General features: G+C 37.9%; 1 pseudogene; it reads right to left on the bottom strand.

The window, feature by feature from the left end:
• Positions 1 to 20,380: 20,380 nt before the first annotated feature.
• On the bottom strand, positions 20,381 to 57,503 carry LOC127794766 (uncharacterized; annotated as a pseudogene).
• Positions 57,504 to 72,089: the final 14,586 nt, after the last annotated feature.

Below are 72,089 nucleotides of genomic sequence, written 5' to 3'. Positions count from 1 at the left end.
GTCTAGTGGGCCTAGGATTAATTAAACCTATTTTAGCCCATTAGGTTTTATTGTTATTAGTATATATATATATATATATATGCATAGCATGTAATTGGCCAAAAAGGAAATTCTTCTTTAAATCTTGGCCGTGAGCAGCGCTTAGGAGATCTAGCAGCAATCAAGAAGTTCTTTTCTCCAATTTTTATCAATTAAATCAAAGCATCTAGAGGCAAGTTCTTCCATTCCATTCTCAAGCTTTCTTCATTCTGTATAGATATATATATATATATATACGTACAGTTCATGCTTCATAGCATTCCAGGAAATTTCAGATTTAAGTTCCAGTTTTGATCATGTTTTTGTATTATAAATCAGCCCTTATGTGATCTTGGATTAATAGCAAACTATTGTTTTGATTCCTTTTAATGAGAAAGCAAAGAAAACAGAATGTATATTTATATATACATGCATACAGTGGCAAAAACCAGATTTTTCAATTGAGTTGAATCATCGATTCTTCGAGTTTTGATCTGTTTATTTGTATAATAATGATTCTTGCTTCATTGGGACTTGTTTTTCCCAAGATTTCTTCGAATGGTGATGTTTAGAATAAAAAAAATAATAAATTCCAGCATCCGGATACTCTATTAGTATCAGTTTCGATTTCTGGCGATTCCTTTCACGATTTCGAGTTTACTTCATTTTTTCCAGAACGTTTTTGTTCTCTTGTGGGCCAAGATACGAAAGAGTATCAAATCTGTCCAGAATTCCTTATTAAATTCCAGCAAGTTAAAATTCTTTTATTTTCAATAAAAATAGTGTAGGAGCCCGAATCTTGGAAAACACAAAACATAAAAGTTGTAGGTCTTCCTCTTGGCTTTCCATAGAAATTTGAATCAGCTCAATCGAAGTTTAGACGAGAGAGTTATGGCCAAGATACGAAAGAGTATCAAATCTGTCCAGAATTCCATATTAAATTCCAGCAAGTTAAAATTCTTTTATTTTCAATAAAAATAGTGTATCTCTTCCCTTTATTGAAAATAATATTAGTATAAATTAAAATAAATTATGTTTCAACATAATTTATAAAATCATGTATTTTTAAAATACATCAAGTATCAGTTTGGCAATAGTTATTTCATGACTAGTATTTAAAATGTCATGATCAGCATTTATTTGTGAGTTATGTGCATACATCCTTATATGAACATTCAACATGAGTTTATATGGAGCACTACATATTGTGTGCCAGCATCTTGATGTGCATAGCATTGCATGTTGCGCGCCAGGCGGCTTTGTTCGCGGGGATCCCACCAGTTTGCTCGCATGTGGTCGACCAGGGAGCTAGGGGTATATTTTACCCACAGTATATGCTTACAGTTTTTTTTTCTGTTTGCAGGTTCAGATTAGTCAGGTATGTGTTATCAGTTTATGTGGGCCTTGGGCCAAAGTTGCATACCTGCATTTTATTTTAGTTTATGTGCATTACATGTTTATGAATGCAACCAGTTATATCAGATTTATTTATCAATATCAATTAAATCAAGTATTTAATTCCAATATCAGTTCAGCAAGTATTTCAGTTATTTTAGTATCGATATTCTTCGATTCAGCTTCAGTATTTCTTTCCAGCTTTATACTTGCTGAGCTTTGTAGCTCACCTTGTACTCTTCACCATTCCAGGTATTACCGGGGGAGTACCAGAGGCGGGGCCTAGCAGCAGTGGATTATAGTGTGTGTGTACATGGAGCTACTCAAGACCAAAGATGTCTGGGAGAGTCAAATAGTAGTCAGATTTATTTTCTATTTTAGTGAGGGTTTTTCTCTCTCATTAGAGATTTATTTCTCGGAGTTTTATTTTTAGTAGTATTATACCAGAGATTTATTTTCCACAGTTGAGATATTCTTATGGTATCAGAGTTTCAGTTCATATAGTATGAGCCAGGTTTATTTTATAGTACAGTATTGTTCCAGTAGCACTTCTTCTCGGGCAGCTCCAGGAGAGGGGGTGTTACATGTCCTGCCGAGTGGGCCCCCACTCGGTTGGGCTGAGTGAGGGGGAAACCACTCGGACCGGTCGAGTGGTCTTTACCACTCGGTTGCGCCGAGTGGGCTCCCACCCGGCCTGGCCGAGCGGGTCTTCCTTGGCCATTGACTTTGATTTATCTCCTATTGGGGCCCACACTTGATCATAGATCCATTTCGCCCTCCCGGGTACATCACAAGTAAATAGATATCATCAAAATAACGTATTATATCAGTTATCACAATTAAAAATGTATATTTAAATAAATTACGTCAACAATATAAATTTAATTACTAAAATGTGAAATTAAAGTTTGAATTTCATATTTTATAAATTTTTTTCAAATTTTTACACATTTTGTAAAGTGTAAAAATTATGTTTTGAAATTACAAGTTTTTTATTTTATTTTCTTTTTTTCTTGCGACATATTTATTCCTTTGCTAAAGTTTGTTATTTTTTTATTTTTTTAGCGACGAATTCCTTCGCTAAATTCAGTGGATAACCCAAAATTGAATGCGTGCCAGGTCCTACTCTCCCCTCATGAGCGCATCGCGTGGCAGAACTGGGATATTAATCTCAACAATAACTAAAAGTGTTGCACTTTCGAATCGAACTACCAAAATTTTGTGACAGATGCATTCCCATCACTAAACTTTTGTATTTTAAATTTATTTTTTAATTTTAAATTTATATTTTTTGGTTTTTTTTAACAGATCTGCTCACCACATGGCAGCGTTGGAATATTACTCCGAGCTATTATCTCAGACTCTTTACTAGATTCGAACCTCCAACCTCTCATGATCAAGTTTCGCTCACAAGCTATCAATCTGCAAGTCTTCTTGTTTATTGATGTATATATAATATATTTATAGTATTCTCTTTCATATATTTTCAGAATTATATTTATACAACAAAATTTTTCAAACTTATTTAATGATATTAATTTTAATATTAATGTTAGTAAAGGGAAATGAATATTAATTTTAATTTTATTTAATTATTAATTCAAATAAAACTTTATTAATTATTATATTAGCATTAAAGAATTAAGTTATGTTTAAATGTAAAGTTTTTAATTAAATTTTTAACTTTTTTTATTTTTTAGCGATGGAGTTAACTAGTCGCTAAATTTTAATTTTAATTTGAATTTTTTTTATTTTTTCGCGACGAGCCCCATCGCTAAATTTGAATTTTTTATTTAATTTTTTTTAATTTATTTTATTTTTTAGCGACCGGTATATCCCCGTCGCTAAATTTAATTTTTTTTAATTTCTTTTATTTTTAGCGATGGGTATATCCCCGTCGCTAAATATAATTTTTTTTTTTAATTTCTTTTATGTTTTAGCGACGGGTTTATCCCCGTCGCTAAATTTTAATTTTAATTTCATTTTTTTTAATTTGTTTTATTTTTTAGCAATGGGTATATCCCCATAGCTAAATTTATTTGTTTTTTAATTTGTTTTATTTTTTAGTGACGGGTATATATCCCCGTTGCTAAATTTAATTTTTTTTAATTTGTTTTATTTTTTAGCGATGGGTATATCCCCATCGTTAAATTTAACTTTTTTTTAATTTGTTTTATTTTTTATCGATGGGTATATATCCTCGTCGCTAAAGTTAATTTTTTTTAATTTGTTTTATTTTTTAGCGACGGGTATATCCCCGTCACTAAATTTAACTTTTTTTAATTTATTTTATTTTTTAGCGACGACTTTATCTCTTATCGCTAAATTTTAATTTTAATTTGATTTTTTTTAATTTTTTTATTTTTTAGCAACGGGTATATCCCCGTTGCTAAGTTTAATTTTTTTTAATTTCTTTTATTTTTTAGCGACGGGTATATGCCCATCGCTAAATTTAAATTTTTTTAATTTCTTTTATTTTTTAGCGATGGGTTTATCCCCCGTCGATAAATTTTAATTTTTTTTAATTTTTTTACTTTTTTAGGGACAAATTTATCCCTCGTCGCTAAATTTTAATTTTAATTTATTTTTTTTAGTTTCTTTTATTTTTTAAGGATGGGTTTGGCCCTGTCGCTAAATTTTATTTTATTTTTTTAATTTCTTTTATTTTTTTAGCGAGGGCTTGTCCGTCGCTAAATTTAGTGACGGGTATTTCGTTGCTAATTCTGTGGCCAAATTAAAAAAATATTTAAAAAAATTAGCGACGAAATTTTCATCGCTAATTAGCGATGGAATAGTTCCGTCACTAAATTTTGTCGTTAAACACTAATTTTCTTGTAGTGAAATAGAAGCTACAAGGTACTCGAAAATGCCTCATTTTCCTAATAACTTATTCCATACAAGCATTAGCAGACATGGGCGCGAACCTCGGCCACAGCCCCGTCACTACTCTAGGTGCTTTAGCCCTATCGAGTCACGCCTTGTATCAGTCTGCTCAGGGCTTCAAGTTACCTCGGTCCTCCACCAGCCGCGCTTGGGACCCAAACCAATGTAGTTCGCTCAGGGCTTCGAGTTACCTCGATCTTCCACCAGCCGTGCTCAGGACCCAGACCGATGTGGTCCGCTTAGGGTTTCTAGTTACCACGATCCTCCACCAGCCGCGCTCGGGACCCAGATTGATGCGATTCGCTCAGGGCTTCGAGTCACCTCGGTCTTCCACCAGCAGCGCTCGGGACCTGATAGGGATTAATTGTATATCTATTTTTTATCTTAACCTTGTGTTAATTTTTCTACATAAATGTGTGTTTATATGGATTTTATATTATTTCAATCTCTTTTTGTAGGAACTCGGCAAAGGAAATTAATTTGAAGATTTTGGTGTAAAAAGAAAAAAAAATATATTATAAAATTAATTTTAAAATAAATAAATAAATATTTTAAATAATTAATATTATAATATAATTAAAGTTATAATATATTAAATATTGTATATTATATTATATATTACGTTATACTATTTATATATATTATATTATATATTATCTTTTATTATTTATATATATAATATTATTATAAAAAATATATATAATATGTCTATATATTGGTGGCGGTGGCGGTGGCAGTGGCGTGAATGTGGGGGAGTTGAGGGATGGCACATAAGCTATACATATATATATATATATAATACAATATTGGAAAAAGTAAAAAGGGGAATGGGACTCAAGCTAGGGCACCGTGCACATTTTATATATATATATATATATATTATTTATTGAATTGAGAGGGGATTTTGGAGATTGAAACGGAAGGAGGCTTCCTGCGGCACACAGTAAATTGAAGAAAAGGCCGCGTACAGTGAAGAAGCAATTGGAGATTGGGAAGGAATTGAAGCGGCCGAGCACGCGCACGGTGACGAAGATTGAAGTCGCGGACACAGAAGAATTGAGCACAGTCGCACTGGGACAGGGAGCCTCTCTGTTTTTTTAATTTTTTGTTTTTATTTTTATGTTAATAATGTCTAATTAATTTATTTTAACTAGGGTTTGAATGGATTTTAATTCTGAAATTATGTGAGTATTTGTTTGGTTCGATTCAAAACCGATTATTATTTGCGTGAGGAATTTATATTGTTGCGTTTAATGCTTTAAAAGATTGGCCACCTTTTAATGATTCAATAATTTATGCATGGCTAATTAAATGATTGTTATAAATTAGATCTATAGACAATATAAATCACGTGCTTGACTATGAGATTGCTTGACTATGAGATCGAAAGATGATTAGCTCGTGTGTGGGAATCGAGGAAGCTTAGTGAGTTAAATCCCCTTCCGAGATTAGAGGTTTCCAAAAAACTTAATGTTTATTTATTTCGTTGATATCTGCTCAGAAATCTGACAGTGAAATTGAATTAATAAAGGAATAATATGATTTGAGAAAAGTTATTAATTAATTGAGAAAAATCCACCATCACATGCAAATAATTATAAAATACTATAAAAGTATTTATGGTTTTGAATTGGATTGAATAAATAATTACATAACCCAGATTAAATGAAATCTAAACCCTAGTGCATTTATTAATTAATTTTTCTCACAAAGAATTCAGTTTTCTATTTATTCTTCTTTTTATTTATCCAATTAATTAATTAATTCAACTTAGATTAATTAAAATTATTTTGATATTATGATCTAGTTCTCGTGGGATCGACATCTTTTCATCACTATATGCATATTTGACTAGGGTGCACTTGCCCGAATTAATTGTGCATAAAATCACACATCAAGTTTTTTGACGCCGTTGTCGAGGACTAGTTTATTGCATATCAGAACTTCATGAGTTAGCTTTAGATTGAACATGCATATATTTTATTTTCCTTTTCAGATTAATTTTTCTTTATTTAATTTATTTATGATTATTTTTATTTTTCTTTACCTTTTATGAAATTGTTTATTTTTAATTTTTAATTTTTAACTTTTTCAAGAGATAGTGCCCAAAGGTTATCAATGGGGCAATGAGGAAATGAATACAAAGGGAGTTGACTTTTATAACTTTGATCCTATCACTGCCTTATCTATTCAAATAGCTACATTAAATAAGAATGTGAAAAATTTGAAGTTTTCAACAATGAATGTTTGTCCTTCTTATTTTCTTTCTTGTGAGCTTTGTGGGCAAGGGGGACACATTAGTGTTGATTGTCAAATAGGAAATCCTTTTTGTTCTTCCTCTAAACACACTGATTTTATTTCTTATAGTGACAACAGGTCCGATTTGAATTCTTACTCCGACACTTACAATACTGGATGGTGGAGCCATCCTAATTTTTTTGGGGTAATGATCAACAACAAGAGCCTCCATGTTTTCAACAACATCAAAATCCACAAGAAGAAAAGTCAAACTTGGAGGACATGATGGAAAAATTTATCAATAGTACGGAGGCAAGACTTCAAAGCATGGAAACTCAAATTGGACAACTTGTTCAAACAATTTTGGAAAAGCCACAAGGAGGAACACTTAACAATATTGAGGATAATCCAAGGGAACAAGTACAAGCCATCATTTTGCAAAGTGAAAAAGAACTTGAAAAAGAAGAAAAAAATGATGAGCATACAAAAGAGGAAGAAAGTCAAGATATTAAAATCAAAGAAGAAGATCGTGGGTCATCAATGGAGAAAAAAAGGGAGTTCTTCTACTCTTAATTTAAAATCTTTTGAAACCCCTCTTCCTTTTTCAAAAATATTTCTTGTGACTAATTTGGTTCAACAATCTATTAAATGTTTAAAGAGGTTTAAAAAGTTTCATATTAACATCCCTTTGCTTTATGCTATTTCTCTTATTCCCAATTATGACAAAGTTTTGAAAGAAATAAGGGCAAAGAAGAGAAAATTGGAGGAATTTCAACCTCCTTGAAGAATGAGATATAGTCAAGCTAATGACTATAAAGAAGCGCTTGATGGGAGACAACCCATTCGAAATATTATTTATTTATTTATTTTTATTTCTTTCAATTTTTAGAATATTCTTGGATTGATTTTTTTATTTCATTTTGTTTTCTTTTTAGCACTTGTTGAATGAAGAAATCTGGTATCTCTTCATCAAAAGAATAAGGCCAACAATTTTCAAGCATTTCAAGAAGGCCTACGTCAGGGGAGTATTGCTTTTCTTTTCTTCTTTTCTTATTTTTAAACATTGGGGACAATGTTTAATTTAAGTGTGGGGGTGGGAAATTCAATAATTCTCAATTTTTTTGATTGCCAAAGAAAAAAAAGAAGAAATATATAATGTGCATGAATGATGATTTTCTTTAGAAAAATGTTTTATTTTCATATTTAAGCCGATTTCATGTTTCCTATATTACCTTTGGTTCAATGCATAGTTAAATCAAAATTGGAAATTATTCTATTTGATTATTGATTCTGGGTTTAACAGTGTTAAGGAAAATGAATTGATTATGTCGAATTATCATGATTGTTGAAATATATGCTTCTTGATAATATTCATGGGATTTTGTGATTATGCATGATTGATTATGTGAGAATAATATTGTGATTATTTCTCAAAACTAGGCCTAAACAGAGTTGAAGTAAAATGAGATGATGAAAAAAAAAAAGAAAAAAAAAGAGCAAAACAGAAAGAAAAAAGAAGAAGTTGTTCTTGCTATTTATTTACTCCTATGTTTTGAGCTGCTTAGTAGTAATTGGGGGTTGACAGTGTGCTCCTGCATCATCATTCATGTCAAACGGTAGTTCAAAATATGAGTATGCAAATGCATTCTAAGCAATTATTTAGGAGAATAATCGGGTGTCTTCATCACAAAATGTCGACATTCGCGTCAAAATCCAAGTAATGCTTAGAAAAGAGTGATTCAAAAAAAAAAAAAAAAATTCATTATCCCTGTTACTCCTTATGTTTGTAGTAATGGAGAGAAGTTGATGTACCCGGGAGGGCGAAATGGATTTATGATCAAGTGTGGGCCCCAACAGGAGATAAATCAAAGTCAATGGCCAAGGAAGACCCGCTCGGCCAGGCCGGGTGGGAGCCCACTCGGCTGGGTCGAGTGGCTAAGACCACTCGGTTGCTGAGTGGTTTCCCCCTCACTCGGCCCAACCGAGTGGGGGCCTACTCGACATGACCGAGTGGAGAGGGTCACTCGGTCATACCGAGTGATCCCTCCCCAAACTCGGCCTAACCGAGTGGAAGTCACTCGGCATGACCGAGTGACCCTTTGGGATTGTCAATCCAGCCGAATCCCCCCTCTCTCGCCAGACGATCAGCATTGCGAAATTTTCGTAATGGGTCGCGAGATTTCCGCCGAGAAAACCGGGAGGCCTCTTTCTCTCCTCCACTATAAATATGAGACCCCACCTTTACTCCGAGGTACGTAATTTTGAGTTATCAAAGTATACTTTTCCCATTTTCTCTCGAGATCTTGACTTAAGCATCGGAGGGTTTGCGCGGGGACCCCCACCCGCATCCTAACGATGCTCTCGTTTTGTAGGCCACTCAGTCACCAAAGGCACTCGGTCACGGCCACTCGTCACCAAAGGCACTCGGTCACCAAGGCCACTCTTCGCCCTTAAGTCACTCAGTCACCAAGGCCACTCGTCGTCCTCAGGTCACTCGGTCACGGCCACTCGTCGCCCTTAGGTCACTCGGTCACGGCCACTCATCACCAAAGGCACTCGGTCACCAAGGCCACTCGTAGCCCTCAGGTCACTCGATCACCCAGGCCACTCGGTCACCAAAGCCCCTCGGTCATCAAGGGAACTCGTCATCTGAGGCCACTCGTCATCCTCAGGTCACTCGTTCATCCGAGGCCACTCGTCGCCCTCAGGTCACTCGGTCACGGCCACCCGTCACCCTCAGGTCACTCGTCATCCTCAGGTCACTCGTTCATCTGAGGCCACTCGTTATCCTCAGGTCAGTCGTTCATCTTGGGCCACCTGATCATCAGCCCACCAGATTTACCAGACCGTCAACTCTGTAAGATCACCAGATCTGGACCTCTACCAGATCCAGTTACTCGTCAAAGATTCTCATCAGTGAAGGCACGACTCCCAAGACTCTTGTGTCTCTCCTCAATTAAAAATAGATTGTTGTATTTTGGCAACAACAATTGGCGCCGTCTGTGGGAAACGCAAGACAAAAAGTTTACTTAAGACTGGCAAACACTCAGGGACATCGACGCACTCTCTCTCAAGGCGTAGAGACACGCCTACCACCACAAAACTCTCAGCAACAGGGAGTGCCTCCCACTATTCATAATTCTCAGCAACATCCTCCTCCCCCTCATAACGCTCAAACGCAAGGAGGTGATAGCTCCATTTCTCCAAACCGACAGATGGGGGATCAATCAATCCCACCTCCACTTAACATGGGCTCAGGATCACTCCCTACTGATCAAGCTGGGACCTCACGACAGCCACCACGTACGGTCCCGTGGGAAGAGTATGAAGCATTGAGACAACAACACGTTGAAGGCATACAAGCACTATGAGACATGGCTGGTGTACTCCAAAGTATGATACCTGGAGGAATGCTCCCGGATACTCTAAAAACGTTTATGCCACCTCTTGAACCTCAACCCGAGGCGGGAGTTGATTCCTATCAAGAGGCTACTCCCGATTCCCATTCACGATCTACACCTCCACACGGGGGTAGACCCAGATCTCCACCACTAAGAAGGATCCCTCATTACGTGCCTCGGAAAAATGAAAACCCAAGAATGGAAAACAGGACCAGAAGTCCTCAAAGGCGGAGGTATCATGAAACAGTGGCCAGTACACCAACAAGACATGACAACCAGACGACAGCTAGTATGCGTGATGACATGAAAAGAGTAGTAGAAGAGGTGCTTGAGAAGAAAAAATTAATCCTGGCAACAGAAGAACACCAGCATAGAAAATGCCCTTTTACTACAGATATATTGGATAGACCTCTGCCTCGAAAATTCAAGATGCCTCAAATCACCCCCTATTCCGGCAAGGATGACCCATATGATCATGTTCAGAATTACGAGTCGCTGATGATATTGCACGGATGGGACGACGACGTGATGTGCCGAGCATTTTCCTTAACACTATTAGGACATGCTCGAACATGGTTCAACAGCCTTCCAGAAGCCTCTATTTCATCATTTGGGCAGCTTAGAACAGAATTTACCAAGGCTTTTGTGATAAACAGTCGAAGAAAGAAGGATGCCACATATTTGCTCAGCATACGACAAGGAAATAAGGAATCCTTACGTCAATTTGTGGACAGATTTGGCAATGCTACTCTTGAAGTCCCGGACTTGCCGGCTCAAGTGGCAGTATCTGCTATGCTCCAAGGGACATGTCTCGCCTCTCTTCAAGAATCACTTTCTTTAAACCCTCCAGCATCCTTAGCCGATCTATTTGTCAGAGCAAACCGATATATCCTTCACACTGAGATTATGAGGAACGTGGCGGGGAAAGAGGATAAAGAAAGGAAAATAAAAGAACGTGAAGGGGAAGAAGAGTTTATTCGACGACAGGAAAGGAATAGAAGACCGGATGTACCAAAACCTCATTTTAATCATTATACTTGGCTCTTACAAGCCCGATCAACTATATTAGCAGCAGTAGAGGGAGAAGGACTTCTTAAACTACCCCACATAGTTGACCGCCCCATGGGAAAAAATCAGGGAGAGTATTGCAGATACCATCGAACCAGAGGGCATTCCACTGGTCACTGTAGAGAATTGAAGAATCAGATTGAGATGCTCATTCGTGAGGGACACTTGCAAAGATATGTGAGACGCGAGGAAGAAGAAAATAGGGAACCCCGACAAAGGATAGATAGGCGTGATGGGCATGAAAGGCCAAACCCGAGACAACAAGAGAGAGGAGGAGATCGTCGACAAGATAATCATGTAGACAATGAGCCGACTCAACAGGCCATTCACGTTATTTCAGGTGGGGAAACCCTAGGTGGGGACACATCAGCCTCCCGAAAGCATACGCCCGCCAAGCCTACCAAGTTAACTCGGCAATAGAGGTAAGAGATGATGAAGAGCCAATCACTTTCGCCCCAACCGATTGGGGTGATATAATACTCCCACATGATGATCCCATGGTTATTTCAGCAGTCGTGGCCAAGCACCCCATCAGCAGAATTTTGGTAGATAGTGGCAGTTCTGTCAACCTGATCTATTGGAACTGTTTTGAACAAATGCATTTATCTCACGATCGGCTGAAGAAAGTATCCTTACCTCTATATAGCTTCACTGGGGAAGCAGTTCTAGTTGCAGGATCAGTTCAGCTGCCTATCACATTAGGTGTGGTCCCCCAACTCGTAACTCGACAAGCAAATTTCATGGTGGTTAAAACCTCCCTGGCGGCATATAATATGATCTTGGGACGCCCGTTACTCAATGACCCAAGGGCCGTGGTATCCTCATGCTATTTATTGATGAAATCCCCCACACCTGCCGGAGTAGGACAAGTTCGAGGAGATCAGAAGAAAGCCCGAACTTGCTATGTGTCGTCTACAAAAGGGAAAAGAGCTGAAGAAACCTTATCCATAGCCGAGAAAGCCATACATAAATCATTGGAAGAAGGAGCCGCACGTAAACCTCAACCTGTTGAGGAATTGGAAATAGTACATCTAAGTGAATCAGATTCAGAGAAAGTAGCGTATGTGGGGTCCCAGCTTCTGGAGCATACGAAAGAAGAAATTGCAAGATGCCTGCGAGAAAATTCAGACGTATTTGCTTGGAAACCAAAAGATATGCCAAGAATTAGTCCAGAAGTAATATGTCACCACTTGAATGTGGACCCCCAATTCAAGCCGGTCCGACAAAAGAAGCGAAACATTGCCCCTGATAAACTACATGCATTAGAGGAGGAAGTTGACAAATTGCTAAAAGTAGGCTTCATTCGAGAGGTATTATATCCAGAGTGGTTGGCCAATGTTGTTATGGTCCCAAAACCTAATGGAAAATGGCGCGTCTGTGTGGATTTCACCAATCTCAATAAGGCATGCCCCAAAGACTCATATCTGCTACCACGAATCGACCGTCTTGTGGACGAAACGTCTGGATACCAGTTTCTGAGCTTTCTGGATGCTTTCTCAGGGTACCACCAAATAATGATGTACCCCCCAGACCATGAGAAGATGTCATTCATCACTGAAAATGGGACATATTGCTACCAAGTCATGCCTTTTGGACTTAAGAACGCCGGAGCCACTTATTAGCGCATGGTGAATAAAGTCTTTAAAAAACTGTTGGGCGACACAATGGAAGCATACGCTGACGACATGATTGTGAAAAGTCGAAAGGACGAATCCCATGTAGAAAAACTAGCGCAAGTGCTGGGAGTCTTTAGACAGTACAAGATGCGGTTAAATCCAACAAAGTGTGCCTTTGGTGTACAGTCTAGAAAATTCTTGGGATACATGATCACGCAAAGAGGAATCGAGAAAAACCCTGAAACAATACAAGCAATATTGGACATGGAACCACCAGCATCAACTAAGGAAGTTCAGCGATTGACAGGGCGAATGGCAGCTCTTGGACATTTTCTCTCCAAGTCAGCCGAAAGAGAGTTACCCTTCTTGCGAACATTAAGAGCAGGAAAAAAGTTTGAGTGGACAGAGCAATGCCAAAAGTCATTTGAAGCGTTAAAGGAGTATTTGAAAGAAGTTCCCCTATTAACATGACCAGAAACTGGAGAAACATTGTACTTATACTTGGGGATAAGTGATGAAGCCATAAGTGCAGTATTAATCAGGAAAGAAGGATAGGTGGATCGACCAATATATTATGTCAGTAAAGTATTACAGGGCCCTGAGACACGTTATCCAGTGGCAGAAAAAATGACATTAGCACTGGTAAACGCATCCAGAAAGTTGAGGCCATACTTCCAAGCTCATTCGATCATCGTACTTACAGATCAGCCCTTGCAAAGTATTTTACAAAAGCCCGAATGTTCTGGTCGCCTTACCAAATGGTCCATTGAGTTAAGTGAATATGATATCCAGTATCAACCTCAACAAGCTATAAAGGGACAAGCACTGACTGACTTTATTGTGGAATGTACACACTCCGGTAAGGCAGCAGAAAATAGGCAGGCAGAATGGTTGTTGTTTGTTAACGAAGCATCTAGTTCACAGGGGAGCGGCGCTGGGATTGTACTCATATCCCCGGAGGGAGAAACGTTTGAGTATTCCCTACTATTGGCTTTTCCAAGTACCAACAACGTAGTTGAATATGAAGCATTAATCGCTGGAATGAGGATAGCAAGAAAATTGGAAGTAGCACAACTGGTTGCTCATAGTGATTCTCAGTTGATTGTGCAGCAGTTTCAAGGACAATATGAAACTAGAGAGCAGATAGTGGCCCAATACTTGCGCAAAGTAAAAGACCTAGCACAGACATTTCAGAGTTTCCAGTTAACACAAATAAGCAGATCACTCAATGGACATGCTGATGCCTTATCTAAACTAGCGTCCACTAAAGAAACAACCGGAAGAGCAGTATTTGTTGAAATGCTTCATCAGCTGAGCATTGAAGAAAAAGAGGTATCGTGTGTGGAGACAGGAATAGATTGGAGATCGTCCTTCTATCGTTATCTCACTAACAATGAATTACCAGATGATCCACAAGAAGCAAGAAGACTTAAGATGCGGGCTTCAAGGTTTACCATCATAGACGGGATATTATATAAGCGAGCTTACACTACACCTCTTCTCAAATGTTTAGGCCCTCAAGAGGCCGAATATGTCTTAGCAGAAGCTCATAGTGGAGTATGTGGAGAGCACTTGGGAGCAAGAGCCCTAGCAACCAAAATCTTGAGAGCCGGTTTCTTTTGGCCCACATTAAGGTCAGACGCCTTAAAGAAAGTCAAATCATGTGACAAATGTCAATGACACGCTCCAGTTCAATCTGCCCCGATATCTCAGTTACAACCTGCGTTCTAGCCTATACCATTCGCTCAGTGGGGTTTGGATATTCTGGGACCTTTTCCTCAAGCGCCCGGGCAAAGAAAATTTTTAATAGTGGCCACTGACTATTTCACCAAATGGATTGAAGCTGAGGCATTGGCTACTATTACGGCACGAAAAGTGGAGGCAATGGTGTGGAAAGACATTGTGTGCCGGTTTGGGATACCAAGAATTATCGTCACAGATCATGGGAAGCAATTTGACTGTGACTCCTTTAGAAAATTTTGTGACGACCTAGGAATTCAATTAAGATTCGCTTCAGTGGCGTATCCCCAAGCTAATGGACAAGTTGAGGTCAGTAACCGAACCATATTACATGGCCTAAAAACCCGTCTTGAAGGAGCCAGAGGCACATGGGCCGACGAGCTACCCACCATTTTGTGGGCTTATCGAACAACTAGTCGGGTCGCTACGGGAGAAACTCCATTCAATCTAGTATATGGAACGGAGGCTTTAATTCCCATTGAAATTTCAGCTAAGTCCCCAAGACTGATGGCATATGAGGAAGAGGACGGCGCAAGGAATTCTGAAGCGTTGCGAGAAAATTTGGATCTGATTGAAAAGCAGAGGGATAACACTGCCATAAAGATAGCTGCATATCAAAGAAGAGTAGCCAGTTATTTCAATTCTCGGGTGAAGAATAGACCCATGAAAGAAAGAGATTTAGTACTTCGAAGATCTGTTGTAACCAACGCGCTAAGGGATGATGGAAAGTTAAGAGCAAATTGGGAAGGGCCGTACCGCATTTTAAAATTGATTGGCCCCAACACTTGCATTTTACAGACTCTTTCAGGAGACACTATGGGAAAAACATGGAATTTGAACTATCTAAAGTTGTATACGAACAATGTATCTGAGAAAACATCTGCAATAACATAAGTCCTAAATGGGACCGTGGACGTAGGCGCATTTGGCCGAACCATGTAAAAATGCTTGGGTACACATGGTTGTCATTTTATTTTCGAAAAGGAAAAGATCGAACCCGTTATCCCGCCTATGGCCCAGCAACGAGGTAAACTACGATCGAGCCCGTTGTCCCGCCTGCGGCCAGGCAACGAGGTAAACTGAGATCGAACCCGTTGTCCCAACTATGGCCCAGCAACGAGGTAAACTACGATCGAGCCCGTTGTCCCGCCTATGGCTCGACAACGAGGTAAACTACGATCGAGCCCGTTGTCCCGCCTATGGTCCGGTAATGAGGTAAACTACGATCGAGCCCGTTGTCCCGCCTATGGCTTGACAACGAGGTAAACTAAGATCGAGCCTGTTGTCCCGCCTATGGCCTGGCAACGAGGTAAACTACGATCGAGCCTGTTGTCCCGCCTACGGCCAGGCAACGAGGTAAACTAAGATCGAACTCGTTGTCCTGCCTATAGCCCGACAACGAGGTAAACTACGATCGAGCTCGTTGTCCCGCCTATGGCCCTGTAACGAGGTAAACTACGATCGAGCCAGTTGTCCCGCCTATGGCCCGGCAACGAGGTAAACTAAGATCGAGCCCGTTATCCAACCTATGGCCCAGCAACGAGGTAAACTACGATCGAGCCCGTTGTCCCGCCTATGGCCTGACAACGAGGTAAACTACGATCGAGCCCGTTGTCCCGCCTATAGCCCGGCAACGAGGTAAACTACGATCGAGCCCGTTGTCCCGCCTATGGCCTGGCAACGAGGTAAACTACGATTGAGCCCGTTGTCCCGCCTACGGCCCGGCAACGAGGTAAACTAAGATCGAACTCGTTGTCCCGCCTATGGCCCTACAACGAGGTAAACAACGATCGAGCCCGTTGTCCCGCCTACGAGGTAAACTAAGATCGAGCCCGTTGTCCCGCCTATGGCCCAACAATGAGGTAAACTACGATCGAGCCCGTTGTCCGCCTACGGCTCAGCAACGAGGTAAACTAAGATCGAGCCCGTTGTCCTGCCTATGGCCCGGCAACGAGGTAAACTACGATCGAGCCCGTTGTCCCGCCTATGGCCCGGCAATGAGGTAAAACTAAGATCAAACCCGTGGCCCTACTCACAGCCCGGTAACGAGAAAAAATACGCTCAAGCTCGCCACATCGTGCACGATTCAATAGCCAAAGAAGAGTCTTGGTCTTATATCACTAAAGACAGCAATAAAAGAATAAATCAAGCAATAAAGAGCAGAGCGCATTGGGTAGAACAAAGAAAAAACATTCATTGATAAAACAAGCAAACTACAATGAGAGGAGCACATGGGCTCGGCAATAGCGGAAAGCAAACTACAATGAGGGTCTACTCGCGGGAGCGGGACTTGCGAGAGGAACGCTTAGAAGATCCCAACGACACAACAGGAATCTCAGGAGGCCCCGTTGGGAATTCCCCTTCCTCAACCTCGACCATGTGAGGGATATCTTCATCGGCCGGGCTAGGATCTTTTCCAACGGCTCCGGGATCGACCGTCATGCCTTCTTCCCCATGATTGAAAGGAAACGGATCCCAAGGGCCCGTCAAATTTTCCAAATCATCCACTAAGTAAGAGTCCAGATAAGAAGAAGGACTCATAGGCTCATTCGGCTCATATTGACGCCAATCTACTTGATGAGACTCCTCAACTTCGCGAGTAAGAAAAAGTTCAAGAAAGGTCTCTCCCGGACGCTGAGATTCTAGATGTGCACGGGCCAGATAAAATCCATATTTCAGGAAGCTGGAAGCATACTTTCCCTTCCTATCTTGACAGTCGGTTGAGAGACAATATTCTTTCACTGCTTCAACCCGAATAGCTCGAGCATCTTTCTGACTTATCTTCAATTCTGACAGGCGTAGAGAATGTTCCTGCAAAAGTGCCTCGTGTTGCGCCATCAAACCAACATTCTTGTGCTCTTCAGCTTCTAGCTGAGAGCGTAAGTCTGTAATTTTCCCGTGAAGACCCGAGGTACCAACAGAAGCCTCGGACAGTCGATCCTGCACGCGTCCAATCTCTGCCTCTGCATTCTTCTTCCCGAGCTCCGCCCGACGAGCACGACCCTTTAACTCTTGACGCTCCTCATTCCAGGAAGATTGGCGCTTCCTCCAGTCTGACATTTGGGTCTCTACTTGTTCACGATAGGCCCTGTCCCTAGCGTTGGAAGCAATGATTCCTTGGATACCTGATCGGGATGTCGAACACCGATAGATTAGATGAATAATGATTTTGATTTGCAGCAAGGGTGCAACCCAAAGTCGTCTCCCAACGAACCTCAAACTGATCTGTCAAAACAAGACTAAACGCGGGGGGGGGGGGGGGGGTTGGTGAAAAAAAACAGAAAAAAAAATAAACACGAAGACGGTAAACCGAGATGCAACCGGTTGCAACCTTTCCTCCCTACCCGGGTATCATCATCCACCATATAAAGAACCTATTTATCTTTAATCCCCAGATCAAACAAAGATGCTTGACAATCGCCAAAGACTAAATCGAAACTAATATAAAAATCACAGAAGATCTTCTTGATCAATATACAAGTTTCAAGTTCTTTTAGCACACGGATCTGAAACCGACATGAACAATCGCCCACTAAGTTTATTTTATTTCCTGCAACCAATACCCCAATTGAGGCTATTAGTCAAATCTGCCCAAGCATCATGCATGCATTCATACGATCGCATAAAATACATACACACTTGAGAAGAAGCAAAGAAACAAAACCATAAGATTAAAGATGAAAACAGATATACAAAAACGTCCAAAGATTCAAACCAGGTAAGGAGTGTGGCATGCAACCAGTTACAAAATCCTTAGCCTTCCATCTTGACAAGAACAATGGAGATAAAGGAAAATTGGATACTATTCACGTGAGAAAAGAATTATCCCTAATGGCCTCTTAATGTGCTTAAATAGAGCTTAGGGAGGAAACCCTAGGTTAATGAAACTTCACATCTGATTTCGAATAGGATAACGTGCATTATGGGCTTCGGCCCCTTCATAAAAATTGTATATAAGGAAGAGTAGATGAATTTGGACATTTTAATCACTTGATTTGGATATCGGACACCCAAGTTATGGCATTTTAAAGAATCAGTGTCTGTGCAGCTTTCCTAATTTAACCCAGCTATCTGGTCCCGACTTTGAAGTGAGTTTGGAGGCCCAAACGAACTCGTATTTGGATAAACGATACCATTCCAGAAATCCCAAGAAGTCCTCTACAATATCTCTGAAGACATCATTCACGTTCTGGGATTATAACTTGGCCAAACATTTGAAAGAAGCACAGAAGGTCAAATCTGTCAGCACATTGTCTCCAATCTCCTTGTTTCTCTTCTGCCAAAAATAAAATAAAATAGTGTGAAGCCCAATTCCTATAAAATGAAATAAAACAAAATCAAGATAAATAAAATGACACAACTAACGTGCAAAAAGACTAAATATGAGGGCTAAATAATATGAAAATATGCGCTCTATCAATACCTTGCACTAGGAGCTGCTCTGCTTCGTCTCTAGTCTGGGCATAATTACCACCAATAAATCGTCATTCCTCTCGAGGGAGAATGGTGGAATAAATGAGGTGAGCACCAATCCCTGGTTCAGTAACCGAGTCTGTCTCTAATACCCCTGGGGAAACTTCAAAGTCTCGACCACTAAGTTTCGTGTCGTCTCCAAGAATCATGGTATGTCTCACATTGCCTGGAATGGGAAGTATAGGAGGGGGCCTCAATGCTTTCTCGCCTTCAAGACGACGACGATCCTTCCTATTTGGAACTATAGGATGCCGACATTCTTCTTCCACCCGTGCCATGTCACCAACAAATCGAGAGGATGAGCTTCGCCCCCCTTGAGAATTGGGAGCAGGAGAGGGGATCTCTGCAGCCTCTTCATGAGAAAGAGGAATTGATGGACTTTCCGTATGAGTGGGAGCTTCAGCACTAGAGTGGTCGCTTCTTGGATGCCGCCGCCTTTCCACCCCAATGGGAGAAACGCCGGCAGGTATACGCGACCGAGGAGGGCGGGAGCTTGTAGATCCCTCAGCTCCATGCGTAGAAACCCTGGCAGCTGTCGCAACACGTGCCTCCTCCTCGCGGTGGCATCTACGCAACTCCATCAGTCTACCCAATCCAGCCATTTCTGCAAAAATCAATACAAAACATTTAGCATGGCGAAATAATGCGACAATGGAAAAAAGAAAGATAATGGCGAAAGATATTCTACCCCCAGGAGTGTTTTCCACCTGAGGATTAAAAGGATGAAGAGAAGATGATCCAGGCATTTCCATCTCTTCCTCCTCGACTCCTTCCATTTCTTCGTTGGATAGCATGGAAGAGCGAGGAGGAACAGTTGGTATCACGACCCCCTAACCCGCGATTCTGAAATTCTCCAAAGTCAGGAGGCTCCTCAACTCGACGGGGCCCTGCGCCGTTAACATTTCTACTAGATGACGATACACGCCCTGAACTTCCTTGCAGGGAGGAAACCCTTGGTTGGCGTCTTGATGGTTCCAGTATAAAAGAGCATCCCAATGAGGTGGAGGTTCTATCACTACCCATCGTTCTTCAAATCGATTAATCTTGTTTAGAAGAGCGATGAATAGCTCTAAACCCGACACCTTCTGGAGAGTGTAAAGGGCACGATCCTTGTTGGCTTTTCGCAATCGATAGAAGCAACTGAAGAGTTTCAAGGAAGGGACGACATCCCTTAGACGACAAAGTATAGAGAAGACGACCATCTGAGGCCAACTATTAGGATGAAGTTGAGCGGGAACGATCTTGTAGTGACGCAACCACGCCATGGCAAAGGGCGGAAGAGGAAAGCGGAGTCCCACCTCAAATGAAGCAAAGTGAAGACCAAGGGAGCCCTCGTCTACTCGAGAGGGGTCCGGCTCATCGAGGCGAGGGTACCTCACCATAAATCCAGAAGGCGTGGCATCATAAACTTGCTCAAAGGCCCCGTATCGAAGTCGGGAGCTCGAAGTGGTAGGAATGTGCGCGGGGTCGGGGGGTGATGCCGGTCTTCTCCTCGACATGTTAAAAGGTTCAAAGCCGTTACCTTGTTACGTTAGGAAAAGCGGACGATCACAACGAGCAAAGTACCTGCACATAAACACAAAGAAAATCAGTACAAGGCAAAGAAGGAGCAACCGAAGGCCGAGATAAGCATTTCAAGCCGTTTAAGGGCATTGGGGCACCAGGACCACTCGGTCATGACCGAGTGGCGGTTATGACCGAGTGGCCCAGTGGGAGCTCCCCCAAATGCTGAAAATGAAGACGTGACCCAGAAAATGCACCGAGACCTGAGAGAATTTGAGTTTTGGAGCACCTCGGCTGATCCTTGTGAGAATTAAATGAAGAGCGGAAGCCCTATTTATAGGAGCTCAAAAGGCAAAAAAGTCGAAAGCTGTGGAGCAAATACAGAAAATGAAGAGCAAATGCGCAAAAATGATCTCCCGAGAGATAAGCAAAATGCGGCAAAAACGACGCCAATATTTCCAGGGATCGTATGCTCTTTTACCCGACTCCTCGGCTGAAAAAACAGGGAGCAATTGATGTACCCGGGAGGGAGAAATGGATCTATGATCAAGTATGGGCCCCAATAGGAGATAAATCAAAGTCAATGGCCAAGGAAGACCCGCTCGGCCAGGCTGGGTGGGAGCCCACTCGGCTGGGCCGAGTGGTTAAGACCACTCGGTTGCCGAGTGGTTTCCCCCTCACTCGGCCCAACTGAGTAGGGGCCCACTTGGCATGACCGAGTGGAGAGGGTCACTCGGTCATACCGAGTGATCCCTCCCCAAACTCGGCTTAACCGAGTGGAAGTCACTCGGCATGATCGAGTGACCCTTCGAGATTGTCAATCCAGCTGAATCCCCCCTCTCTTGCCAGACCATTAGCATTGCAAAATTTTCGTAATGGGCTGCGAGATTTCTGCCGAGAAAACCGCGAGGCCTTTCTCTCTCCTCCACTATAAATGTGAGACCCCACTTTCACTCCGAGGTACGCAATTTTGAGTAATCAAAGTATACTTTTCTCATTTTCTCTCGAGATCTTGACTTAAGCATCGAAGGGTTTGCGCGAGGACCCCCACCCGCGTCCTAACAGTGCTCTCGTTTTGTATGCCACTCGGTCACGGCCACTCGTCACCAAAGGAACTCGGTCACCAAGGCCACTCGTCGCCCTCAGGTCACTTGGTCACGGCCACTCGTCGCCCTCAGGTCACTCGGTCACGGCCACTCGTCACCAAAGGCACTCGGTCACGGCCACTCGTCGCCAAAGGCACTCGGTCACCAAGGCCACTCGTCGCCCTCAGGTCACTCCTAGGCCACTCGTCACCCTCAGGCCACTCGGTCACCAAAGCCCCTCGGTCATCAAGGGCACTCGTCATCCGAGGCCACTCGTCATCCTCAGGTCACTCGTTCATCCGAGGCCACTCGTCGCCCTCAGGTCACTCGGTCACGACCACCCGTCACCCTCAGGTCACTCGTCATCCGAGGCCACTCGTCATTCTCAGGTCACTCGTTCATCCGAGGCCACTCGTCATCCTCAGGTCACTCGTTCATCTTGGGCCACCTGATCATCAGCCCACCAGATTTACCAGACCCTCAACTCTGTAAGATCACCAGATCTGGACCTCTACCAGATCCAATTACTCGTCAAAGATTCTCATCAGTGAAGGCACGACTCCCAAGACTCTTATGTCTCTCCTCAATTAAAAATAGAATGTTGTATTTTGGTAACAACAGAAGTGATTGCAAGAAAAATATTGCATGATTTAATTGTGTTAGTTGCAATGTTTCATGAATTAATTTTGAAGTATGCATGGCATCAAAAGTGATGATTTTGCATGACTAATTCTTTCAATTAATACTTTTGGATTTAGAGTTGATAAGATAATATGGATGGTAACCAATTTTGTAATTAATTATGCGTTGATATGTTATTGGAATTCTTGATTTTGGCCTAGCATAACAATTAAATGTTTATTTTATGTTTCTTCTCTACTTTGCTTGAGGACAAGTAAAAGGTTAAGTGTGAGGCTATTTGATAGGACTTAATTGTATATATATTTTTATCTTAACCTTGTATTAATTTTTTTACATAAATGTGTGTTTATATGGATTTTATATTATTTTAATATCTTTTTGTAGAAACTCGGTAAAGGAAATTAAATAATTAATATTATAATATAATTAAAGTTATAATATATTAAATATTGTATATTATATTATATACGACGTTATACTATTTATATTTATATTATATTATATATTATCTTTTATTATTTATATATATAATATTATTATAAAAAATATATATAATATGTCTATATATTGGTGGCAGTGGCGTGAATGTGGGGGAGTTTTGGCATGGCACATGCGCTACACATATATATATATAATGCAATATTGAAAAAAGTAAAAAGGGGAATGGGACTCAAGCTAAGGCACCGTGCACATCCTATATATATATATATATATATATATTATTTATTGAATTGAGAGGGGATTTTGGAGATTGAAACGGAAGGAGGCTTCCTGCAGCGCATAGCAAATTAAAGAGAAGGCCGCGCACAGTGAAGAAGCAATTGGAGATTGGGAAGGAATTGAAGTCGCGGACACACAAGAATTGAGCGCAGTCGCACTAGGATAGGGAGCCTCCCTGTTTCTTCAATTTTTTGTTTTTATTTTTATGTTAATAATGTCTAGTTAATTTATTTTAACTAGGGTTTGGATGGATTTTAATTCTGAAATTATGTGAGTATTTATTTGGTTCGATTCAAAACCGATTATTATTTACGTGAGGAATTTATATTGTTGCGTTTAATGTTTTAAAAAATTGGCCACCTTTTAATGATTCAATGATTTATACATGACTGACTAAAGGATTATTATAAATTAGATCTATAGGCAATATAAATCACATGCTTGACTATGAGATCGAAAGATGATTAGCTCATGTGTGGGAATCGAGGAAGCTTAGTGAGTCAAATCCTCTTCCGAGATTAGAGGTTTTCAAAAAAACTTAATGCTTATTTATTTCGTTGATATCTGCTCAGAAATCTGACAGTGAAATTGAATTAATAAAGGATTAATATGACTTGAGAAACCTTATTAATTAATTGAGGGAAATCCATCATCACATGCAAATAATTATAAAATACTGTAAAAGTATTTATGGTTTTGAATTGGATTGAATAAATAATTATATAACCCAGATTAAATGAAATCTAATCCCTAGTGCATTTATTAATTAATTTTTCTCACAACGAATTCAGTTTTCTATTTATTCTTCTTTTTATTTATCCAATTAATTAATTAATTCAGCTTAGGCTAATTAAAATTATTTTGGTATTGTGATCTAGTCCTTGTGGGATCGACATCTTTTTATCACTATCTGCATATTTGACTAAGGTGCACTTGCCCGAATTAATTGTGCATAAAATCACACATCAGGACCCAAACCGACGCGATCTGCTCAGGGCTTCAAGTCACCTCGGTCCTCCACTAGCCGTGCTCGAGACTTAGACTGACGTAGTCCGCTCAGGGCTTCGAATCACCTCGGTCCTCCACCAGTCGCACTTGAGACCCAGACCAACGCGGTTCGCTCAGGGCTTTGAGTCATCTTTGTCCTCCACCAGCCACGCTCAGGACCCAGACTGACGCGGTCTGCCTAGGACCTTAAGTTTACCTCGGTTTGATTCCAAAGTCGTACCTTGTATTAAACAAGCACGCCGAACCTCGAGTCTACCTCGGTCTGACTTTCAATTTTGCCTCAGTCTTGTAAAGTCATGCTTTGTATCAGACAGACACGCCGGACCTCAAGTTTACCTCGGTCTAACTTCCGAGTTCACCTCAACTCTGTTAAGTCATGCCTCGTATCAGACAAGCACGCAAGACCTCGAGTTTACCTCAATTCGATTCCAAAGTTGTGCCTTGTATTAGATAGGCACGTCGGACCTTAAGTCTACCTCGATCCGACTTCCGAGTCCGTCTCGACCCTGTTAAGTAGTGCCTTATATCAGACAGGCACGCCGGACCTCGAGTCTACCTTGGACCTGTCAAGTCGTGCCTTGTATCAGACTGGTATGCCGGACCTCGAGTTTACCTCGGTCTAATTCCAAAGCCGTGCCTTGTATCAGACAGGCACGCTGGACCTCGAGTTTACCTGAATTCGATTCCAAAGTCGTGCCTTGTATCAGACAAGCACGTCGGATCTCGAGTCTACCTCGATCCTGTCAAGTCGTGCCTTGTATCAGACAGGCATGCCAGACCTCGAGTCTACCTTGGTCCAACTTTCTAGTCCGACTCGGCCCTGTCAAGTCGTGCCTCATATCAAACAGGCACGTTGGACCTTGAGTTTACCTCGGTTCGATTCCAAAGTTGTGCCTTGTATTAGATAAGCATGCTGGATCTTGAATCTACTTCGATCCAACTTTCGAGTCTGTCTCGGCCCTGTCAAGTCGTGCCTTGTATCAGACAGGCACGCAGGACCTCAAGTTTACCTCAGTCCGACTTTTGAGTCCGCCTCGGCCTTGTCAAGTCTTGCCTTGTATCAGACAAGCACGCCGGACCTCGAGTCTACCTCAGTCTGACTTCTAAGTCTGCTTCGGCCCTGTCAAGTCGTGCCTCGTATCAAACAGGTATGTCGGACCTCAAGTTTACTTTGGGCCGATTCCAAAGTCATGCTTTGTATCAGACAGGCACGCCGGATCGCGAGTCTACCTCGGTCCAACTTTCGAGTCCGCCTCGGCCTTGTCAAATCATGCTTTGTATCAGGCAGGCATGTTGGACCTCAAGTCTACCTCAGTTCGACTTCCAAAGTCATGCCTCGTATCAGACAGGCACGTAGGATCGCCCAGGCTTTCCCTTCTCTAGCTCAAACACTCCTTACTCGAGCATCCGACTTGGGGAGCTATAGACCATTTGGGCCTAATCTTGGCCCTCTTCTTAGGCCCAATCTCAGCCTAATCTTGGCCCTTTTCTTTGGCCTAACCTTAGCCCAGCGCCAGCCTGCCATGGTATCATTGCAACCCCCGTTGGGTATCTACGCGACTGCCTTAGATCTCATGTTTATTAATGGCAGATCCTATCCACATTAAGAAGGGTCGTGTAACACCCGAGATTTTTCATATTCAGGGAAATAGAATCATAGGAAGTTAGGGGGAAAATTGTAATTTTGAAGCTCGGGTGGAAGTGCAATTTTTGAAAAAAGAACCCGGGAACAAGTGTCATTTACTAAAATGCCTGAGAATTGGTGAGATTCAAGGATAGCTCGATGACCTAAATGTAATGGATTTCAAACTCTTATTAAATATAGGTTTGGATTTCAAATTTAGCTTTGAACTTCAAATCTTATTAAAACTAGCTTTGGATTCCAAATAGAATTCCAAAATGATTATATGGGACACATGGCACTATTTGATAATAACGCATGGATAGAAATGATTATATGGGATACTTGGCACCATTTGATAAGAACACATGGATAGAAATGATTATATGGGACACATGACACCATTTGATAAGAACACAACACATGGATAGAAATGATTATATGGGACACATGGCACCATTTGATAAGAACACATGGATAGAAGTGATTATATGAGACACTTGGCACCATTTGATAAGAACAAATTGATAGGAATGATTATATAAGACACATGGCACCATTTGGATTGGAACACGTGGAAGTCATGATTAGTCCCAAATAATTATGGTGACACATGGAAGCTTATGATTTGCTTGGAAATTCTATAAATAGGGGGCTCTTGGGAAAGGATTTGAGGCATTTGTAAGGATTTTGGATAGGGAAACTCTGGAAAAAAGAATGGGGGAGAGAGAGAGAGGGGGGGGGGGAGAAGTTTTTCCAAAAACAAGGATCATCCTTGTTGGAATTTTCGGACGTCACTGGTGTTCGTGTCGAAACATCCAAAAATAGCAAGGAAAACGTCGAATCCGCTATTAAGAGACAAGCTTCGACTCCTTTATTTCCTTTATATAAGTTTCCACTTCTTTATTTCTTTTATGCAATCTCCTAACCCTCTTCTCATGTTTCTTGATCCCTTACGCAAGCTCTTAAGCCTATCCTAATTTATTCTCTCTTTTGGTTACATGTAAGTTCTCATTGCGAGTCTTCTGCGTATAATTTTCTTTAGTATGAACAGTTTAGTCCGGTTTATTTTGTAATGAAAAAGTCCAATTGAGTCATGCCCATACTCTAAACAAGGGTTTTGAACCACCCTTAAATTCTTAAGGAATGATGCGTTGTTAATACGCAAGGAATTGTGTCTCCTTGCAAAATGGATGGTTATGTTAAAAGTCTTAATGGATGAGGTCATGAGAAGTCCTGGGAAAGTTCATGAAATGCTAAGTTTAAAGAATATAAGTTAATGATAGCTATGGGTATTAAAGGGTAAGGGGTATAAAGCCACTGACTATCGACCGTGGGTCGTGGTAGCTGATGGCTGGATGTATGGCTCTAGTTATCAACTGTTACGATAAGCGAAAGACAGGCCAGAAGAGTTAGTACTGCCGAATTCCCACCATGACTTGTGCACATCATGATATTGTGTGATGCATGGAGTTTGGATTGCGTTAATTGGGGGGACATACTTTTTGTGTGATGGGGTGTGTGAGCATTGGCATGACTCGGTTGGCCTAAAAGCCAGTTTGGGTACCTTAGGCAAGCATATGCATTTAGAGTATTTCGCATGCGTGTATTCTTATGTGGGCATAGCATGGTCTGATGCTTGGTTTATGGGGGACTTGACATCACGTTTATGCTGCAATTGTTAGATATAAGCCCTTAAGACCAATTCCAGTGATACAATAGGACTTGATCTTATAATTCTTTAAACCCTATTTAATGGCAAGTTTTATATTTAATTTAAATTGTAATTTGGTTTGGATTAAACATACAAATATCCTTTAGTATAATAAGGAGTGGATACCATTCTTAATTGTTAAGAATAATCGAGACAGATAATCCATAATACGTTATATTATAAATATGTTCTTGGTCATAGAGTTTCTAACCTGGATAATTAGTAACTCGCAAAGGCTGGCATATCGTCTTCCTCCTTGTTCGGTATAAGATACCGAAAAACAAGATTGGTGGGTCTTGTACCACTCTGTATAAGATATAGAAGGAAGACGAGTGGGTGCTTGTTATAGGAACGAGTTCACTGAACGAGACTGTTAATATTGAATCACATGGGTTTTATCTCACGGGTCAATGATTCAATATTAACTACGGATTTGCATTAGTCCTTAGACCTGAGATGACATGGATATCTGTGTATTAGTGGATTAGGATATCAGTGATATTATATGGTTGTCATAATCAGGGATAGTCATACGTATCTATGTGCCTAGTTCAGTGACACACGAGGTATACGCATCAGACATGGAATCTATCACCTCGAGATATACGAGGAGGATATCCTATGCGATCCAGTGGTCACTTGACGATAAATCCTTTGCCGAGGTAATATGATGATGGAATTTGGATTCCGTAGAGGTTGTGTCATATTAGTCAAGTGTGATTATTAGATTTGGTCATATGACGAGATCGAGAGATTTGACCTGCTGACCATGATCTCATATCTCGTCGGGATATAGTATGATAGATGGACTGTGTTATAGGGCACCGTAGTGTAAGGTTCATATTTTCGCTTCACATTAAATTGGGTAATCAGGACATATTGTTAGATGTCACTCATGATTTACGAGAATTAATAATTGATTAATTCTCGTTGTCAATTTAATTGTGAATCCAGAAAGTCCCACCCAATAGAAATCGTTTTAAAAGAAAAAGGGGCAAATTTAGTAATTATGGAATTACTAAATTATAAGTGTAATTATTTATTAAAGAAATAAGAATAATTAAATAAGTAATATGATTATTTATTTAATTATTAAGTTGGATTGGGCTTTTTGGTAGCACCTAAAGCCCAGTCCAATAGAACTTAGGGTTTTAGCGTTTTTTGTCTATAAATATAACATTAAACCTAGAATCCATATGAATCAATCAGTTGAATCAAAAACGAAAATTTTAGAGAAAATTTCTGTGTCCTTTTTTCTCTTAAGTCTATTGAAGTCTTGATGGTTTCGGGTAGACCGACTCAACATCTCACGCGTGGGAGATATCAAGCGGGTTATCAGCTGTGAAATTAGATTTCGTTTCGAGGTAATTTTTCATTTTGTGTCTTCGATTTAAACTGTAAGATTTGAAAAACGTGATACCAATAAAATCAGATTATATTTTTCCGCTGCGTATGATCAGATCATGTTTTCTAACAGCAAATGCCATTGCATTTCTTATGTATTGCATTGCATGGTGAGGAAGAGTGGTTATGAGAGGTGGGTAAGGCCCACGACGTTAAAGGGAAACTCCAACTTTTGGTGTATAGATACAAGGGTTTTATTATTTTTAAAACATTTTCAAAAACATAAATAAGAACGCAGCGGAAATAAGTTTAAGACCACCTTGCAAGACTTGGTTTACCATGACCATATGCAATACAAAATTAAACCATGCCATATATAGCTCACGGTGGTTTGTAGTCCGATATAGACGTTGGAATCTTCTTCAAAATAGTAACGATTGCACACCAACAACTTTCAAACAAATAACCGGTTAGACCGAACCGTCCCTCGAAAGCACGATGGGTCTAGTTAGTCCACGCTCCAAGTAGGTAATGAATCCTATAACTGAGCTTATGTGCTAGCCAAGCTAAGAATAGGAGATAAAAGATCAATAGATTCCAAAAACTAATAGACTTTCTATTAGGTTGGACTTGCTATATTAGCAACAATGGAATCAAGAGCAAAATGGGAGAAAGGAGTAAGAGAATTCCAACTAGAATGAGAAGGATAGGAGCTTATGGCCAGATGATTTCTCATACCTTCATTTTTCTCCATGATCACCTATTTATAGGAAGAGATGGCCATATTATTTTCAATATAATATATCACATATATTATATATAATGAAAGTGTATTTTTTTAATATAATATATCATATATATTATTTGAAGTGCTCATTCCATTCCAATAATATATCATATATAAATTGAAGTGCTCTTTCCATTTTTAATAAAATATATTATATATTATATAAAATGGAAGTGCATTTTTTTTAAAATAATATATCATATATATTATTTCAAGTGCTCTTTCCATTTTAATAAAATATATTATATATTATATAAAATGGAAGTGCATATTTCTTTTCAATAATATATCATATATATTATTTGAAGTGCTCTTCCCATTTTAATAAAATATATTATATATTAAATATAATGGAAGTGCATATTTTCTTTTCAATAATATATCAAATATATTATTTGAAGTGCTCTTTTCTTTTTCCATATAATATATCATATATATTATATATTGAAAGTGACATTTTCTTTTTCATATAATATATCATATATATTATATATAAATAATAAAAATGCTATTTTCTTTTCCATATAATATATCATATATATTATATATTGGAAGTGCTCTTGTCTTTTCTATATAATATATCATATATATTATGTAGAATGAAAATTCTCTTTTAATTTCCATATATTGAATTTAAATTAATTCTCTCAATATAATATAATATGTGTATAACTATTATACATAAAAAATATTATATGAGAATTAATTATCTAATGAGAACCATTCTCATTACTAATATCCTGGTAAAAATCATTAACCCTTAATAAAGATTATAACTTTCATCACTTAATTAACCATTACACTTGGATATGCATGTGATCTTCTAGGTTCACCACTAAGTAGCAATTAAGACACGTCAAACCCTTTGACGCCAACCAAACACTTTGGTCTACATGAGGATCTCTCCATTTCCCCGATGTAACTCGAAAGACCCTGAGTGACAACTAGCATTATGTCAGGGCGATCCTACCAGTAATGAAGTCATACTTCTTGAGAACCTATTTGGGCTTCTGATTCCCGTGTACTATAATCCTTCCATCGATTAACAACCTGATCGAGTGAGAGTCATGGATTGATCAAACTCACTAACTCGATAGCTATGCCAAGATCTAGTGTGGTGTGATTGAGATGACACATCGAAACACCTTCTGATATTAGAAACACCTTTTCAATCATGTGTACCCTAGCCATGGATTTATACAACCACAATCACTATTGATCGCATAGGATGTTCACCTCACGTCGGAGGTCGACGAATCCCATTAGCAATCACCTATCTCCATACGCCACTGCACAGGAACCACGCAGTGCATCTCCCACTCAATAACCGAATGGTACTTAGCAATGGCAAATTCCTGACATCGACATACAAGATAACTGTGTTGCTTCTGGTCTAAGGACTAGTAACACAATTGAAGCCTGTGATAGATCATAGATCCTCCAAGCCATATGATCTATCACGTGTGTCACATTTAGTAAGCGTTCTACTAACACCTACCCACATGTATATTATATCCATCTCATGGATTATGGCATGCGACTCGTTATCCTTTATTATTAGCATCTCATACTAATCAAATGTAGTATCCATGTTCCAGTCCGTACTCGACTAATCATAGTCCTCATTTGAGAAGTCTAAGAACTGAGAATAACCATTAAGACATCCTTATTAAAAAGGTCAATTATCACATATTCTAAACACTTAAGAATAAGACCTTCAATAGAAAATCTAAGGACTCATTCATATTAAGGATTATAGAGCTATGAATGAAGATATGACCTTAAATATAAAAACATACTTTATTACATATTGCAAGGATTACATCATTAGTCCCACAAATATAAATGTCAGATGCCATTTAAATCTAACATTAGGGCACTAACACCAACAGGCGTAAGACCATGGAACGGATCCATGACAACGACATGTTATGATGATAAGTTATAAATGATAGGAAAAACCAATTGTGGCAATATGTTATGTATGACAGGAAAAGCATGTTATGAATGTCAGGAAAAGTTGACCAAGGTCAGGAAAAGGCAGGTCAGGAATGATGATATGGTAGCCTATATTGGGCTGCTCGTAGGTTTGTATGTGGAACTTGGGCACCAGTGTGTGTTCTTATGTGGGCCCCAAGGACCCTTTATGTGCAATTTACTTTATGTTTATGCATTTAGAGTTAACACATGTATTGAGCATGGCATGAAATGTCGTTGCATGGACATGGAGTGCATATGGTATGGAGAAAGTTCTACTCATAGCCTGTTGCTTTCATATTATTATGCTTGCGAGCTTTGCGGCTTAAGTTTTGCTTGCGTCATTCCAGGTAAGAGTAGGGTACCAAGTAAGGATGAGGTAGGCAGTCAAGCAGGGGTTAGACGTGTATAGAGCAGTCCCAATTAGAAGGTTCTGGTGGTGTCTTACTAGTTTATATGTTGTAATAAGATATCGTGTTAGATTTAGTATTACCAAATGTAATTGATCTCGATGTATGCTAAGAAATGTATTAAGTTGATTGATGAGGCAATAGGAAAGTTTTGTTATCAGAAGTAAATATGTTAGTTGTTGTATCTTCATTAAGACTCTGGTTGGTGCTAACTATTTTGACACTTCCCCTTGAATTCCTCGGCCGGGGTTTTCAAGGAAGAGGTCTGAAAGTAAAGCAAGATCGCTACGGGGTAATCAGCGTAGTTCAAAATTTTGAACTTACCCTGATCCCGGCGATTGGATCAACGTCGAAATTAAATCATTCACAAACAAATAAATAAATCTAACCTTTAGATTATCGAGTCATTCGCGGATTTAAGACGTCCAAGTGTCCGACCTCTAACTCGTGATACGCGGCACGCGTCCGTTAGCAAGGAGAGCGGAATAGGAGTGCTAGCTCCTTCTCCTTTGCGCGGCTTGTGTATGGACGGTAAAAGAACACCCACGTTTCAAATTGATGCTAAAAAGAAACGGGAAGAGTGAACGGCAATACATTTTTCAACTCTTGAAAAATGACATCAAAAATCACTTCGAATTTTGGGCAACCCATAAAGGGATATTTATAGTGAAATATCCTAGGGTTTCTAAAACCCTAATGGATTGGGCTAGCCCATTAATTCTAATTTAATTAGAATCTTAAGTGGGCTTATTCTAGTCCAACTAGAAATATAATTAAATGGCCCAATCCATTTATAGGTTAAATAAAATATTATGGCCCAAATCTAATTCAAGCCTAAATATATTTTATTTAATATTTGGCCCAAATCTAATTTAGTCCAAATATAATATTTAATATTTGACCCAAATCTAATTTAGTCCAAATATAATATTTATTTTAATATTTGGCCCAAATCCAATTTAGTCCAAATATAATATTTAATTTAATATTTGGCCCAAATCTAATTTAGTCCAAATATTAACTTAAGCCCAAATATATTTTATTTCTTATTTGCCACTCCAACAAATAGAAAATTATTAAATTAGAAACTCCTTCCTAATTTAATTAATTGCCATTTTAGGAAACTCTTTCCATTATGACGACTTCTCGTCATATCGACGTCATTACATCTATTTGTTCTTTTTCCGTGAGAACCTACGACGGCACAACTTCTTGCTGAAGTGTCCTACTTAACCATACGTCTACTCTCCTAGTTTAAGCCAGGGACCGTGCCTATTGCGTATGACTCATTAGGCTTCCGAATATGTTGGCAATGTGTCGGTACAAACACATAAGACAAGATTGGCCTCTAGCAAGGCATCATGCCTACCCAATTATTCAGAAGGATTCATAATGCGCAAATAACCTTTCACGAGCATGGTTACCGTGTAATACGATCCTCTCGTCAATGTATCTTATGTGATCTCAAGTATGGCGATGTGTTGCTTGATAACGATCACATGAGTTTTCTTCGGTCTTCTGGATATCTTCACTTAATAGAAAGTAAATCAATAACTCCTTATTGATCTCTTTTACCATGGCCATGGATTTAAAGTGAATATCCACCGAAGGCGCCTTAGATACATCATCCTCTATCAAGGGATAGACGAGTCCCATCTTGGTTATGCACCCATCTCCATAAGCCTCACGATATGCCCAACGATCGCCCACGTGCAGCCTTTATCTAGGCCCATCGAAACGATGTCAAAGCATATCGGTCTTCTTATGAGATGACCGTGACAACCTCAGGTCCAAGGATTAGTTACACCCATCTCGTATAAGAATTCCATCAACATATAACCAAAATGGATTCTCATGGCGAGTCATGTCCAGTGACACGTTCTCCAACATTGGTCACCTATGTACTTGTCTAGGCATCCCCATGCCTATGGGTGTGAGACCCCCATTGCTATCACATAGCAAAAACATAGCACATACAAGTCTTACCGCAATTGTCAATGTCCATTCTTGACATTGCTACGACTTGGGACGTTTAATGATGTCTAGAAACTGTGATGCATCATCTCACATCTTTATAGATTATTCACAGTATACATCATATGGACTTCTATCTAGTTTCATTCTGTTATTACAATAATAACAAGAAACTAATAGAATGACTTCTTGTGAATTTGAATAACTCCTTATTCAAATAATAACATGATTACAATTGTCAGTGTACAACATGCCCAATCTGATTGGGTCTAGAGCACCTACACTAACAATCTCCCACTTGCACTAGAGCCAATCACTTATGTATCTTATACCTGATGATCGAACATGACTTTCATGTTTCTCCTGGGACAGAGCTTTAGTCAAGGGATCTACGACGTTGTCATCCATCGACACTTTCTCTATGTATGTCACCTCAGCTGATAATCTCCATTATCATATGGTGATGTCGCAATACAAATTTGGTCCGTTGATGAGACCGTGGTTCCTTCGCTTACGCGATGGCTCCAGTGTTGTCCCAATAACTGTTATTGGATCAACAAAATTGGACACCACTTTAAGTTCATCAGTGAACTTACGGATCCATACAACCTCCTTAGCTGCTTCGAATGTTGTTATGTATTCGACTTCAGTTGTTGAATTTGCCACTATTTCTTGTTGGAACTCTTCCAACTCATGGCCCAGCCATATAGGCAGAATATGAATTTCGACTGTGCGTGATTTAAAATCATCATGGTCGAATTAGAAATTGGCATCCATGAACCCCTTCATGGTATGCTCTTATTCTCCAAATGGCAAAAAAAACATCTCTTTAGTGCTTCACAAGTACTTAAGAATGTTTTTCACAGCAATCCAGTGTTTCTCACCTGGATCAGCTCGATATCTACTGCATATGCTCAAAGTATATGCGATATCAGGCCTCATACATAACATGGCATACATGATTGAGCCAATAGCCAAGGCATATTGCGCTCGACTCATCCTATCTCTGTGTCTTCGAACACATAGCCTTGGAGAGATGTATTCCATGTAACATGGGAAGACTTCTCCTCCTAGAATCTTCCATGCTAAACCTCTTTAGCACCCTGTCAATGTACGCGCTATAGGAGAGTGCTAGCAACCTCTTGGATCTATCTCTATAGATCCTTATTCCCAGAATATAGGCTGGTTTTCCCAAATTCTTCATGGAGAAAATACTTTGAAAGCCATATTTTAACTAATTGCATCATGGGAACACCATTCCCTATGAGCAATAAATTGTCCACATATAGGACTAAAAGGACCACCACGCTCCCACTAACCTTCTTGTAAACACACGGATCAACTTCCTTTTTGTGAAAAATCAAACCTTTTGATCTTTTCATCAAAACATTGATCCTAACTCCGGGATGCTTGCCTTAGTCCATAAATGGACCGTTGCAAGTTGCAAATCTTATTTGCATGTTTATGAGTAACAAAACTGTCAGGCTGTGTCATATACACATTCTCGACCAGGTTTCCTTTAAGGAAAGCTGTTTTTGTCATCCATCTGCCATAACCCAGAGTCAATGTCAGACATTGCCTCATCATAGGTAGTAGGCTCATCGTTCTCAACCAGAAGCACATCTCCATGTGCCAAGATAAGAAATTCATATCTCTCTTGCTCGCGACGAACCCTCATCCACCTATGAGGTTCTTGTGTAGAAGGTTGGGGAGTTGACACAACATCTTGTGTCTGATCTTTCTCAAGTTCCTGGAGGGAAATATTTGTTTGTGGTTCGCCTCGAATCTCTTCGAGCTTAACATTCCTCCCACTAGCCACAGCATTTAAGAATTCCTTCTCAAGGAATACCACATGCTTGGCAACAAAACACCTTTTGTTCACATGGGTGGTAAAAGTAATATCCATTTGGATATCCCACAAACAGATATCTCGTTGATTTGGGTTGTAGCTTATTACTGTCAACAAGTTTAACATAAATTTGACAACCCCAAATCTTAAGGAAAGACCAATTTGGCTTCTTTCCTTTCCATATCTTATATGGAGTCTGAGTAACTGATTTACTTGGAACCCTGTTCAAAACAAAGATCGCGGTAAGGAGTGCGTATCCCCAAAATGAAATAGGGAGTTCAGCGTGACTCATCATGGACCAGACCATGTCCAACAAGGTCCTATTCCTCCTTTAGACACACCATTCCTCTCTGATGTTCCAGGTGGAGTCCATTATGAGAGAATCACATTTTGCTTCAGATGATCTAGAAACTCACTGTTCAAGTATTCACCACCTCGATCTGATCGAAGTAATTTGATACTTTTCCCAGTTTGTTTCTCTACTTCAAATCTGAATTCTTTGAACTTTTCAAAAGCCTCAGATTTGTGTTCCATAAGATACACATAACCAAAACATGATCTATCATCAATAAAGGTTATGAAGTAGACATATCCACCTCTAGCTTGGGTGGACATGGGTCCACACACATCAATGTGCACAAACCCTAGCACTTATGTAGCCTCTCTTTACTTTAAAAAGAGACTTAGTCATCTTGCCAAGTAAACAAGATTCGCAAGCACCATATGATTCATAATCAAATGTGCCAAGATATCCAGCTTTATACAAGTTGGATATGCGGGTCTCATTTATATGGCCAAGGCAACAATGCCATAAATAAGTGCTATTTAAATCACCTGATTTAAGTCGCTTAATATTTATGTTATTGATAGGAGTATCAACATCAAGGACATACAAACTGTTACATATTGTTGCTTTACCATAAAACAACTCATTTTTATAAAATGAACAACTATTGTCCTTTAAATAAAAATGAATATCCATCCTTGTCAAACAAGAATTAGAAATTATATTCCTAGTTAAACTAGGATTGTAGTAACAGTTATGTAAATCTAATACAAGCCCTATGGATAATGTCAATAAATAGGTCTCTACAACTAATGGAACAACTTTTGATCCATTTACCACGTGTAGGTACACTTCTCCTATTATTAATCTCCTCGTACTCCTAAGCCCATACACGAAAGTGTAAATATGAGCACTAGATCCAATATCTAATACCCATGTGGACTAATCAAAAGCAGATAGATTAAATCCAATAATATAAATACCTGAAGTGCCTTGAGTAGAACTCTTCTTACTCTACACCTCCCGGTTTATCATAATTGAAATATATCGTATCCTATTTACCCTTTTAGGTTTTGGTCTTCTGGACTCTTCTAGATTGCGCTATGGAAGAACTTTTCTTCCTTTAAGCTTTCTTACTCTTGGGCTTGCCCCTATGCGTCTTAGGCCCTTCAACTAAGAGAACACTTCCCTTAACCTATAATCAATTTTAGGTTCGGTCTCCCTTAGTATGGACAACCACTCTCCAAGAGTCTTTTCCATAACTTTTAGGGAGGGACTATAGCAACAAATCTAAGGTAAGTTTTAGCATCCATACCCAAGTTCAGCTCTAGCAACCTATTGATAAAACATATCATCTCCATGACATGCTTCTCAACAGATGATCCTTGAGCCTAGCCATGATCTCATAGGCATCATAACTCTTATGTGGCGACCTATGTTTCGGGGTCATGGCAGCCAAGATGATACACCAAGCGATGATCATATCACTCTCGTGCATCGTCTAGGCCTAATGTGCTATTATTTCTTTAACTGGTGGCTTCGTAAGAAGATAGCTCTTTATCGCATAAAGAATCTTATCATACGTGAGGACTATCCTCAAGATGATCTCCCAGTCATAGAAATTAGTCTCATTGAAGGTATTATTGCCCTCGAGTATCGATCTTATCGACATGTTTCCAGACATTCTGGATCAACAACTGAATAGAGATATTATTATAATCATATTAAATTGCGAAATCATAAATTGCAAGAAGTAATATTTTATGATCGCTCCCACTATTTTCTACGAGTTTGCCACCCTCAAGACATAACTCGGGAAATCCCGTTGGAAGATTTCCTAGTGAGCTAGGATCCCATCTCCCCTCGCATAACCTTGAGTGACTCAACAAATTGTGCTAGGATCGATTAGGTAGGTACTTGCTACCAATTGCATCTCCATGCAACTCCTAGATTCATTGGGTTGACAACTCCTTGCCAAGCACATCTTATGTGACTCCCAATCTTTGCCTCTATACTCAGTAAGGCCTTGAGTGACTCAACAAACCCCACCTTTCTAGTTAAGTTGGACCCATCATTCAGGGACATCTCATGGCCCATGAAGCATAGGAATCATAGGTGACACATGACCTTGAGTGACTCAACAAATCAAATGCCAGCTAGAAACCTAATGCTTCATAATGATGGAAGGCAAGTTGGCTTAATATTAATGAGGGATTTATTATTTATTTACTTAGGTCTCATCACATGCAATTAATCAAATTAATAATGCATAATAAACGACTCAAACCGGTGTATGGTATGGATAACTACGGCTAGTCCCCTCGAGCCATAGAAGGGAAGCTAGCGGGTCAAACCTAGGTGAAGAATCACATCTTGCTTCATAAGCACATTCTTCAAGCCTTCATTGGTCTTCGAATCTTGTCTTCAATTTGGCTCCATCTCTTGCTCTTCATACAAACTACAACTATCGCTACTCTATTCTATTCTACATACATTACATAGAATCAGAAACCCCGAGTTACATTCGGGGGGAGTGAGATGAGAAGAGAATGTATATCAGAATATAAGAGAGGCAGGACACGTAGGCCCTATTTCAAAAACCAAATTTACAAGCATTTATTCCCAACATAAAATAAATGGTCAACTCGATCCATACCATACACCCATGCAATCAATCTAATTGATTCATTTAGATTATGTCAATTAATTGTCGCATCTATTTCAATCTTAATAAAACGCTTTCAATAAATTGAAAAATTTGTATGATTTTGGAAAAACAAAATTGTTTTAATTGTGTTGGGCTTGGGCTCCATCCATTAGTCTAACTAACAAGGCTCAATAGGCCTTGGATCAACCAATGTATGTCAAACATACATTAGCAGCCCATTAATTAATAAATAACCCAATTAATGGCCCTGGCCCATTTTTAATCACGGCCCATAAGTGTCATACACTCATGGATCGGATAAAAATAATAAAAATAGCCAAACAATTTGGCCGGACCCCACCAAAGAGAACGGAATGCACTGGGCCACCGAAGGGTCAGCCTGGGTGCTTCACGGGGACCCCCGGGAAGGGTCAAACCGAAACCCGAGGGAGCGGGAGGGGCTGGGAGGCGGCTGGGCAGCATGTCGAACATGTTGCCAGGCTGCAAGGCCCATGGGGCGCGCCTGGGTGCTCATGGGGCGCGCATGGGCCGCGCTAGGCGCGCGCGGCCGCAGCCCGTGCGGGCAGCAGGGGCCGCGTGGGCCACACAAGGGCGCGCTCAGGCCGCTGGGGCCGCGGGCCGCTCGCGGGTCGAACCCGCTGGCCGCGTGTGGGTCGCGGGTCGTGCCTGCGCCTGGCCGCACGATGCGCGCGCGCGGCCACGCTTGGGGCCGCCTTGCGCACGCGCGACCGCGGCTGGGGCCGCGCCTGGCCGGGCTCTGCGCGCGCCCAGGCAGTGCCCAGCGCGCGGGCCCCGCTCGGTCGCGTCTTTCAACGCCCCGGTGCATCCGTATGCACCCCGAACCCCGTTTCGCCCTTTTTCGTGTCATAAACGATCTTTTGCCCTTCACCCAAAAACGTTTTGCAATCCAAAAAATACAAACGCAACAATCATTTAATTATTTCACAAATAACAACATAACCGAATCCGCACGTAAGGAATTGAAATATTTCGACGATGGCTCTGATACCACTGAAAGTAAAGCAAGATCGCTACGGGGTAATCAGCGTAGTTCAAAATTTTGAACTTACCCCGATCCCGGCGATTGGATCAACGTCGAAATTAAATCATTCACAAACAAATAAATAAATCTAACCTTTAGATTATCGAGTCGTTCGCGGATTCAAGCCGTCCAAGTGTCCGGCCTCTAACTCGTGATACGCGGCACGAAACCGTTGGCAAGGAGAGCGGAATAGGAGTGCTAGCTCCTTCTCCTTTGCGCGGCTTGTGTATGGAAGGTAAAAGAACACCCACATTTCAAATTGATGCCAAAAAGAAACGGGAAGAGTGGACGGCAATACGTTTTTCAACTCTTGAAAAACGACACCAAAAATCACTTCAAATTTTGGGCAACCCATAAAGGGATATTTATAGTGAAATATCCTAGGGTTTCTAAAACCCTAATGGATTGGGCTAGCCCATTAATTCTAATTTAATTAGAATCTTAAGTGCGCTTATTCTAGTCCAACTATAAATATAATTAAATGGCCCAATCCATTTATAGGTTAAATAAAATATTATGGCCCAAATCTAATTCAAGCCCAAATATATTTTATTTAATATTTGGCCCAAATCTAATTTGGTTCAAATATAATATTTAATATTTGGCCCCAATCTAATTTAGTCCAAATATAATATTTATTTTAATATTTGGCCCAAATTCAATTTAGTCCAAATATAATATTTAATTTAATATTTGGCCCAAATCTAATTTAGTCCAAATATTAACTTAAGCCCAAATATATTTTATTTCTTATTTGCCACTCCAACAAATAGAAAATTATTAAATTAGAAACTCCTTCCTAATTTAATTAATTGCCATTTTAGGAAACTCTTTCCATTATGACGACTTCTCGTCATATTGACGTCATTACGTCTATTTGTTCTTTTTCCGTGAGAACCTACGACAGCACAACTTCTTGCCGAAGTGTCCCACTTAACCATACGTCCACTCTCCTGGTTTAAGCCAGGGACCGTGCCTATTGCGTATGACTCATTAGGCTTCCGAATATGTTGGCAATGTGTCGGTACAAACACATAAGACAAGATTGGCCTCTAGCAAGGCATCATGCCTACCCAATTATTCAGAAGGATTCATAATCTGCAAATAACCTTTCACGAGCATGGTTACCGTGTAATACGATCCTCTCGTCAATGTATCTTATGTGATCTCAAGTATGGCAATGTGCACTAACAAGGTCGCCATGAGTTTTTGGTAGCCATGCTGGCATCACATCCCTGGGGAAAATGTATAAATATTAATTATAAAAAAGGGGGCATTACAGGTCGCGTCGCCACCATTCTACCACCTGGGAACCTCCACTGGCGTTGGATAGTCAGTCCCATCACCTGCAAACACACGATGCATGCATGAAAGAAAACGTCTCCTCCTCCTATATCAACTAGCTCTCTTTAGAGTCAATGTGTGTTTTGACCTCTGACCTATTTATACATTGTTTTCTCCTCACTCTCTTACTCACTCGAGCGTCAAAGTGCTTTCAGGTGCCAACTGCCCCCCGAACGGATTCGTCGCCAGGGCCCGCTCCCTACTGTTGTGACCCTGCCTCCAATCGTCCTCTTTTGGTCAAGAAAGAACATAAATACTAATTAAATCACAACTCATTTAATCATTCATATTCGGGTTTAACCACCTATCATTCTCAAAAGATGCCATAAAATCTGGCATAACAAAACAAAATTGTTTCCTTCTACACACTAAGTTAAAAGAAAAAGAAAACGTCTCCCAAAGATCTCTTAGTCAGGAAGGTTATGTACACAAATATACCCTATCAAGAATCAAGTTCCACTAGACTCATCCTCATCCATAGCTTTCCCTTTACCTAGAATGATGCAAAAGCAAGTATAAGTCACAAGGCTCAACAAGTATAATTTGAAAGAAACATGAAGCAATAAAAATCAAAGAAATGTGAAGCAATAGTAATCAACACAATATAGAATTACTCATTACATCACATTCACCCATACTATGTTTCACTACATTATATGCCCACATACGGCCCATAGGCCCACATAAGTATCTGTCAATGTAACCATTAATCTGTGGACTGAAGTCCTTTCTCGCGTCAGACTTGCGCCTATGGAGTTTTTGACATAAAAGTCGTAACATCTGAGTTAAACCTCCCTCACGTCAGGTAAATGCCTACTGAGCTTTAGGGTACCTCCTAGACATAGTTCGTCGTGCAAAATAATAACGATGCAAAATAATTATCGTGCACACATAAGCATCTCGAAGCATATTCATGATTGTAAGCATATACGACCATGCTCTTAAAAATATTCCAAAACACATGCCACGCATGGCTATGTAATACACTCATCATCATGCTTATGAATGTACTTTTACCCCCAGTAATGATTAACTATAACATACAAATAATGAATGAATACTTTAACACCAACATGAACCTACAATAGGACAATAGGCACATGGTACAACATATATACAAGCTAACCAAAGTCTTGCATGGAACTAATCAAGAAAGCACCATTCCTTAGGAAATATAGGGTAAACCAAAGCCCTATTAAAGCCTTTAACTAGTTTCATCAATAATCTAGGAAGAACAACAAGATTAAACACAATAGTAGGGCAAGAACCATAATATCAAATATAGGAAGCTCAGCCAACACAAAAAGGAATTGAATAAGCTAAATTCTAGAAATTCTAGATTATAAGCGGTGAATTCAAGGACCTGTATTAGGCTCATAACTTGGCCAAATACTGCGAATAATATGGCTAAATTAAAGCTCAAGATCTCTAGTTTCTAAAACAACAAGTAGATTACAAATTAGATATAAACACAAAAAGTTATACCCCAAAAACCAAAACAATGTTAGTTTACCCGAAAATAATAAAATTTTAGATTTAGGTAGTGATTCAAAAGGCTATTATGGGCTCAAAACGTATCCAAATAATTCAAGTAATATGTCCAAAATAAAGCTTATGATGTCTAGTTTCTAGAACAAAAATTAGATTTTAAATCAAATATAACCACAAGAAGTTATACCTCAAGGAGTACAATATGGTTAATCTGTCCGAAAATAAGAGTTCCCAAATACAAACTTTCTAGAATGAAATGAAAGAATTTCTGACATGGAAAAGGGGTTTAGGAAAAAGAAAGAACTTACCTTTGATGGATATAAATACCAAGAATAAAGCCGATGAAGGAAGAAGATGACAGAACTGAGCTGCTGGAAAAAGAAGCAAAAATGTAGGAACTTGCACCACCTCCAAGGGTTTTGAAAACTAGAGAGAAAGAAAGAACGAGAGACAACGCTAATACCCTATGGCTTATACCCTCTGTAATACCCTAGAAATTCTAAAGGACTCAAGGGTAATTTATCTTGGGGTAAAAATGGAATTTAAGGATAAATAGAGTGTATAACGGTAATTTATTACCGTATGAATGACCGAATTGACTGTCGGGAGTGCCCTAGAGCTGAGATTGTTAGAATAGTAGGTTCTATGGCACACACCAAGAGGGGGGGTGAATTGGTTATTTTAAAAACTTGATTTAAAACTTTGAAATCCTTTTAATTGAAAGTAAAAATTCAATGCAAGTGAGGATAATGAAATGCTAGCAATGATAAATATATCAAAGTACACAAGCATAAGAAAACACAAGGATTTATAGTGGTTCGGCTTAACCAAGCCTAATCCACTACCTTAGCTCCTCACTAAGGATTTTTCAAACCATCCACTAAAACCCCCTACTTAAACCAAGTAGGTCCTCTAGTCTAAGACTAGGAAATACAACCTCTTGCTCATACAAGCAAGCCCTCTAGCACTTAGCTAGGAAAAACAACCACTTGCTTCAACGAGCAAGTCTTCTAGCACAAAGCTAGGAAAAATTTAGAAATATAGAATATGAGAGAATCTAAGAGATGAATCTCTTAGTTACAATGTCTCTCAAGATTAAACAAGGCTTAATTGAATGGATTTACAATGATAGAACAAAGCCTTGGAGAGAAAATACAACAGTGAAAGCGCAAAGATTGTAAGCTTCGAGTAAAAATGATTTGAACTCTTTAGATCAACTCGTTCCCATCCATTAGCCTTCTCTTGATCATCCATGACATGTATATATAAGTGTCCCACAAAGTTGAAGAGAAATATAGCCGTTTGGAGTCGTTGGGATTTGAAAAAATAGTCGTTGGAAGCTTTCTGCGAAACACATAGTTGACAGAGAAAATAGGTTAGTCGACTATTTTATCAAATAAAACTAGCCACAGTCGACAGACAGAAAAGCACAGTTGACTATTTTATAACACAAAAATCTCATAGTCGACAGATCCTTTTACATAGTCGACAGATAAAAAATTACAAAGAAAATTTTGAAATTCATGAACAAACATAGTCGACAAATGAAATAGCATAGTCGACTATCCTTACACAATAGTCAACATAATGAAATATAGTCGACAGAGGCCATATATAGTCGACAGATTAAACAAGCATAGTCGACTATCCTTATGCATAGTCGACAGCACTAAACAACATAGTCGATTATCTTCTTGGAAAATCTGGAAACTTAACAGATAACATGTAGAAGCACACTTGATTAATACAAAACATAACCACATATTTACATTTACTTTAAAGTAAATGTCCTCATTTTGTTTAATTTATATTTTACCTTCCATTTACTTTAATACATAAATGTAAATAAGAAAGTACCCCCCATTTGGATTCAATAAAAATATCAAAAAAAATCAAAATCCATAAGAATAAAAAAGTAGAATTTGGATTTTAGTAGGAACTTAGGATTTTGTGATTTTACCACCTCCAAGATATATACTTTTCATTTCTTGAAAAATTCGTTAAAAATCATTTTATCACTAATGAATGTTAGTTATTGAATTACCGAGAGTTAGTTTTCTAAAAAGAAAACATTTTCATATATGTCTCCTTATAAGGTGCTAGTTTTCCAGACTTAGAAAAATATTAAAACGATATCAAAATGAGTTTCAAGACATGATGCATGAACTAAAGGATTTTTCATACGATTAAGTTTCAAGCCAAAACCTTTCATGCATGTTTCAAAATATGAAAAACTTATATTGAAAACCTTTCATTTGAATTTCTAGTTGGTTTTTTTGCCTTAGAACAATTTTAGCTCTATGTTGGCCAATGACTTCAAAGCTAATTTGAAAAACATTTTAGGAGATTTTATCATAATACATGTTTATTCACATCTCCATGTATAAGAATATAAATCATTTGGTTTTCATTTTAACAAAGTATTTGAAATTGATTTTTGTTGAAAACCATAAACTTGACTCATGACTTGGGGATAAAACACGATATTGTTTTTCATCATCAAAACTAAACACAAGGGTAGAACATCAGAGATGCCAAAGAAAAATTATGTGGCATTAATGAGCACCCTGAGATAGGATTTATGGTGTCAAAAGAAATGAGATCGGGAACAGTTTTCGATATAGCAAAGAGGCAACTACCAATTAGGCTGCAAAATTGAATCTTTATAGGAGACTTCTCGAAAGTCAAAGGAAGCTTGAGGAGGCTTTGATTTTTCATGAGGAACAACCCTTCAGAGCTTTCAAGAAGAAACAAGAAGGTTTGAAGCCAAAACGAAGATTTAGGCCTAAGTGCAATTTTTGGAAATTGCTAGAGGGAGGCCGAAAGGATATTTTTTCAGAATTCTCAAGGGTCAAATGAATGTTTTAGGACTTGAGAGACTCAATGGAAATATTGGAAAGTTCAGGGGCTTTGTGAAAATGAGCCAAGGCAAAAGAGACAAAATAAGGGGGTGAAAGTGCAATATTTGAAAGTTGAAGCTGGAAGCTTTCAGCCATGGCTGACCAGCAATTTTGGTCATCGATCAGCCTCATCTAAGCATGGGGATTTCGAGGAAATGGGTCAGGGATGCAGCAGGGTCGAGTCTGGGCCAACAAGGGACCACGGGTTGGCTAGATTTTGTAGATTTTCGACCAAGTTCTTGGTCGAATTTTGAAAGCTTCAAAAGTGATGATTATGGTCGGTTTTTGTAGCAATTGGGTCGATCCAAGGGCGATAGAAGCCTTAGAGGAGTCGGTTTAGCAAGCTTAGAGCGTTTGGAAGCCCATGGTCGCCTATAAATAGAGATGGCCCAGAAGAGGAAGAAAATTAATTTCTTAGATCCGTAAGTTTGAGAATAAATTGGGAGAATCGGATAAGGGGCTTTTGTTGCCCATGTCCTAAGCTTCATTTCTGTGCAATTTGAGTCATTTTTGTTGAGAGATGAGTGAGATTCGAAGCCTCATTAGAAAAATGAGCTTCGCCAAAAAACGTGCTATTGCAGTCTGAAAATGGCTCGGTTTGTGGGATTTTTTGGTATCATCTTGTAGAGGATGAAAAGAGAAAGTCGTAGGTTCAAATGGGGGTCAATCGAAGGTCGGGTGAAGGAGATATGGCCATTAAACCGAAGGCAGCGCACCAGTTCGGCGAGCTGGAGGAAGAAGACGACCTGCGCGTGGGGCACACGCGCCAGCTGGGCCCCGTGAGTGGGCGTGCGTGAGCCATCTTGTTTGGGCTAGTGCGGGCGCGTTCAGGCTCCAAAAATTATGAAAAAAATTGCTAAATTCCTCTAAAATCGAGATCTAGGTCTTGTAAAAAAATATTTGGATTTGGAGTTCTCGATGTCTGGCTGCACTCCCACCCTGCAATTAAAACACAAAACAAAACACAATAAAAATTTTATATTTTTTTCTTTATTTAGGTGAGAGGTTTATACTCGTCAGTGTACGAGTGCAGTTGTAGTCCAAACTTAAATTTTTATTTTCTGAATGAGTCCAGGTCGTCCACTGAGAGATTTATTTATGGCAAAATAAAAAGAATATCACACAAGCACACACGCATTTGGACAAATTGGCAACAAGGTTTTTTATGGTTTTTTAAACAACAGATACTAGGAAATAAATTAATACTAGTAATTGAAATAAATACTTTAAGTGAGAATATAAAATTGGATAGTACTTGAGTTAAGACAATTTCAGTGCCAACCCGTTGATTCCCAAATTTTAGCATAAAAGATTAGCAACATTAATTTAATTTCAGATATGAGGGTTTGTTATTAAATGCAATTAGAGATGATGATAGTTCTTGGTTAAGCAATCCCCATACATGATATGGGGGATTCTAATTTAAGCAACCACCATAAATCCAATTGCAATTAATACACAAAACAACTAAATTAATCATCCGGGTTTGGGTATGATAGCGTTTCCAGTTCTAGTAACTCTCATACATGGCATGAAAGCTCTAAGTTAGGCTTACGCTCCAATCCAAACCTAGTGATTTCTCAATAATTAAGATACACTCATACTGAAATTTAAATTAATGTTACTTATTTAAAGCGCAGCTTTCTTTGGGAATCATTGGCGTTGGACACTGTCCTTGCCTTAACCCAAGATTAGATTTAGCTACTCATTTCCATTTAAAAGTTAATTGACATGAATTTAAACGACGTAATTTAAATAACAGAATTTAAATGATAAGAAATTTTAAAGGCATAAACTAACCGGCCATTTAGACGGTGGATAATTAAATAACAAGAATTAAAATTGCAGAAATTTAAAGGCACAAATTAACCGGCCATTTAGGCGGTGAATAATAAAGTAATAATAAATGACATAAGAATTTAAAAGAAGAAAGGAAGGAAGTAAGATCACAAGAGAGAATACTAAAGAAAATGGGAAAGAACAAGAACAATTCTCAAAGAGAGAATTATAAGGAAACAACTAAACTTTGATTCAAGAATAATAATCACACTTACAAATGCAATCAAGCGAGCTATTTATAGGCCACAAGTTGCAATACAAACCACACAATTTCAATTATTCAATTAGACATAATTATATCTAATGGGCACTCACACACTTAAAGTTAAATGGATTTTAGTTATAATACACACCTAATATTAAATGGATTTTAGCTAAAATACATACCTAATAAAGCACTCATAAAGTTAAATGGATTTTAGCTATAATATCCACCTAATAGTTAAATGGATTTTAGCTAAAAAACACACCTAATAAAGCTCTCACATAAAAAATAAAAATAGATTTCTATAAATTGATTTTTTAATCTTCATTAGGATTAAAAATAATCCTTGAGCTTTCTCCAAATAATATCTTCCATGGGTTGCTCAAATTGGGCTTTAATTCTTCATGGGCTTTAATTCTTCATGGACTCTAATTTTTCATGGGTTTGATTTCTTCATGGGTTTGATTTCTTCATGGACTTGAATTCTTCATGGGTTTGATTTCTTCATGGATTTGAATTCTTCATGGACTTTAAATTCTTCATGGGCTTGAATTCTTCATGCCTAAAAAAAAATAATTTAATGTTATTAATAAATTATATATTATATATATGTATTACACATGGCACACATATATATTAGATTATATTATATATATATATATATTACATGCATGCATATAATGATGTATATGTATTATATATAATTTTATATATTATTATTATTTACTTTAGAACTTCATTTCATTCATCTTTCAATTTAAAGTTGCATATAACCATAAAATATATATTAATATCTAATTTAAGCCATTTTTAAGATCAAAAGAAGGGTATAATTATAACAAAATTTTTACAAAATTAACCACTAATCATACCCCCAACTTAAACATTGCTAGTCCCTTAGCAATCAGACTATACACATGCCAAGCTTTAATAACTGTATGAATGTAAAAATTTCAAATTCGAAACTGAAATGCATAAAATTAAATAAATAATTTAGCATTCTAAATCAGATTTTTGGTTAAAGGTCATACAATCTCAGGAATGGAAATTAGGATAACCAACACACAGACTTAGTCCCTCGAAGTTTTGACTTCAAATCTTACTGTGGATTTTCTGTCCAATAAAAAGGATTCCTCAAGTGTACACACAAGGGGGTGCACCGTTATAAGAGTAAATGCAGAACAAGTTCAAAACTAGGTGCCATCCCAAATACAAGGAACGTATTTTCATGAAAGAACAAGGAAATTAACATAGCTTCATGATTGGAATAATGCTCTAGATGAGTAACTTCTGAATTTAAACATGATTCCCAACTCCAAACTCGAATTCTGAGATCACATGATTTATAGCATCAAAAGGGACCAGACTGGGTTGTAATGGGGCTATAAGGTTAATACGGGTTGTCAAAGAAAAGGTAGAGTGTGCAAAGGGTGTGTCGGGATTTTTTTTTTTTTTTAGCATTCATTTTGAAACAGTTATGCTGAATAACTAAGAGAATTTGCCCCATTTTTTTCACTTTTTTTTTCTTCTTCTTTTTTTTTTTCTCTTTTTTTTTCTTTTTTTTCTTTTTCTTTTTAAATATGAAAATAGATAAACAGACTAATTCCCAAAATCACACCAGGTTGGATAAAATTCATATGGTTATGGGTTAAACGAGGGTAATGAAAGAAATTGTACTACAAATGGCTCAAATGGGATAGCAAATGAGATTAATGTAAAGAAAGAAAAAAAAGTTAGTAAGCCCAAAATGAAAGAAATTGATCCCTCTATCATACTTCTACAAAACGATGATACTCAGTCATTTAATTCAGAGTTTGAAACCAGTTAAACTTATCCGCTATCATACTAGACATTCAAAGCAAATTGATGTTTTGAAGCCATTGAAAAGATAAGATAAACAATGAAGCATATTTAGAGTAAGTGTTATTTCACTTAGAATTAGCGGTTATTAGGCTCAAACACTCACTTGGGTAATAGTCTCCACTTCTGTTGAGTGATCATACAGTGTACTAATCAGCTAATTACTGTTACCTTTGACTTTATGACCGATAACCAATTTCTAAATTTTGAATCCCTGATGAATGTAAATTACTTATTCTCATGCATAAACGTTTTCAAATGAGAAATCAATGCATTCATGTTTCGTATTGCAAACTTAACCGGCTATCAGTGCATAACTTTAAAGCTTTAGGAATAGCATTATTTAAAACACATAATAATTTTTTTTTTATAAGAGCAGATAAAGATAATCAATTCCCACAAGACTACAAACTAGTAATTACAAACTCACAATTAAATATAAACCAGATGATTCATGACTAGACCTTACACCCCCCAACTTGAATTGCAGTAATAAATCAGGGTTGTTAGGAATACCTGTAACTCCACAAGTCTATAGATTTGCTGTGAACTGCTAAAACTTAAACAACAAATGAGCACACCATATATATATATTTATATTTTCGCACCAAAATAAAAATTTCATGCAAGTCATAAGATAAGCAAAATGCGTCTCAAGAGTACAAAAAGTACTCCTTACTCAGCCATCTTATCAAAGACTTTGCTAACAACATTCCACAGTTTTGTTTTTGTTTTTTTTTTTTTAAGAACACAACCAAGAAAAATCCTGCAAGTTGTATAATAACTAGATGCGTCTCAAGAGTACAAAAAGTACTCCTTACTCAGCCATCTTAATAAAGAGCATTTCTCACAGTGATAAATCTAAATTAATCGGACCTCTTTGGCGCTTGTTACTAATTGCCTTAGACCAGTCTATCCGAGGCTCATGAGGATCGTACTGTGGAACATAAGCATGTAATTTCTCTAGCAGCTTATCAATGGTGGATGCAGAAATGAGAATCTTTCTTGCTGAACGAGAAATGAACTGTTGGTCCACAGCCTGATCAAGAAAAGAGAGTAACCCATCGAAAAAATGGTTAACATTTAAAAGTCCAATGGGTTTGGTATGGAGATTACTCTTGGCCCAGGAGATTATACAAAAGATTTCTTCAAGTGTTCCAAAACCTCCTAGTAAAGCAATGAAGGCATCTGACTGATAAATCTTACAAGCCATGCGCTCAGACATAGAAGTCGTTTCTATAAGTTGACCGCGCGTAATCTCGGAAATATGTGGTTCAGCTAAAGGGATTGGCATTATACCTACCACAGATGAATTTCCAAGATGTACAGCTTGTGAAACATAACCATTCAATCCACGACTTCCCCCTCCATATACCAAATTAATTTTTTTCTTTCCTAATTTTTTACCAAGTTCGCTCGCTGCAAGTGCGTAACAAATATCGCTCCCAAGTTGAGAGCCACAAAGTACACATATGGTATTGATTCGACGAACTAACTGGCCTTCCATGTTTGTTCCTTTTGTATGTCCTGAAAAGAAGTTTGGCGATCAAAAGTAGCTATACAACAATTCAACAAGAAATAAATACAAACAAAAATCATGCGTATGTATAAGTAGTTGTGATTGTGGCTCACATCTTCCTCTGGTTTTACCTCCAGGAACGGCTTAAACACTTTCTATGAAGCAGGGATAAGCTTCCCATCCAATTTTCTTATAGATTGGCAAACAAGGTCGTTTTTAGTCAGATTCCCAAGACTATAGCGTTGGTGGTCACTTCTGAACTGGGTCCATAAAGCAAGAAGTTCTCTTTGCACTATTCCACATGGATGCGTCTTAAGAGTCAATCGGATATCATCCAAAGACTCCTTACTCAGTCCATCCTTTATGAAACTAATTTTATCTTCTCGATTTATGGACGTAAACCCCACAGATTTGCATCGTGTGTTACAGGTCCATCGAGCACATTTGTAACAACCATTCACTCTTTTCGCTCTTCTTTTCTTCGCAAAACTACTCTTCCCTAAGCCTGGAAAATGCTTAAAACTAGGTGAAGTTTCACCAGCTAATCGAACTTTTGCTTCGATCAGCCAACGAATATCTTCAGGGATGTTATTAAGCATCAACAACCTAAGTCTTTCACACCTAGCAACATAAATTTTTTTCAAATCATTCTGCGGGAGAGATGGATAGTACTTATGAATTTTTGAGAGATAAAGATCTATTTTTTTTTTTTTTTTTAACTATACTAAGAAGAAAGTAAAGAACTATAAACTTTACAAAAGGGATGAGAGTACCTGATCGGAGAATAACACAAAGGAGAGAAGACTGAGCTCAAGAAGGGTGGCTTGCCTTATACAGATATGGAGTCTCTTATAGAGCAATGACCATCACTATTTTACACTCGGCTCGAGGCATGCCACAATTACAGGGTCAGGCTTGTCGTCTCTTTTTCAACGCTTGGTGCCTCATTTTTCAACATTTGGCAGTGTGCCTTATCCTTTATAGGGCAGTGTGATTGCACTGCCCAAGAAAAGATAGCTACCACCAGCGTCAATTCTGTCTCTCTCAATTCAAATTTTTTTTTATTATTATTTTATTATTTTTTTTTAATTTTTTTTATTCTTATTCTTATTATTATTATTAATTATTTTTTTTTTGATTTTTTTTAATAAATGTTTTGTTTTAGGGGCCCAATAAAATCTTTTAGGGGCCCAATAAAATCATACATACCACACAAGACAATATTATCGAGTCTAACAAAATTATTTGCACAATGGATCAATTTTAAACACCAATAAAATCAAGTACACCTTACCCCCCAACTTTAATTGCGCATTGTCCTCAATCGACAATAAAAGGATAGAAGATAGGCATACTTGGTGGTCTTCAATGCATGAACTCGTATGCAAAAAAAATTTATTTAGACTGCACATAGAGAAACACTATTTGAATCAAAGTTAATTAAGTAATGCAGAAAATGAACAACTTATATATATACTTCTTTATTATTTTATTTTATTTTATTTTTTTCTTTTTTTTATTTAATTTTTTTTATTTTTTTATTTTTTTTTTCAGATCTATAAACATCCATTTAACCTAAATGGAAAGGTGGTCTTTTAACGTCAGATTCCCAGACGATAGGAAACTTTCCCTACTCATCAGATGATGATGGATCATCCAAATCCACAACTCCTTCATTCTCCTCAACACTACCCTGGTATGGTTTCAACCTATGACCATTGACTGCTAGAAGCTGTCCTGACTCCGGATTTTCTATCTCAAATGCCCCATATCTTGAGATGGACTTGATTACAAAGGGGCCGACCCATCGAGACTTCAATTTTCCTGGGAATAGATGCAATCGAGAATCATACAAGAGTACCCGTTGCCCTACCTGAAAGCTTTTTCGAATGATGTGCCGATCATGTAACTCTTTCATGCGAACCTTGGCCAATCGTGCATTTTCAAATGCTTCATTCCGAATTTCTTCAAGTTCATTCAATTGGAGCTTCCTGGATAAGCCTGCTTCAGTTAGACTCTTGTTGATCTTATGAATTGCCCAATATGCTTTATGCTCAATTTCCACCGGCAGATGACAAGATTTACCGTATACTAGCCTATAGGGAGACATTCCCAAAATTGTTTTGTAAGCTGTCCTGTACGCCCAAAGAGCGTCTACTAGTCTTAAGGACCAATCCTTACGATTAGCAGCAACAGTTTTTTCCAATATGCGCTTAATCTCCCTATTGGCTAGCTCGGCTTGACCATTGGTTTGGGGATGGTATGGTGTTGCAACCTTATGCAGTACACCATATTTCTTCATTAATCCTGCCACAACTTTATTACAAAAATGGGAACCCCCATCACTGATGATTGCTCGTGGCATCCCAAATCGACTGAATATGTTTTCTTTCAAAAATTTCACGACAGTCCTATGGTCATTTGTTCTGGCCGGGATTGCTTCTACCCATTTGGACACATAGTCAACAGCAAGTAAGATATATTCATGACCAAATGAATTGACAAATGGGCCCATAAAATCCATACCCCAACAGTCAAAAACTTCTAACACTTGGATCGGATGTAATGGCATCATGTTTCTCCTTGACAGACTTCCTAACCTTTGACATCGATCGCAATTTGAACAGAACTTGTACACATCCTTGAACAGTGTCAGCCAATAAAATCCACTCTGAAAAATTTTTGCAACTGTTTTCTTGACAGAAAAATGGCCTCCACATGCAAGAGTATGACTGAAATTGATGACACTTTGTTGCTCATGATCGGGTATGCATCTACGGATGATTTGGTCAGGACAATACTTGAAGAGGTAGGGCTCATCCCAAAAGAAGGTTCTGACTTTTTTGAAGAATTTATGCCTATCTTGCTTACTCCAATGGTCTGGGATCAGACCAGTTGCCAGGTAGTTCGCAATGTCGGCATACCAAGGGACAACAGATGATGCACGAATAACATTCACTTTAAACAGTTGCTCATCAGGGAAATTGTCATGAATTGGTTCATCAAATTGTGTGAGATCTTGACTTGGAATCCTTGACAAATGGTCAGCCACCACATTTTCTACTCCCTTCTTGTCTCTGATTTCAATGTTGAACTCTTGCAGGAGTAAGATCCATCAGAGCAGACGGGGTTTTGCATCTTGCTTTGTGAACAAATACTTCAGAGCAGCGTGATCAGTAAAAATGATCACTAGTGACCCTACGAGGTAAGATCGAAACTTGTCCAGGGCAAAGACAACTGCTAGTAACTCTTTCTCTGTAGTGGTGTAATTCTTTTGTGTCTCATTAAGAGTTTTGCTAGCATAATATATCACATGAGGTTTCTTATCCTTCCTCTGCCCTAACACAGCTCCTACCGCGTAATCACTAGTATCGCACATAAGTTCAAACGGGAGGGACCAATCAGGGGACTGAATGATAGGTGCTGAAATGAGTGCATCTTTCAATTTATCAAAAGCATTTTGACAGGCAGGACTCCATTCAAACGGAACATCTTGAGACAACAAATGGCACAAGGGTCTTGTTATGGTGCTAAAGGAAGCAATGAATCTCCTATAAAACCCTGCATGTCCCAAAAAACTTCTGATGTCTTTCACATTCCTAGGGATGGGGAGTTTTTGAATTGTTTCAATTTTTGACCTGTCTACCTCCATCCCCCTAGATGAAACGATGTGCCCCAAGACTATGCCCTGTTTCACCATGAAGTTGTTGGAAATGTATGCCCTAAAGACACGTTTTGTTTAATTTATGGTAATGATGTTTCTTTTATTCAGTTTATGGCACATATATTATTTGCATTTAATTGTTGGAAAGGTGTCCATGCTATTAAGTAAGTGATTCATGTGATGGGTCGTTCTTCACAGTTAGGCATGAATCATGGGTACTTAATAAGCAAGAAAATATAACTCTTGATCTTTTGATAGAACTGGGCATTCTATCATGATAAGATCATTGTGCAATAGATCCTAATGGAGGATGGCTTGCCTTAGCCAGTAAACAGTCCGTTTACTCTAATTGTACAAGCGCATTTGGAATGCGTAGAGTGGACCTGTGATAGAAGCTAATGACAAAGTACTAATTATCATTATCATGGAGCTAGTCTATCACTGCTACTACGTGGACGAGTACTCTAATACTTGAGTATTAGTTGGTGGTCTAGTGAACCTAGATCTATATTCTTGGATTCATTGTAAGTGAGGTCTATCAAAGATCAATATCTTTTTGAGTTGGGAGTATGGTTTCTAATTAGCTAAGACAGACTAATACAAGATAGTTTCTGTGATTCACCCCCTTGTGATTGTCCAAGAATAATCGAATAATCCAGGGCCCTGGGAACGTGACTTAAGAGTGTGTGCTTCTGGGTAGCTCCCAGTGATAAGCAAGTACATTCGAGTAGTCACGGATTATTGGACTAGTGATCTAAGGATGGTAGAAGTCATTTAGAAAGGTGTTAGTACATTATTCCTTTCTAAATGATGGGTGTTACGCAGAGGGGTATTTTCGTCATTACACTGGTAGGTCAAAGACATGGCATATGCAAAATTATTCGTGGGGTCAGTGTTTCCATATGGTGATAGTTGGAACACTTAGAATGACAAAATATAGCTACTAGGTAGCAGGGATATTTTGGTCATTTTAGCAGCCGTGAATAATTTGTCTTTTGGTCCCCGGGGTAGCTCGATGTAACTCATGTATTTTTTAATACATTTGGCTTGTTGGATGAATTACATTAAGAGAGAATTATTTTATTTAGAACGGTCCATTGGGCTAAAATAAAATAATGGTTTATTAGGGTCTTAATTAATTAATTGGGCTAACCCAATTAGAAAATTAATTAAAAGATCTTGGCCCATTAGGGTTTGGCCCACTAGGGTTTTTAACCCTAGGGTTCTCCCTATATATATCTCTCTTTAGTTGTTTTTTCATCTAAGTCGTTTTTCATTCTTCTTCACCGAAGAGAGGCCACGAGTTCGAGTCATACTCCGGAAGATCGAAAGGGGGCGTTTGTGTTCTGATGCGACGGAGCCGAAGGCTAGCAGGGCAGCCGTCGTCTCCTCCACACGAAGAAGCACCCATCGCTCCATTCCGTCCGGTAATCCGCCGAAAAAGTAAGTCTCCTAGACTCTAACCAATACGAGGATCGTTTTATTTTTAAAACGCTTCCGTTGCATGCTTTTGATCCTCGTTCATGATCCTACAGAAGTGACATTTTTCCCAATTGAGTATCAGATTTGTTTCCTCACATCTTGCTAAAACCTTTTTTAGATTCTCCAAACAGGCCTCAAAGTTACTTCCATAAACAGAAAAGTCATCCATAAATACTTCAACAATCTGCTCAACTATTTCACTGAAAATGCTCATCATACACCTTTGAAAGGTGGCTGGAGCATTGCATAACCCAAATGGCATGCGCCTGTATGCAAATGTCCCAAATGGACATGTGAAAGTTGTCTTCTCTTGATCTTCTAGTGCAATTTCTATCTGATTGTACCCTGAGTAGCCATCTAAGAAACAATAGTAGGCTTGGCCTGCTATTCTCTCCAGAACTTAATCCAAGAAAGGCAAAGGAAAATGATCTTTCCTTGTCACAGAATTGAGTTTTCTATAATCAATGCACATACGCCATCCTGTCTGGATGCGCGTGGGAATCAGTTCATTGTTCTCATTTTTTACAACAGTGACTCCAGACTTTTTGGGTACTACCTGTGTTGGACTTACCCACTTAGAATCAGAGATTGGGTAAATTATTTCAGCATCCAATAGCTTAAGCACTTCTTTTCTGACAACTTCTTTCATGTTGGGATTTAATCTCCTTTGCATTTGCCTAACTGGTTTTGCTCCTTCTTCCAAGAATATCTTATGAGTACAGATCAAAGGGCTAATACCTTGCAAATCTGAAATGGTCCATCCTAATGACTTCCTGTGTGCTTTTAGAACTTCTATCAGTTGTTGCTCTTGCTGAGGTGTCAAACTTGAAGAGATCACCACTGGGAATGCTTCCCCTTCTCCTAGAAAGACATACTTCAAATCACTGGGCAATGGCTTTCTCTCAAGCGTGGACTGATGGCTATCAGGAGCCATGAGCTTACTGTCTAAGTTCCTTAATGGCTCTAAACCAGGCATCCATGTAGGCTTCTCACTTTCTTTGCTTATGACTTCCACTTCTTTTATTTCTTCAAGATCTTGATTTCCTTCTTTGGGTCTTCTCATGAACTCTTCAAAACAGTCATTGGTCAGTGTTTGGATCAAGTCTACCTCCTCCACTTCACTCTCAGTGTCCTGATGTTTGGCTACCCTAAAGATATTCATTTCTACAGTCATGTTCCCAAAAGATAGCTTTAACACACCATTCCTACAGTTGATGATGGCATTTGATGTGGCAAGGAATGGTCGACCTAAGATGACTGCACAGGAGGTTGAGGCCCCTGATGCGGCTGGGTGTCCAAAACGATGAAGTCCACTGGAAAGTAGAACTTATCGATTTGTACCAGAACATCCTCCACAATTCCTCGTGGAACTTTGACTGATCGATCAGCCAGCTGAAGAGTCACTCTAGTGGGTTTAAGCTCACCTAATCCCAACTGTTGATACACACTGTATGGCAACAAATTGACACTAGCTCCTAAATCCAAGAGTGCTCGATCAACCTTTTGACTTCCTATGATGCATGTAATGGTTGGACAGCCTGGATCTTTGTATTTGGGAGGAGTTTTCAATTGGAGAATGGCGCTGACTTGTTCAGTCAAAAATGCCTTTTTATGCACATTTGTTTTCCTTTTGACAGTGCACAGATCTTTCAAAAACTTTGCATATGAAGGTGTTTGTTTGATTGCATCCAACAGCGGGATGTTGATTCTCACTTGCTTAAACACTTCATATATATCTGCATTTTGTTGCTCTTTTTTCAAATGATTCAACCTTTGTGGAAAAGGTGGTTTGGGCCTGTATTGAATTTCTTTCTCATCTTCTTTTTGTTTTTCATTTTTCTCATTTTTTTCATTTTTCTCATTTTTTTCCACGGTGGATTCATGATCTTTTGGTTCTTTTTCTTCATCAACATGTTGGTTTATCCTAGGATCAGTTGGTTTCTCAATTATTCTTCCACTTCTTAGGGCAGTCACTGCTTGCACTTGTTCATGAGTGTTAGTTTCACTATTTGAAGCTTCTACCTGGTTGGTTTGCCTAATTGGGTTAGGATTAGTTTGGGATGGAAACCTTCCGGGTTCTCTCACACTCAATGTTTGTGTTATCTTGGTCAACTGGCTCCTAATGTCTTCTATGGCTCTGTTTGTTTGGTCTTGATTTTTGACAAGCTGAGCAACCTGATTGTTGATACCTATTTGACTTTGGATGAACTGGTGCAAGGTATCTTCCAAAGATCTCCTATGAGGAGGTTGGTAAGTATTGGATGAAAAACCTTGATTTTGTTGGAAGGTATGTTGTTGTGTAGGGAAGGGAGGTTGAGAATGATTTCCAGAATCATTTCTCCAAGAAAAATTGGGGTGATTTCTATTATTGGGATGGTATGAATTGTAGTTCTGATTATTCCCATAATAGACTCCACTCTGATTTTGATTTTGTCTCCCCTCAAAGTTGTGTGAATGATTGTTATTAGTCTGCCCATACAATACCTCCTTGAAAGCAGGTAGGGTAGGACATTCTTCAGTTGAATGATCTGTTGCATCACACACAACACACTTTACTTCCACTTGATTAACAGATTGCACCTTTTTGGGTTGCATGTTTTCAACTTTCTTTGTTAAAGCAGTTAGTCTTGCATTTAAATCGTCACTCTCACTCAGTTGGTATCTCCCTCTAGGTTGTGGATTTTCTCTTGAATCAAGAGCAGATGTTGGACCAACTTCCCAGTTCCTTGTATTCTCAGCCAATGTGTCAAAGAAGTGGAAAGCTTCTTCTGGAGTCTTCTCATAGAATTCTCCATTGCACATTGTAGAAACTAGCATTTTCAATTGGGGAGTGAGTGAATCATGAAAGAAACTGACCACTCTCCATTGCTCAAAAGCATGGTGCGGACAAGTGTGAAGAAGGTCTTTAAACCTTTCCCACGCTTGTGCAAAATTCTCATTTGGTTTACAGGCAAAGTTCATGATTTGTCTTTGAAGAGTAGCAGTTCTGTTGGCAGGGAAGTATTTTTTTAAGAAAGTTGTTTGCATTTCTCTCCAAGTTCCTATAGATCTAGGTGGGAGAGTGCTTAACCATATTTTTGCCTTATCTTTCAGTGAGAATGGAAAGAGTTTTAATCTTATGACATCCTCATTTGCTGTATGGTTCATGCAAGTGCTACATACTTCCTCAAATTCTTTCATATGAGTATATGGATTTTCAGAATCCATGCCATGAAAAGTTGGCAACAATTGGATTGTGCCAGGTTTGAAGTTAAACCTATGATGATTGATGGGAAGAATAATGCATGAGGGGGTTGTCTGCCTAGGAGGATGAAGATACTCCCTAAGGGGTCTGATCATCTCCTGATCAATGGGATCAGGGTCACCGTGGTCACTACCATGTGCAGACATGTTCTGTGGAAGTGGCATGTTCTCATTGTGTTGAGACATGAGTGACTGATTTTCTACAGTTTTACCTGACCTAAGTATCATACACTATGCACAAATAAAAATAAAGTAAAAAGAAACAGAGTTAACGAATTTATCAGGAGATGCCTCTTCTTATATATATTTTTTCTTTTTGTTTTTGCCTCAATCTCCCCGGCAACGGCGCCAAAATTTGGCTGCACTCCCACCCTGCAATTAAAACACAAAACAAAACACAATAAAAACTTTATATTTTTTTCTTTATTTAGGTGAGAGGTTTATACTCGTCAGTGTACGAGTGCAGTTGTAGTCCAAACTTAAATTTATATTTTCTGAATGAGTCCAGGTCGTCCACTGAGAGATTTATTTATGGCAAAATAAAAAGAATGTCACACAAGCACACACGCATTTGGACAAATTGGCAACAAGGTTTTTTATGGTTTTTTAAACAACAGATACTAGGAAATAAATTAAGGCAGTAATTGAAATAAATACTTTAAGTGAGAATATAAAATTGGATAGTACTTGAGTTAAGACAATTTCAGTGCCAACCCGTTGATTCCTAAATTTTAGCATAAAAGATTAGCAACATTAATTTAATTTCAGATATGAGGGTTTGTTATTAAATGCAATTAGAGATGATGATAGTTCTTGGTTAAGCAATCCCCATATATGATATGCGGGATTCTAATTTAAGCAACCACCATAAATCCAATTGCAATTAATACACAAAACAACTAAATTAATCATCCGGGTTTGGGTATGATAGCGTTTCTAGTTCTAGTAACTCTCATACATGGAATGAAAGCTCTAAGTTAGGCTTACGCTCCAATCCAAACCTAGTGATTTCTCAATAATTAAGATACACTCATACTGAAATTTAAATTAATATTACTTATTTAAAGCGCAGCTTTCTTTGGGAATCATTGGCGTTGGACACTGTCCTTGCCTTAACCCAAGATTAGATTTAGCTACTCATTTCCATTTAAAAGTTAATTGACATGAATTTAAACGACGTAATTTAAATAACAGAATTTAAATGACAAGAAATTTTAAAGGCATAAACTAACCGGCCATTTAGGCGGTGGATAATTAAATAACAAGAATTAAAATTGCAGAAATTTAAAGACACAAATTAACCGGCCATTTAGGCGGTGAATAATAAAGTAATAATAAATGACATAAGAATTTAAAAGAAGAAAGGAATGAAGTAAGATCACAAGAGAGAATACTAAAGAAAATGGGAAAGAACAAGAACAATTCTCAAAGAGAGAATTATAAGGAAACAACTAAACTTTGATTCAAGAATAATAATCACACTTACAAATGCAATCAAGTGAGCTATTTATAGGCCACAAGTTGCAATACAAACCACACAATTTCAATTATTCAATTAGACATAATTATATCTAATGGGCACTCACACACTTAAAGTTAAATGGATTTTAGCTATAATACACACCTAATATTAAATAGATTTTAGCTAAAATACATACCTAATAAAGCAATCATAAAGTTAAATAGATTTTAGCTATAATATCCACCTAATAGTTAAATGAATTTTAGCTAAAAAACACACCTAATAAAGCTCTCACATAAAAAATAAAAATAGATTTCTATAAATTGATTTTTTAATCTTCATTAGGATTAAAAATAATCCTTGGGCTTTCTCCAAATAATATCTTCCATGGGTTGCTCAAATTGGGCTTTAATTCTTCATGGGCTTGAATTCTTCATGGACTTTAATTTTTCATGGGTTTGATTTCTTCATGGGTTTGATTTCTTCATGGACTTGAATTCTTCATGGACTTGAATTCTTCATGGGTTTGATTTCTTCATGGATTTGAATTCTTCATGGACTTTAAATTCTTCATGGGCTTGAATTCTTCATGCCTAAAAAAAAATAATTTAATGTTATTAATAAATTATATATTATATATATGTATTACACATGGCACACATATATATTAGATTATATTATATATATATATATATTACATGCATGCATATAATGATGTATATGTATTATATATAATTGTATATATTATTATTATTTACTTTAGAACTTCATTTCATTCATCTTTCAATTTAAAGTTGCATATAACCATAAAATATATATTAATATCTAATTTAAGCCATTTTTAAGATCAAAAGAAGGGTATAATTATAACAAAATTTTTATAAAATTAACCACTAATCAATGTCTCGATTCTAGCACCAAAGAGCCTCATTTTGCATGAAAATGCACCATCCGAGTAAGTTCAATATTTTTCCCTTGAAGTGCATAGCATATTATGAATTGTTGTGAAGATAGATTTGAGAAAATGGTCTTGATGTATTTATTGGGATTTTTGGAAAAGAAAAATGGATTTTTGAGATATTTAGTAATAAAATATCATTTTTATGATTGAGGTAATCGAGATGATGAGATTGGTGCAATTTTTGAGAGTTGGCATGAGAATCGAGGTGGGGCACACATATCGAGGCGATGCACGCTTTTCTAAAAAATGCAAGTTTATCTCAAAATGTAAGTTATCCTATCCTATATGATATTTATGAGGTGATTGTTTATATTGGCCGGCTATCGAACCACTCCAGAATTAGAGATCTATGTTTGCATCTCTTCTCTAGTTTGCAGCAAAGTGCACCCTAGGTCATCTCTCACAAGGAGCCTCACTTTCTTCTACCAACAAAGGAGAACCAACATAACCAACGGTTTGTTTAGGGGGGGGTTTTGACAGAAAACTAATTGGCAAAACAGAAAGATAAAGATGGATGAAAAATCAGTAAAAGATATGCAACCGGCTGTGTATTTGTCTCTTATGTGAAATCTTCCTCGTCCAACCTATATACCTTGGCTTGCTAGATGTTTTGATGTCCGGATAACAAACTCAAAGCATCCCCAACAACCGTCCAAGGATTAGACTGATTGGAACAACAAAATGAATACAGAAATCTCTTGTAAACAAAATGCAGCCATTCACTCTCTATTCAACCTATCCGAACCTATGCAAGAACAACCGTTCAAGCACATAATATTCATTTCCCAGATGTTATACCAACCGGCTATAACATTCTGCTCTCTTAAGCATTTAACAGAAAATGAAACCATGCAAATTCACACAAACATGCCATGAACTCCATGCATTCATAAATCTGTCCAAACTAAACCAAATAGAAATGAATAAGAAACAAACAACAAACCAGATTCTTGTAGCTCATCCGGGACTCAAATTCCACATGGATTCAAGACACACAACCGGTTACAAATGCTCTAGCCTATCATTATAGCAAGGAAAACAAAATGGAACAAAAGATGTAGAAAACAGAAAAATGCTACAACAACAAAAACGGGCAGAATCCTCTCTATTTTCTCCTCTCTTTCTATCTCATGATATCTGGAAATTCATGTTAAGAGGCCTTAAATACATGGCTAAGAAAGGAAAGGCTAGGGAGGCTAGGGTTGGGCCTAGCCCAACAGAAAACAAGTGAGCCCAAAACAGCACAATGAGTAGCCCAAGTCTGCTCCTTGAAAGTAGGCCCAAGCTCCTTTAGTTGAGCCACTTCTCTAGCCCATCCAATATTCCCTAAAGCCTGGATCCATAGAGTAGAGGTAAGATAGAAAATAGCACAAGGACAATTTGAAGCATAATAAAATAGAAACAATGAAATATCAGCAAAAATTGCTTCAAATGGCCTAATAAGAATGAGGTGAAATGCCAAAATATGGTATAAATATGCATGCTATCATATATGCATGCTATTTATGAATGCAATATTCATTTTGTCATATTACATGGAAAGTCATAATATTTGCATGGCACGATATTATTGTCATATTGATATTTATGCATGGGAATGGGATGTCGCCCCCAGAGTGTAGCCATAATTCCCCAAGGGCGTTGAGGGAATAACGTTAGGCTTATCCTACAGAGGTTCGGGATTTGCCTAGGATTCCTAGCCGGGCTTGCGGGCCAGGGAAGTTACACTGAGGGCAAATATTGTTCATGTTATTGCATCATGCATTCATATATATGTTTTTGGACCCTCACTAGAAGTTTCATCTTCTAATGGGTTATGCCCCTGGAACATTTAACGTTCCAGTTGAGACTTGCAGTTAGGGCAATGAGCAGGTTGAGGTATGACGGCACGTGATGGCGTGGCTGATGGATTCAGCAGGAGATTCTAATATTTTATTTGTTGAGAAATGGCTATGTATTCGAGGTTTCATATGATTAGCCTTGTTAAAATATTATGGATTCTTCATGTATTAAGGCTGTTAAAGATATGATGTAATATATGGTACGAATTCTTTATGATATAATATATGGTGAATTCAGGTATGTACCATATCAGGTTTCGATTGTCACTTCCGTATTATGAATGACTTGCTAGGGGGTTTCCCTTTGAAATACGGTATTTGATGTATGAGAAATGTGCAAGGAAAAGGGAATATGTATGTATGAGATGGGCCCCGGCATAGTGGCACACCCTCCGATGGGGCGGGGTGTTACACCCTCACCCTTCTTATAGCCTTCAAAAACCAGGGTGAGAAAGGAGAAGGAGAATAGAAGAAGAAGAAGACTTCTTTTCACATCAAGACTCCTAGCCTACTTCTCATTTTTTTTATTTATACCTTCGCATATATATATATATATCATGAAATAACCTCTTTTTATTAATATAATATATCATATATATATACATATACATACACGACAACCTCATTTCTTTTAAATCTCAATTCAATTTTGACTTTTCAACATAAATCATAATCCCTTTTTGCTTTGGCTTTTCAACCTCAACACAATTTCTTACTTTGATTTTTCCACAACATTATAACTTCATTTATTTTTTTGACTTTTCAAACATCACACACAATTCCTCAAAAACATTGACTAATTCATAACAAAATGCCACACACACAATAATAATGACTAAATAACCTAAACTCGATAACGGGTCATTACAATTTCTCTACCCCTCAACAAAATTTGGTCTCTTAAATTCTTACCTGGTTAATCAAATAAAGGAGGGTGGAGACGCCTCATTTCCTCTTCAAGTTCCTAAGTAGCCTAGTTTGGAGAATAATGCGGCCATTGAACCTTTACATAAGGAATAGATCAGTTGCTCAACACTTTTTCTTTTCGCTCCAAAATACTAATAGGCAATTTTTCATACGATGCGTTCTCCTTGATCTCAAGGGTTTGGTAATCAATTATGATTAGTGATCAATTTTGTAAAAATTTTGTTATAATTTCACCCTTATTTTGATCTTAAAATAGTTTAAATTGAATATTATTATGTATTTTGTGATTTTGTGCATGTTTAAAATATTAATATAAAAATATATATAAAATATAAAAAAAATAAATATAATAATATAATAATATAAAAATATGGAAAGCCCAAGCCCAAGCCCAACACAATGAGGGCCCAAGCCCAAGCTCAAGCCCAACACAATGAAGGCCCAAGCCCAAGCTCAAGCCCAACACAAGGAAGGCCCAAGCCCAAAAACATGAAAAGCCCAAGTCCCACAAATTGATGACATCATCGCTTACATCATGGGTTGGAGTGACATCATCGCTTACATCATGAGTTGGAATTACATCATCGCTTACATAATTAATTAGATATTTTGTATTATTAAATTATATAATTGAATAGTTTCCATTACATTTTCTAGCCTATAAATAGAGCACTTAGGGTGCATTTGTAAGGATTGGATTTTCTTATAATGAAAGTATAATTGTGATCTTTAGATTTCTCTCTTAAATTTTCAACTTTAGTTTCTATATAGTTTTGTTCTTAGAATTTCTCTCTTAAATCTTTAACCTTTGTTTCCATATAGTTGTATTATGTTATTCATATTGTCTTTTTATTATATACCGCCTATATGGTCGGTTCAAAATAGTCTTTCAATTATTGTCTTTCAATTACATACCGCCTATATGGTCGGTTCATAATAGTCTTTCAATTATTGTCTTTCAATTACATACCGCCTATATGGTCGGTTAAAAAATAGTCTTTCAATTATTGTCTTTTCATTATATACCGCCTATATGGTCGGTTAAAAAATAGTCTTTTAAATACTGTCTTTTAATTCCCGTCATTTAAATTCCTGCCAATTTATTTTAAAATGAAGATGAGTAGCTAAATCCATTCTTGGGTTAAGGCAAGGACAGTGTCCAACGCCAATGATTCCCAAAGAAAGCTGCGCTTAAAATATGTAATATTAATCTGATTCAATTTGAGCAGTGTGCGTATAGTGTATCTTTAAGTTTGGATTGGAGCATAAGCCTAACTTAGAATTTTCATGCCACGTATGGAGATTGCTAGATCTGGAAATGTTTTCATACCCAAGCCTAAATGATTAATCTATATCTATAAATTCTGTCTATGGAATATAGTTCAATTTATGGTAATTGCTTAACTTAGAATTTCCATGCCATGTATGGATATTGCTTAAACAAGAATTACCATTATCTTGAACTAAATTTACTAACAGAGCTGTAAAACTTAATTCAGATGAATATTGCTGATCTTTTCTATCAAATTGGGAATTAATTGGTTTTGACACTGAAATTATCTTGACCCAAGCTACTTAAATTCAGTATTAGTTTAGCTTTAATTATTGTCTTTAGATAATCTTAATTACCTCCTAAAATCAAATATTGTGTGATCTTCATTTTCATCCATAAATAATCTCCCTGTGAATCGACTCGGACTCACCGAAATATAAATTTAAAATTGTACTACACGCACACTCGCACACTGGCGAGTATAATCGCCCTACACCTGCTTTAATAAGAGTATTGACGTTAGGTGAATTTGGTTGTAGTTTTGATAAATAAATGTGCAGGGTAGTGTAGCAGTCAAATTACGTGTTGAGGATCTGACACATATTTTCACAACATAGACACATGAAAAACATTATGCACATTTTCCATCTGAGAAAGCAAGGCTAATTGGTAGGCCAAGGATCATTCTTGCTTCAATATCTCAAAAGGTCCTATGTAACGAGAACTGAGCTTCCTAGAAACTCCAAATCTCCGCACACCTTTCATTGGCATTACCCTCAACAGCACATGGTCCCCGATGACAAACTTTACATTGCGTCGCCGCTTATCAGCATAACTCTTTTGCTTGTCTTGAGCCGCCTTCATTTGGGCCCTAATGGTTTGAATATTCTCATATGTTTGCTCAATAACCTCTGGCCCTAGTAGAGCTTTGTCTCTAACCTCTTCCCAACATGTAGGCAATCTACATGGTTTAACATAAAGTGCCTCATAGGGTGGCATCCCAATACTAGAATGGTAGTTGTTATTATAGGCAAACTCCACTAATGACAAGTGGTTATCCTAGTTGCCAAGAAAATCTAACACGCATGCCCTCACAATACACTACAAAAAATCAAGGATTTAGTGATGGAAAATTCTGTCGCTAAGATCTCAAAATCCGTTGCTAATTTTTTAGAGACGGATTTAGTGACAGGTAATTCTTCAGAGAAAATTAGCAATAGGGAGCAGCACCCATTGTTGAATTCAGCGACAGGTGCTTTACCCGTCGCTGAATCAGCGAGAATCAGGGCCAGTCACTAAATAGAGAAAAAAATAAAAAAAATTAAAAAGACAAAATAAAAAAATTCTAAAATATAAATTATATAAAAAAATTATTTAATAAATATTCAAAAATTTGTTTATATTTTATATTTATTTAGAAATATTTTTTTATATATATAAATAATATTTAAAATAATTAACAATTTATTTTTATTAATTAAAATCATTAATTTAAAAATAAAAAATTAACATTCATATATTCATAAAAAATTAACATTCATAAATATTCAATTACAATCATCATTACGTTCATCATTTTGTTCATCATTATAAAACTGATATCTCGGTCTAGGATGAGTAGATGTCCAGGTTGAGTCGACGGTCCAAATTGCTGTAACGCCATCATCTGTCTATTTATCTACTCCTGCCATGCCATCATCTGTTGCTGCAACTGATGCAATTGTACATTCTCATTTTGCATCTCTGTCACCTGGGTTCGAGATGCATGCAACTCCTCGTTCATATGGGTCCGCGTGGAATGCAACTCATTTTGCACCTCAGTTACCTATGTCCGAGCGACATATAGCTCCTCGTTCATCTGGGTGACCCTCAATCTCATTTGTTCTAATTCCGACGATAATCCATATGAACTACTGGAGTTGTTATCGGATCCAACCGGTAAGACTGCCTAGCTTGAAAGTCGAGACTGTAGACATGACCCTTCTTGTTCCTACCAGAGACAATCTGATAAAAGATGTGATGCTCGTCGACTATAGGTGGAGATGACGACTCGCTATCACCGGCTAATGCTGAAGATGCCTCCACACTTAATCTCTCAAACGCTTCCTATATAAATTAAAATATTGACTTGTTAATTAATAAAAAAATTATTAAATTATAATGTTAATTAAATTATACATAAATACAATTACCGCAACGGCTTTTGATCTATTATCAACCCACACTTCTTGTTCTTGATCATCCTTCTGAGTATGGGTTCTCCTGAAAATATCAAATTCATTAGGCTCGCGGTCTAATTCTTTTGCATGCATAACAAATGTATAAAGTAAATAAAATAAAATATAAACCACTATATAAGTTTATAAAATTTACATTTAAGTTAAAAAAACTAATTACCATCCTTCTTCGACTCTCGGTAAAAGGAATGGATCCACCTGTGTGGACTAATCCACCAGTCTCGGAGGCATGATTCTTTTTGTTTTGTTCTGATTTCTTCTTGTATTCGTCTTCATCCCACTTTTCTTGCAATGCTCGTCGCACCATCGGATCCATCCACTCACCCTTATCAACACCTCATTTAATTTTGTTCAAATTATTTCTGAAACTTTTGCAACTAGATTTATTTCAAGTGATCCATATACGATCATTCTCATCGGGTTGCCACTTGAACTCCTTCTACAAAAAGTTAAAAATGAATAAATATGTATAAAATTTTAAATTAAAACTTTCTATAATTAAGAATTACAATTATACTAACGCTAAATTCTTCCAATCACATCCGTCGTGTTAATTCTGGCACGTCATCCCAATGAAGCCAAGCTTAAGTGTACTGTCTTTTCCAAATTTTTGATTGTACATTTGGTGGGCCAACCTCAGGAAAAAAACTGTAAAACCAATATTGATCAAATAAGAACATGCATTTTTGTGTATAATAATGACAAACAATCAATTAAAATTAATATATAAGATATTCATTGATCACAGTTCTAATTGCAGGATAACTCTTCTTAATGATTAATTCGATCAATATCCATTGGCTAAGATGGAGTTGGCTCAACATTTTACACAAGAAAAGAGGATGCAGGAGGTGCATGTGGTGTCGGCATAAATGAGTATGGGTGTGGACCTCATCGGGAATGAAAAGTCGGCCTATGAGATGGGATAGATTGTGGTGCAGTCTCAGGTGGGTAGGATGTGGGTAGGATTGTAGTATAACCCATAACATATGGCATCCTAACAAATGGCTGCTGGAATTGAGTCATTAGAATGAAAGAATGTGGGTGCGATGACTGAGGATATAAAGGAGTAGATGGGACAGCATGTGTGGAGACATAAGAAGAAGATTATGAACTGGCACTACTAGGATCTGGGGAAGGTGTGTCCCTATAGGATCGACGTCTTCCTCTACCCCTACTACCCCTACCCCTGCTTGGTTCAGGAGATGAATGTCATGACATCTGTTTTTGAGAATTACATGAAAAATAAAAACATGGTATAACGTACAAGGTCACAGATATTAAAAAATACAAAAGATATTATATCATAGCATATATAAGTGAATTAATATATTCAAAAATAAATCAATCTTCTTCTACATATTCATCACTATCTATGTCATCTAACAATAGCTCTTCGTCATCATCTTCTGATATAGATTCTTCCTCTGCATCATCATCTTCTTCTTGTTGAACAACATTTGAAATATTTATTTCCTCAACTATCCCATCTAAATCTTGTAAAGTACCTCTAAGTTCATCATTTTAATCAATTTGTGGGAGTTCTGGCATCTCATCCTCCTGAAAAGATTCTTCCATGTTAGTTTCTAGAGCAGTAATTGTAGCTCGTGCCTTTGTTTTAATAATGACCATCCAATTATGTTCATCACGACAAGTGTCGGGGCACGACACGTAATACACTTGTTCAGCTTGTTGGGAAAATATGAAAGGATTATATTTCCTATACCTTCTTGACGATCGAACCTCCACAATACCATACTTATCATGTATTTTGGTTCCCCGAGGACTTGGATCATACCATTCACATTTGAACAGAACTATCTTTTTAATTGGTAGTCTTGCATATTTCAACTCAATAATATTTATAATTTTTTCTATAATAATAGGTTTCTGAAGACCCAACCCTTATCCCAAGCACTCAAACACCAAAATTTTCTATAGATCTACTATTACTCCATTCGATGATATGAAATTTATATCCGTTGGCGAAATACATTGATCAATACTACATGTTTGGAGTCGGTCCCCATCCTATGTTCTGAATTAATGGATCTATAGCAACTTGAGTAGTCGAATTAACCTGATAAAACATTTGAATCACTTAATGTATAATTAAAATTCAATTTAAAAATAATCTAGTATGAAATAACATACTTGATGATGGAATCACTTAGGAAAATGTTCCTCGATTTGTTTATCTATTTCTGCGTTTGTGATATTTGAAGATAGCTGAAGCAATAGATTGGTGTACATGCCGAAAAATTAAAATGATGTATAAACCAAATAATATGAAGCAAGTATGATCTTATAAATATATTCGTTTAAATTTTAATTCTTACTCGATATAAGGTTCGACCTCCGGAGTATTCAACAACACATAATTTGGCGGTTTCAAACTCTTTTGCATCCATCCACCTGGTTTTCATTTCTCTCGCCATACGACCTAAATAATTGAAGACGAAAATTTATGAATATGAAGAATCTCCCCCATCATCATTTCAAGGGACTCCCGTCCTTCTTGATGGAACATTTGGTGCAAAATAATATGAACTAAATGTGGATGTCTCCTCAATTAAATATGCCTCACATATAGATTCTTCCACAGGAGCTTTATTGCGAACCTTCTTCTTTTAAAGTGTTGAGGAACCTAAATTATTCTAAAATCTCCTCAATATAGGAAAAAATTATTTTTTTTAAAATAAACAATTCAAATTATATCAGACATACTATTCAAAGGGATACATCCATCTGTATTGTACTGGTCCCCCCACATTTGTTTCGTAAACTAAGTGTATTGGAATATGCTCAATTAGGTTAAACAATCCCTCTAATTTGCATAAAATGATGGGTATGTTTTGTTCCATGACATTTAGGTGTTCAAGCCTCAATACTGTTGAGCAAATGTCTTTGAAAATTTGGCATAACTCAATAACTGGATTCCAAATTCGATCTGGTAATGCTGTAAATGTTGTTGAAAGTAATCGCTCCATGAGAACATGACAATCATGACTTTTCAACCCAAATAATTTTGTGTTTCTCATATCAACGCATTTACCCAATCTTGACGCATATCCATCAGGGAGTTTAAGTTCTTTTATCTACGTCAAAGCACTTAACTTTTGTTCTCTTGTGAACGTGTATTGATCTTTGGGTTTCTAATACTTACCACCATTGAGGTCTATTAGTTTAAGTTCTTTCCGCCTACAATATTCTTTAAGGTTTATTCTAGCCTTGATATTATCTTTACTTTTACCCTTCAAATCCATTATTGTATTGAAAAGGTTATGAAAAACATTTTTCTCAATATGCATGACATCTAAGTTGTGTCAGATCATATCATCTGTCCAGTATGTCAATTCTCAAAAAATGCTCCATTTTGTCCAATTGTGTTCCACACTGTACCTAGGCATCGCACAGTCCTGTAACTGCAAAATAGATGAAAAATTACAGACTCTTTGAAAAACATTATCTCCAGTTAATCGTGGTGGTGGAGAAGAATTCTCAACTTTGTTTTTTTTAAATGCACTTGTATTTTTCTGAAAGACGTGATCCATTAGCAAGAATTGCTTGTGATAGTTAAAAAATGACGTCTTTCCACCATACTTGAGGTTGAAAGCTTTAGTTTTCTCCATACAATATGGGCAAGCTAATCTACCCGATATCATCTAACCAGATAACATTCTATATACATGAAAATTATTGACGGTGCACAATAGAGCAACCTTCATCAACAAATTATTCTTTGTTGATATATCATAAGTCAGAACACCTTCTTACCATAACAATTTAAGTTTATCAATTAGAGGCTATAAGAACACATCTATCTTGTTTTTCAGATTTGATAGACTTGGAATAATAGCAATCAAAAAAAGAAGCTCTCTTTTTAAACACATTACAGGAGGTAAGTTATATGGCATCACAATGATTGACCAACAAGAATACAGGTGACTCGATTTACCATACGGAGTGAACCCATCTGCACAAGGACCTAGCCTCACATTTATAGGATCTGCAGAAAAGTTAGGATATTTCTGATCAAAATGTTTCCATGCTTCCCCGTTTGATGGGTGAGACAATACACCGGGCTCTCTTTGACTTTCATGATGTCATCTCATGCTTGCAGCTGTAACCGTAGAAGCATATATTCTTAGCAGTCTTGGTATGAGAGGTAAATACCACTTTTTTTTTATAAGAAATTTGTTTAAATTTTTCATTCCCACTTCTTACAGGTTTGAAATGAGGATGACTGTAAAAATTATAACTCATCTCAGATCTGTCATTCTTATAATACAACATACATCCATTTGAACAACTATTAATCTTCTAATAGCCGAGGCCAAGTTGGGAAACTAACTTCTTGGTAAGATAAAAGTCAGTGG

This window comes from Diospyros lotus, chromosome 2, assembly GCF_014633365.1.
Source record: "Diospyros lotus cultivar Yz01 chromosome 2, ASM1463336v1, whole genome shotgun sequence".
Classification (NCBI taxonomy): Eukaryota; Viridiplantae; Streptophyta; class Magnoliopsida; order Ericales; family Ebenaceae; genus Diospyros; species Diospyros lotus.
Note: the sequence above shows the minus strand (reverse complement) of the source record. Positions and strands in the feature narration are given on the sequence as shown.